At 42.0% G+C, this 69,903-nt stretch overlaps 5 protein-coding genes and 3 pseudogenes across 16 annotated transcripts; 7 read left to right on the top strand and 1 right to left on the bottom strand.

Moving 5' to 3' along the window:
- The first annotated feature begins 567 nt into the window (after positions 1-567).
- LOC115757333 lies at positions 568-3,403 on the top strand (annotated as a pseudogene).
- Positions 3,404-21,673: 18,270 nt separating this feature from the next.
- On the top strand, positions 21,674-22,970 carry LOC115757320 (annotated as a pseudogene).
- A 1,082-nt stretch (positions 22,971-24,052) lies between these two features.
- LOC115757336 (CRIB domain-containing protein RIC10-like) lies at positions 24,053-26,671 on the top strand. 5 transcript variants are annotated; one of them, XM_048276039.1, is made up of 5 exons: positions 24,054-24,484; positions 24,590-24,696; positions 24,813-24,972; positions 25,086-25,188; positions 26,037-26,671. In XM_048276039.1, the coding sequence occupies exons 2-5, from the start codon at positions 24,641-24,643 to the stop codon at positions 26,234-26,236; spliced, it is 519 nt and encodes a 172-aa protein (XP_048131996.1). In that variant the 5' UTR covers positions 24,054-24,484; positions 24,590-24,640; the 3' UTR covers positions 26,237-26,671. The 5 variants fall into 5 exon arrangements, with proteins under 5 accessions (XP_048131994.1, XP_048131996.1, XP_048131995.1 ...); XM_030697525.2 differs by having other exon boundaries at positions 24,057-24,484; positions 24,590-24,692; positions 24,875-24,972; XM_048276037.1 differs by having other exon boundaries at positions 24,053-24,692; positions 24,825-24,972.
- An 848-nt stretch (positions 26,672-27,519) lies between these two features.
- LOC115757321 (COBRA-like protein 10) lies at positions 27,520-29,908 on the top strand. The gene is made up of 2 exons (XM_030697505.2): positions 27,520-28,233; positions 28,409-29,908. Exons 1-2 carry the CDS (start codon positions 27,663-27,665, stop codon positions 29,818-29,820), a joined length of 1,983 nt encoding a protein of 660 aa, XP_030553365.2. The 5' UTR covers positions 27,520-27,662; the 3' UTR covers positions 29,821-29,908.
- An 11,046-nt stretch (positions 29,909-40,954) lies between these two features.
- LOC115732162 (homeobox-leucine zipper protein MERISTEM L1-like) lies at positions 40,955-46,303 on the top strand. Of its 2 annotated transcripts, none has more exons than XM_048276553.1 (12): positions 40,955-41,179; positions 42,489-42,786; positions 42,873-42,990; positions 43,289-43,477; positions 43,591-44,025; positions 44,103-44,204; positions 44,292-44,492; positions 44,620-44,791; positions 44,886-45,160; positions 45,564-45,659; positions 45,763-46,155; positions 46,262-46,303. In XM_048276553.1, exons 2-11 carry the CDS (start codon positions 42,527-42,529, stop codon positions 46,132-46,134), a joined length of 2,220 nt encoding a protein of 739 aa, XP_048132510.1. In that variant the 5' UTR covers positions 40,955-41,179; positions 42,489-42,526; the 3' UTR covers positions 46,135-46,155; positions 46,262-46,303. The 2 variants fall into 2 exon arrangements, with proteins under 2 accessions (XP_048132510.1, XP_048132511.1); XM_048276554.1 differs by lacking the exon at positions 40,955-41,179 and adding an exon at positions 41,711-41,914.
- Positions 46,304-49,927: 3,624 nt separating this feature from the next.
- LOC115733072 (putative F-box protein At3g58860) lies at positions 49,928-52,889 on the top strand. Of its 7 annotated transcripts, none has more exons than XM_048276786.1 (5): positions 49,928-50,021; positions 50,074-50,099; positions 51,750-52,123; positions 52,239-52,388; positions 52,482-52,889. In XM_048276786.1, exons 3-5 carry the CDS (start codon positions 51,854-51,856, stop codon positions 52,761-52,763), a joined length of 702 nt encoding a protein of 233 aa, XP_048132743.1. In that variant the 5' UTR covers positions 49,928-50,021; positions 50,074-50,099; positions 51,750-51,853; the 3' UTR covers positions 52,764-52,889. The 7 variants fall into 7 exon arrangements, with proteins under 7 accessions (XP_048132743.1, XP_048132740.1, XP_048132741.1 ...); XM_048276783.1 differs by adding an exon at positions 51,190-51,266 and having other exon boundaries at positions 49,945-50,099; XM_048276784.1 differs by having other exon boundaries at positions 49,945-50,099.
- Positions 52,890-55,245: 2,356 nt separating this feature from the next.
- On the bottom strand, positions 55,246-59,454 carry LOC115732633 (annotated as a pseudogene).
- A 1,767-nt stretch (positions 59,455-61,221) lies between these two features.
- Positions 61,222-62,111, top strand: LOC125314295. The gene is made up of 2 exons (XM_048276252.1): positions 61,222-61,407; positions 61,527-62,111. The coding sequence occupies exons 1-2, from the start codon at positions 61,222-61,224 to the stop codon at positions 62,109-62,111; spliced, it is 771 nt and encodes a 256-aa protein (XP_048132209.1).
- The last annotated feature ends 7,792 nt before the right edge of the window (positions 62,112-69,903 follow it).

Here is a 69,903-nt window from a genome sequence, read left to right as displayed (position 1 = left end):
AAATTTGGACTAGATGGTAGAATTGAGACAAACCTAAAGTAGCGCGTTTTTCATGGAATACAAAAAAAAGTTCATGATATAATTAGGACTAGATCTAAAGTTTGTGGTTTTTAGGGTATTATGCCCTACTTTGAACATCATTTTTTTCCATCTATACGAAGTAGATTGGGTTAAGTATAAAAGGTAAAAAAAAAAAAAGGGAAAAAATGTGATTAACTCTTTTCCATCCCATGAATGAATCGTTTTTTTTTTCTCTCTTTGATTCTACGTCATATTTTCTTAATCCAGAGAGTTCAAACGGGGCAGGAGCTGTTCTTATTTCATGTTATCCTCTTCCTCTCCCACTAATAGGAAAAATTTGTAACCCTTTGAAAATTGAATGGCCAAAATAAGCGACGGCGCCAATTAAATAATTTAAAGCTGAGTAATCTCAATTGCCACTTTAACTTTTTCTGCAGAAACAAACGTACTAAATATTAAAATATTAATTATCATCTGTCATATAGGGTGTTCATCTTCTCTATATAAAGACTCTACATGGATGTAATGCACAAGAAGTAAGTCACTCCTCAGGATGGCAATCTCCGCTCAGCCATTACTAAACACCCGGACCTCTCATAACAAAAGTGTCTATCTGATTTTCTCCTTAATTGCAATCATCTTTTCAGCTGCCATTATCACAGACCACTTGATCAAGACCAGCGATTTAGCTAAGGCCCCTCTTGTTCGTATCTGTGGCAAGGCCGAAGATCAGGCTCAATGCCGAGCCATGGTTTCGGAAATCGTCCCCTATGGTGCGGCCTCGTTCGTGAGCGACAACAAGTTCCTCTAAGTGTTTGTGAGAAAGATGGCGATCTGCACGGAATATGCTATAGACGCCATGAAGGATGTTCGCCGCCGGGTGAATCATCCTAGAGAAGAAGCGGCTTTGGCTGATTGCGTTGAGTTGATGGAAATGTCTGTGGATAGATTAGAAGACTATAAGGAGTCTTCAATAACAAAAGGTAATCAATTGGGTTATTCACCATTTATTTTAGGGAAAATTGTCAAAAAAAAGTCCTAAACTTATTGCGACTAGCAGTCACATAAGTGATTTATGGCTAATAAGACTCAACTAACAAAAAAGTGAGAAGGTTTAGGACTCAAATGGAAAACTTAAATGGTTTAGTATTGAATTGGCAAAAGTGCAAAAAGTTCACAATTTTTTTGACAATTTTCCCCTTACTTGGAAAACAACATCATAAGTGCTATAAATTTCCTACGTTGCTCACTTGAGTATCATATTTTTTTTTTATTTTACTGAAGTGTCATAACTTATGTACAACTCGTATTTGAGTACCATAACTTTTATTTTTGTCACTCGAGTGCGATATGACTTTTCAACTAATCATTTGAGTATCATAACTTTTTAAAGATATTCACCACAAGTGCTATAGCACATTGGATTTCCGGCACTTGGCTGAATATTTTTAAAAAAATTTGACACTTAAATGATCAATTCAGAATTATGGCACTAAAGTGATGGTCTTTCAAAATAATAATTATTTAGTAGTTGAAAATAAAGTTATGACATTCAAGTAAACGTTGTATGAAAGTTATGGCACATATAGTGTCCTTATCCCTTCCTTTTTGTTAGCATAAGAGTCATAAAATTCATAACCCACGGACTTACAGACTTCCAAATCAATACTTTCCTCGATTTGAATTAACTCAATCAAAAACGTTTTCTCTACTCAGTCACCTGCGGACGTCCATACATGGCTGAGCTGTTCAAACACAAATTACGTCACCTGCTTGGACGGGTTCAAAGGCTCGTCGTCGGCTAAAACATCGATTGAGCCCATTGTCAGTGACTTGATATCGAGGGCAAGAACTTCTCTAGCCATGTTTGTTTCTACTGCATATCCTGAAGGACGAAAACCAGATGCCCTTGAGTCCTTGATCAGCGATTTCCCATCATGGGTCACGGGAAAAGATCGTCGTCTTCTGCAATCTCCAGCGAACGCTATTAAGGCCGATGTGGTGGTGGCGAAGGACGGAAGTGGGAAGTACAAGACAGTGCAAGAGGCGATCGCAGCCGCTCCTACCAATGCCGAGGACTGGTACGTTATTTATGTGAAGCAAGGCACATACAAGAAGAATGTGGAGGTGGCCAATAACCAGACAAACATCATGCTAGTTGGCGATGGCATGAATTTGACTGTGATCACTGGCAGCCTTAATGTCGTTGACGGTGCAACGACATTCAAATCCACGGCTGTTGGTATTTGATGGTTAAATTATGAGAGCTACTAACCTAACAGTCTAATAGTACTATTAGCTATTTCTGACCACTCGATTTTTCGATCAATGAATGCTTTATGCAAAACATGCTCTGATGGTATATGGATCTACGGATGAGATTGTACTGTCCCCGACACTACTGTCGGGGAAGCATTTTTCTTAATTTATTATGGCACTTTGAAATAGCGAGTGATGAACCCGATCATATAGTATAGTTTTTTCTCTACATAATCTGTAAAATGTCCGACTGCAACCCGCGCAGGATTCGTGGCCCAGGACATACGGTTCAACAACACTGCGGGGCCGGAGAAAAAACAGGCGGTCGCCTTTAGTGTAAGCGCAGACAAGTCGGTCATCAACCGGTGCTGCATCAACGCCTACCAAGACACCCTCTACACTCACAGCTGCCGCCAGTTCTATCGTGACTGCTACTTCACGGTCATAGTGGACTTCATTTTCGGCGATTCGGCTGTCTTGTTCCAGAACTGCAAGCTTGTGTCACGGAAGCCCATGAGCGGCCAGTCCACCATGGTCACGGCCCAAGGCCATACCGACCAAAACTCAAACAGAGGGATCTGGATCCAGAACTGCCAAGTGATCCCGAGCTCCGATCTCGAGCCCGTCAAGGGCTCGGTCAAGTCATCTCTGGGCCGGCCTTGGAAGATGTACTCTAGGACTCTGGTGATGGAATCAAACATTAGTGATCACATTGATCCCGCAGGGCGGTCAGAGTGGGACAAGAACTTCGCCCTCGACACTTTGTACAACGGGGATTACGTGAACTACGGAAAGGGCGCGGGAACAAAATACAGGGTTCAATGGAAGGGTTATCAAAAAAACATCACCAAGGCGGAGGCGGAGATGTTCACTGTGGCCGGCCTGATTCAAGGCGGGACTTGGTTGAAGTCCACTGGAGTGGCTTACACTGAAGGGTTGTGAAAAATGAGTAATGGTCCTTTCCTTTAAGAGAGTTTTTGTGTGTTCTGTTGTGATTTCAATAAGTCGGAATGTTTGGAGATTTCAGTGAATTGTATGGTGCATGAAATGTGGTTTTCGCTATACTAAAATCCCGTCATATAATCGTTTCTGTTTACATGCCGTTATTCATGTAAACTACATGTAAAATTTGTTGTGGGCCAAATCTTAGATGGAACTTTGACGGAGAATATATTTATCACATTGATATAAGTTTAGTGTTTTTTATGGCACGATATTTCGGGGTATTGGTGCTTTTTTTTTTATGAGATTTTCCCTAAGAAATCTCTTTTGAATTTTCTATCCCATGAATGATTTTATTTTCTCTTTACGATAATGCATTTTACGTTCTTGACCTAGAGAGTTAAAAAGGGGTAGGAGCTTTGCTCATTCTTCCTAATGCTATGTGTTGGAGATATGGTTATCTGTGATTAATATGATGAAGATACCTTGATACTGATTGATACCGTATATTTGATACGATTGCGCTTAATTGATTCACTGGAATATTGTATATCAAGGAATTGATTTTTTTTCCTTTTTCTGTATATTTCTTACCTAGATTAATTAGACTCTTTGTACTATAAATAGGGTTGTATTCATATTTTTCAATATGTGAAAGCAATACAAATCTTCCTCCCTTTAGCTTTCCATCAATACTCATATTGTGACATGGTATCAGAGCAACCCTTCACTGTCTAGCTTCCGCTCCACCATTTCCATTTCTTGTTCCTTCAGAATTTTTTTTTCACGCCAAACCTTTGGAGGAGGATTTTTTTTTTCCACAATTCGCTTCATCATGCCAAAAGATCAAGCCACAAAATCTGGAGACTCCCAAGATCCAGAAGCTCTTTCCAACGTCCAAAGAGTGGATGATTTGTCTTCGGATCAACATCCAACCATGGTGGGAGAAAACCAGACACAGTCCAATGAAGGACGACATGATCCTATTCTGCCCGATACAGGGCAATTTTATCCAGGTCCATATGTTCAATGGCCTTTTTCAAATCAAAATTTTTCGAGTCCTTCTGGTTTTGGGGCGAATCCATACCCGACCTATGGACCCGGATATTTTCCTTTCACAGGCATCACCAGCGGGCGACCTGAGCTAGGAGATCCCCTTGTACACATCCACGGTTGATGGACCTGAGCTTCATTTCATCTCACAGCCGCTCTCAAGGCCGGAGAACTACTCTGTCTGGTCGCGAAAGCTTCGACGAGCCCTAATTACGAAAGACAAGGAGGGGTTCATCGACGGAACTGTCCTCGTACCATCCGATGAGCGATTAGCATGACAATGGAGGAAGTGTAATCAACTCGTTCGGACATGGATTGGTAACTGTCTTACCCCGGAGGTTGCTGCCAGACTACCTCCAACCGAAGACGCGAAGGCTATTTGGGAAAACATACGAGAAATGTATGGAAAGCTTGATAGGGCCAAGATTTTTGGCTTAACTCAAGCCCTATCGAAGCTGAAACAAGGAAATCTTTCGATTTCCATGGTTTTCAACAAACTTTCAGGGCTTTGGAATGAGCTAGAAATGGCTGAAGAGAAATTAGAGGGACCGGATGCGACTTTAGCACAATATCAAGCAATCAAGGAAAGGGAGAAGGTAACTCGTTTTTTGCTTATATTAAATGAGAGTTACTTACCATTTCGCAGCCAAATCCTCGCCATGGAGCCCGTCCCCTCACTCGGCCAAATATATCAGCTCGCGGTCCAGGAAGAATCACAACGCTTAGCCTCCTCGGAATATCTAAAAATCGGAGACCGCGTTGTCCTCGCAGCCAAGGCTATGCCTGAACAATGACTGCTCGCGGTGAGGTCCGGCAATGGTGGATTCAGCGCATCGCCCACGACTCCAGGGCTCTTAGGTGAAGAAGACAACCTAATGTCTTCTAAATGGAGTGGCCCTAACCTATTTGTTCAAACTGACGGCCCTAGACTCGTGAGATCTGACAGCACTAACAACACCTCACGATCAGACAATGGAGGACTCATCTTCGCCGCACCCAAGTCAGATGGTGCATATCACCCCACATCAACACCCATGGGGAAGGGATCTAGCAGTCAAAATTACATCTTAAATAAATCATATGCCCAAAATTCCAACAAAGGCAAAGGTAAATTTTGTGATTTTTGCAAGCGTCCTTATCACACTCGGGAGACTTGTTGGAAGTTGCATGGAAAGCCAATAGACAAAGAAAGAAAGGCACGAGATATCTCCATCACAGCACATGCCAAAGTTCATCAGCCTATCAATGAAGATCAATTCCAAAAAATTATGAGAGCTTTAAGACAATTGGGAATGCAGGATAAGATGAATAGTTATGTAGGTATTTCTCATTGCTTAAGCTCCATTTCAAATAAAGCATGGATTATTGATTCAGGTGCTAGTGACCACATAGTTTGCGATGAACGTTTCCTTTCTAATATTCATGAATCATCCCCTCATAGCTCAAGACGTCTCCCAAATGGAAACAATATTTTTGTCACAAAAATTGGTGATGTTTCACTCAGCCAATCCATCACGTTGAGAAATGTTCTACTTATTCTTGAATTCCAATTTAATCTCATTTCAATTTCCAAACTCTGTGAAGACAATTCCTGTCGAGTCATCTTCGATTATGACGTCCGCTTCTTTCAGGCCCTTTCGACCGGGAAACTGATGGGCTTGGGTAAAATTCACGAGGGACTCTATTTTTGGACCACACTTAGCAGAAATCTTGATGTTTCACTTTTTCCCTTGAATAAGGGCATCTTGTGTAATACCAATATCAATACAAATGTTATTCTGTCTCATCAGCGTTTAGGCCATAGCGCCTCTTTTCCTCATCCAAAATGTCCGATTTGTCCTCTAGCAAAACAATCAAGATTACCTTTTTCGAAGAGCACTTCACGTGCCTGTACATCTTTTTCTCTCTTACATATGGACATTTGGGGACCATATCACACACCACACCGTGATGGATCTCAATTTTTCCTCACAATTGTGGATGACTATACACGTGCGACTTGGATTTTCCTAATGCAATCCAAGGGTCAAGTCATTTCCCATGTTAAGAATTTTCTTTCCTTAATTAAAAATCAGTTCCATAAATCCGTGCAAAAGGTTCGAACTAATAATGCACGTGAATTCTTTAATCATGAGTGTTCCTCTCTATTTGTTTCAAATGGCATCCTCCATGAAAGTCCATGTGTCTACACACCCCAACAAAACGGGGTTGTCGAAAGAAAGCATCGTCATCTCTTAGAGGTTGCTCGTGCCATCAAATACCAAGCTTCCATTCTTGAAACGTTACGGGAGATCGTGTGGTTATAGCAGCATACTTAATCAATCGAATGCCAACTCGGATCCTAAATGGACGAACTCCTTTCGAGCTACTCTTTGGCAAAAAACCAGCTATACATCACCTCCGTGTCTTTGGATGCTTATGTTATGTATCTACTATGAGCCCTCGGGATAAATTGAGTCTGCGTGCCCTTAAGTGCATATTTATGGGATACCCTACTCTTCAGAAGGGATATTGGGTTCTTGATCCTTCGACCGGACGATTCTTTGTTAGTAGAGATGTTATTTTTCACGAAGATATTTTTCCTTTCCAAAATGAAAAATCTTTAGAGGAAAAACAGGAACAAACTATCAATCATCGTCGGTTCTTGAGTGAAGAAGATTTATCACCTTCACAGATGGTTATGGTTCCTCAAATGTCGTCTCCCATGGGATCTGCAGCACCTAATCTAGGTTCGTCGGTAGAAATGGACAACGAGACACCAATATCAGAGGATTCTATAACTCATTCATCACAATCTCTAGATCATAACCCTCCAAGGCCACTCGATGCTAATCCGTCTGATCATGTTCCTCTTCGACGTTCGGGCCACGCAACGCGACCACCGACATGGACGAAGGACTATGTTTGTTCTACCTTGAACTCAACTGGTACATACTATCCAATCTCTTCTTATGTTAGCTATGCTCGTCTATCACTAGAACATATGTGCTGTATTAGTAAAATATCCGAGGAACAGGAACCATCCACGTACAACGAGGCTGCCAAAGATCTCCGTTGGCAACAAGCGATGAAAGATGAGCTACAAGCTCTAATGGAGAATAAAACATGGGATGTCGTCCCTTTACCATCTCATCGCCGGCCCATTGGATGTAAGTGGGTGTATAAAATCAAATATAAAGCAGATGGTTCCATTGAGCGGTATAAGGCCGGACTAGTAGCCAAGGGGTTTACACAATGAGAAGGTTTTGATTATCAAGAGACATTTTCCCCAGTAGCAAAAGAAGTCACTGTTCGCTCTTTTCTCTCAATTGCTGCCCTCCGTGATTGGCCTTTACATCAGATGGATGTTCACAATGCATTTCTTCATGGAGATTTAGATGAGGAAATTTATATGGATCTTCCACCGGGTTTACGCAGACAGGGGGAGAATCGAGTATGTCGTCTCCGCAAATCCTTATATGGACTCAAACAAGCTTCTCGTCAATGGTATGCTAAATTTACAAATGCACTTACAGCTGCAAAATTCAAGCAATCAAAACACAATTATGCCTTATTCACATGGAGTCGTGGTACATCATCCATTTACTTGCTAATATATGTTGATGATATACTCATTATGGGGAATGATGAATCTGCCATCAAGGAATTCAAGAAATACCTACATTCCACTTTCCATATTAAAGATTTGGGACCCCCCAAATATTTTCTCGGGATTGAAATTGCACGATCGGATAAAGGAATTTGTCTTAGTCGGCGCAAATTTGTCCTAGAAATCATATCCGAAGGAGGACTATTAGGCTCCAAATCACCTGTCATTCCTATTGAGCAGAATGCTAAATTAACGATGGCTGAATATGATAAGGGATTGTCACCAATGAATGAAGATCCTTTACTCAAGGATCCTTCTACATTTCAGAGACTTGTTGGGAAGCTTATCTACCTCACTATGACCAGGCCTGATATATGCTGTGCGGTACAAATTCACGATCAATTCATGCATGACCCAAAACAGTCCCACATGAATGCTGCATTGAAAGTAGTGAAGTACTTAAAAGGATGTCCGGGATTAGGTATACTACTGTCTCGAGATAACAACATGGAGATGACGGCATATTGTAACACAGATTATGCTACTTGACCTTTAAGTAGAAAATTAGTTACCGGATTTCGCATCAAATTAGGAAGCTCACTATTCTCATGGAAAACAAAGAAACAATCGACCGTTTCATTATCATCCGCTGAGGCAGAATATCGAGTAATGGCAAAAACTAGCTGTGAGATTATCTGGATAAGAGGATTGCTTGGAGATCTTGGTGTATGGGTAAGGGAACCAACAATTCTATTTTGTGACAACGATGCCGCTCTTAAACTCACAAGAAATCCAGTTTTTCATTAAAGAACAAAGCATATAGAAGTAGATTGTCATTTCATCAAAGATAAAATCCAAGATGGGGTGATCAAGACAAAAGGAATCGGGACAACAGAGCAACTCATGGACATCTTCACCAAACCTCTTTATCGGAGACAACATGCATATCTACTAAGCAAGCTAGGCGTTCTCGATGTGTATAGACCACCAGCTTGAGAGGGAGTGTTGGAGATATGGTTATCTGTGATTGATATGATGAAGATACCTTAATACCGATTGATACCGTATATTTGATACGATTGCGCTTAATTGATTCACTGGAATATTGTATATCAAGGAATTGATTTTTTTCCTTTTTATGTATATTTCTTACCTATATTAATTAGACTCTTTGCACTATAAATAGGGTTGTATTCATATTTTTCAATATGTGAAAGCAATACAAATCTTCCTCCCTTTAGCTTTCCATCGATACTCATATTGTGACACTATGTTATCCTCTTCCTTTTCTACTTATGAAAAATTGTGCGACTCTTTAAAAGATTGAATGGCCAAATGAGGCCAAGTTAAATAATCTGTAATTCTCTAAGCCCCGAACCAATTATGTGATGTAAAGCTCAATCATCTCAATTTCCAATTTTAACTTTTTACAAGAAGAAGAAGAAGAAGAAGAAGAAGAAGAAGAAGAAAGATTTGCAAAAAATAAGGAATTATCAATCATATGGATATCATCCTCCCTATATAAAGACTATACATTTATGTTGTACCCAGATGAGTAAAGAGAGCTCAATCCAATAAGCCTCAAGTCGACTCACTCCCAATACATGGTTTCGCAAATCGTTTCCTATGGCATGGCCTCGTTCATGAGTGACAAGAAGTTGCTTCAAGTGTGCTTGCACCAAAAAATGACCAAATTTTTTGTTACTACCGATGTGTGATAGATTTGGTTGATGAGAGCTGTTGACGCCTAAATTTTGACTAATCTATTTTTTGCATAAAAATTAGAACTAATTTTAGTTCTAAATAAAAATCATCTCACATATTTATTTTTAGCGTACATTGCATTGGCATATAATCGGGCAAGCAGAACACTTAATTTAGCATGCGTCTAGACTAGGCACGGGATGGAAAAATACACCAGAAGATTTGAAACTTCAAGGACCGTATTGCAAATACTTAAAATTTCAGGACGTATTGCAAATACTTGAACTCAGGGACCGTATGCAAATACCAAAAGAAGATGAAGAAGGGAAGATAATGAAAAGAAGATGAAAAGGGAAGATGATGAAGGGAAGATAATGAAGGGAAGATGAAAATGGAAGGTGAAGAAATGAAGATGAAGAAGGAAGATGAAAATGGAAGGTGAAGAAATGAAGATGAAGAAGAAAGATGAAGATGGAAGGTGAAGAAAGAAGGTGAAGAATGAAGGATGAAGAACTTTGCCTATAAAGATAGAGCTCTTGAGAAGAGTTTTAGAAGGGAAGAGTGGAAGAGAATTGAGAGAGTTTTGAGAGAGTTTTTGAGAGGAATTTTTAGAGAGGAAAAGAGAGTTCTTGAGAAAAATCGGAAGAGAAAATTCGAGAGTGAAAAAGAGCTTTAGTCGAGCATCATCTTCGACGAGTCCCGACACATATTTCGCCTCTCGCCACCCAACAACGCCACCGCTGCCATTTTCGACGACACCGCGTTCTCCCAACTCCGAGATCTTGAAGGGAACTATAACGTGTATGTGAGTAAGATTTTGTGTAATAGAAGGTAATCATTTCCATCTCGATCTACAAAAATGTAATCGTTTGGAGTGAACATTTGTTTGTTTATTTTAGACATGCCACGTGTCCCAAAATTTAGAATTATTACATGTTAATTTATTTTTATAAATACTCGTGGCATTTTCTTCTTTCTAAATCATCCATGGTGTATATCACATAAAGTTCAATGTTTTGCATTCTCATAAAAAGAAGAAAAAACCAAAAAATTGCATCTTTGAATTTCAAGTAAAATCCATCAAAATTGCCAAATCAAATATTTTCATGAAAATGGTACCGAAAGGGCGTTAGAGTAATCTAGCGTAACCAAATCCCCGAATTCAAAATCTCTTCGTAGAAATAAGATAGTTTTCTCCCGCTATTTTATTTAGGTTTCTAATCGATCTACCGAAAATGATTAGTGGCGACTCCAAATTCAAAACACGTTGCATGTTAATTATTTGAACCTTAAGTTGCGATTTGGTATGGACTTGGGAGAGTCCGAGTTAGGTTAGTTAATTAATTAACCCGATAATCCATTAACCCGAAATTTAACTCGTTTATTTTTTTAGGTCGCGACACCTTGGCGACTCCTGGGACCCGAAGAGGACTTAGGCCGATAATTTCATGAAAAGAAATCACTTGATTTGGTAAACTTTGGTTGAATTCTCATTCTTAGGTGTTAAATGTTTTGCAGATTGGGAGTTATAAGGGGAGGAGGATCGGCTAACCCTTTGTTTTGCGAGCTTGGTGAATTGGAATTGTGATTTAACTTTTGAATCATTGAAGCGGTGTTTGCCTTTAATTGTTGTGCATGATTTATTGTATTTGCACCACACCACATAACCCGTGACCGGACTTGGGTCACACTAATAGTTTTAAGATGGTATTTAGATGGTTCTTTAACCTTGGCGGTAAGGCTTCGCTAAAGGTTATCCCATCCGGATCCCGAAATTTTTTCAAAAATGGCTCAAGGGTCGTTCTTATGCACGTGAGGCTACGATGCATGAGAATTGCCCTTGTCGACCGAACCAAGCCGAGTGATTGAACCCGACTAGTCATGACTATTGTACGCGAGGCTGCACTAGTCATGATGATTGCGCGCAGGCCGCGACATGTCGCTCGTTCATCATTTCACTTTGCAAAAGCCTTTGGATAGATAGAATAAGATTTAAACTCACAATTCATGCGCATGTCTTTGTGATTGACATTTTCTTCCTATGAACGGTAATTTCTTGTCTCTTTTACCCTATTATCTCATTTTTATTTTGAGCTGGTCCATGGTTTAGGAGTATCGTTGTCTTATTTCCAATTTCGCACTTTGCTTCCGTAGCTTTTACAATTTCATCGTTGTCCTCATTTCGATTTGGCTTGTTCTTGTTGTGCGACTTTTACTAAATTTTACGATCGAGCTTTGAGTAAGTGCCAAACACAAAAGTTGTAGACCTATGTTTCAACTAATATCCTACAAAATTTCAGAATTAAATTCATAATTTAAGATGGCCTTTCGTTTTTCAACTACCTGCGGTTATAACAGTTTTCGAATGTGATTTTTGGAAAAACACATTAAACTGATTTGACCCGTGCATTTCTAGTCCGATTGGCCAACATAAAAGTTGTTCATCATCTTCTCAACTACAAGCTCGTAAAATTTGGACATGTTTTGATCAACATGCGAATTAATATGAATTTTTTCGTAAAAGCGGATAAACTGAAAATTACATGTTTCAATCCTTTGGTCATAATCACTTTGTTCGTTTGAGTCTAGAGGGATGTCATGGGCCGGCTCGCTATTCTTGCTCCCCGTACTCATTTTGGGTTTGTTACCGCGACAGGTAATTTATCACGGATCCTCCACATATTACTCGATCGACGCGAAGAGGATGGCCGACATCAACGCTACCGCGGTGCTGCCCTAGACGAGAAACTTAGCTCCTTGACCGAGCGCTTTGAAGGGATGATGTCCCGAAAGATGGAAGAAATGTTGGCTGCCTTCATCGCCAAACTTCAATCATCCACCTCCAGCCCGCCGCTAATCATTCCCGCTCAAATTCCTCCCGCGGATAACTCCGGTAAAGCCCCGGAAGCTGCTCCCTATCGATAATGCCGCTAGAAAATGTGATCATCACAGCATGAGCTCGAGCACGCCGCCCGTAGTCCCAATCCCTCAGCCGATCCGTGGCCCCGATTGAATGGTGATGCGGCCAAGCTGTTGGCCCAAATGGAACGAGATCCGAGAAGTCGAGGGACTCACAACATATCCCAGTTGACTTCCGTCTTTTCAAAGATCACGGGAGAAGTTCAAGATGCCCGACTTTGAGAAGTATGATGGAACTTCCAACCCGGTTCAAGCACGTTCGGATGTATCGAGGCTCAAAAATGGGTAACTCCGTATCGTCCCAATTGGCTCTCGATCATTTCAAACTCGATTTAAGCTTATTTCATTCTCGACGGGATTGCCAACCTGTTTTGAGAACAATATAGCAAAAGCAACCAACGTGGGCCAACAGCACCACGCCCTAGTGGTTGGGGAATGACAAGTGGTCCGAGGCATCCCAGGTTCGATCCCGGATTTGGCATCAATGTACAAAGATTAATAAAAACCGTTTTGCTTCGCGATTCAATGCCGATTGAAGCTCAAAGATGGTTACAAAACCGAGAGATAACATCCCGGACATACAATCCGATCCGGATGAATCGATCTTTTCAAATTCAAAGTTTGCAAGGAATACGTACAAGGGTAAAGCGGTATCGTTTCAACTCGTTTAGGACATGAGAACGTACATTGATGCTTTCCCTTTTGATTTTTACAGAAGTCACGCCTTTCCGGATAGGGAAGTATCCATTCTCCCCGAAAAATTAATGAAATAAGAAATTCCCGGAGCCTTTGACAATCTCATGTCTCGAACCGATAATGAAGTTTTGCAACTCATTTGCATGAGCAGGGCAACTCCCAATCCACGCCCCTAAGGAGTTTCTTATGTGCTTGCGAATCGTCCACCAAGATAAAAGTTGCTGCATTTTAGATGCTCAAAAACACTCATACATTGCATAGTTTCGCATGACGTTCCTCATGTTTAATTTACCAACTCGAATAAGGAACACGAACTACATAAGATACATCGAATGTATGGAATGGGGCAGACAGGATGATGAAAGGCAATCCTTTCCCAAACACGTCCCATTTTTCGGGAGAGTTGAACGATGGCTAAGTTCCGCATTTCACAAGGTAAAAGGTTTTCTCGCAAAAGGTACGATAGCCGAAATGACGAGGCATTCAGTTCTCTATCCCAAACACTACAGGTGATCCATTGATTACCCCTTTTGAGCGGTGGTTTCATTTTTTACCCCTGTCAAGAACCACCCCACATCGGAGTCCGACGAGTTAATTCAACAAAACACGAGGTAAATGGTTAGAAATTTTCTTGCTCGGACTAACATTAATCTTCGGGTGTTTCTTTGCATTTATACTCGAATTTTAATTCAAGTGCCTTAGGATGATGAAGAGCATTCACTTCCTATCCTATACACTTCATTCTTTGCATAGCCCACTTGAGCCTCAAATTCATTTCTTAAACCCCGTTGGTGATCATTTGCTCATTCCAAAGACAAAGATAGCATTGTCCCAATGATTAGAATTGGAGATGGTCGGGTCAACAGAAATTCCCGAATGGACTCATTTCTTGTATGCTAGATTTTTTATGTTTACATAATTTTTCTTTGTAAATGTTTATGTTTGTTGTAATTCCAGGTTCAAAATCATGGGATTGTAAAAAAAGGAGAGCAAACTCACTAAAGGAGAAGGGCTCGCTCTCAAAAAAAAAACAAAAAAAAAAATAAAGAGATGTCAAGAGCTCTCAAAGAAAAGGAAAGAAATCTCTTCTCAAAAAAAGAAGAAAAAAAGAAAAATGAGAGTCGGGAGTAAGAAAAGCAAAGGCGATCTCATATGAAAATTTCAAGCATAGGAAAAGCAAAGTGCCTACCAAAAGTAAGGCCAATGCACATTCATTTGTAAAGTACTTCGAATTTTGAATGTACATTTTTGCATGTTAAGTTGTAAATTCCATGTACATGTTTGCATTGTGTCTCTTGCAAATCCTTGACGGACACTTGTTGTGAAGAAGACTCCCCAAGAAATCGGTTTGCAAAGTGCAATTTTCGAGAAATCTACCATCCCTCATTCAATGATGGTATTCTTTAAAGACATTTCCGAACCAAGATCGGTGACTAGTCAACGATGATCACCAACGTCAAGCCCCTTCTCATTTAATTTCCGAGCCAAAACGAGCATTTTCGTTCCTCGACCCCAATCCTAGCCTACGTTATAACCCTCCAAAGTCTCTTCCGATTAGGACACTTGAGTTAACGTAGAGTTAAATGATTTTAAGCATCACTCGAAGAAGTTCGAGCAAGATTATTTCTCTCTCATTTTTGCAGGATTCTTGAGTTGTAAATCCGGAGCGAGATGATGAAGAAATTCATTTCACCCTTGACTCAATTAGAGTCCCCTTTGTAAACCTTTGACCTAGCCCTCATTACGGTCCTAATCAAGACCTCCGGATCGGCTCGGTCGTATCAATTCGAGATTACTTGGATCCTTATCGAATGCGATGATGGAAAGATTGAGTGATTTCTCTTGAATCCCGCAGACGGGATAAATAGCTTTTCTCGAGAGTGAGAGAAAGCCCTTTCGGATAAGTCCCCCATTCGACTCACATTCGAGGTATTCGTAATGTGAGAACCTCCCTGGACAAAATTGGTAATGCAAACTTGACGAATGGTTATGCATGAACCATAGTATGAGTGATTGCATTATACTCATTGTTGAATATGTTTGTGTGTGTTACCTCGACATTCTATGATAGGTAATACATTCCCGATGTTCGAGTTCCCTCCCAAGGTCTCGAAATTCATCCAAGGATTATTGAATGAACAAGTTTTGCTGGCAAATGCCTACCAGTACGATACAAACAACTGTTTCGTTCCTTGATTAATCGTTTGGAGAACCCGGTAAGTTTTCCGAACCCCTTTTCAAATTAACAACTCTTCGATGATAGTTGTTATGATTCAATTCAATATGCCCCTTTTGTACTTATTGATTCCATTCGATGGTGCTCCTATCAAATATTGTTCAATTCGGGCAATATGCCTCTTGTAAAGACATATGAAACTGGCGATCTTGACGTCTTATCAAATCATAACGACGTAGCTCTTATGATTTCGATCTCGAATCACGAAGACGTATGCCTGTGATCTTGACCTTTAGTCGGCTCATAATGACATAGCTCTTATGATTTTCGGCTCCTTTATCAAATCATGAAGACATAAGCACCCATGGTTTTGATCCAAACCAAATCATAATGACGTAGCTCTTATGATTTTGATTCCCCTTTGTCGAATCGTGAAGACATATGCACCGCGATTTCAACATTTAATCAACTCACAACGACGTAGCTCTTGTGAACTTGGTTCCACTTCTTTCAACTCACAACGACGTAGCTCTTGTGATCTCAAACGACACACATATCTTGCGCTGTCTTGCATTAGGGAGAAGTCTCCGATAACGGATAAGGCACCGATACCTTAAAATCCTTGCATCCGCAAAAGAAACTTGGAAATTAAGAGAACCATTAGCTTACGAGAAATTTGGTAAAACGTATTCTTGTATGCGATCCATGTCGGGTTTCTCTAACATGAAAAAGGGAAATTATGACACATGTTATTTACAGTCTTGCATATCATGCATCACTTCATTATATAAAAAATGGGATTAAAACTCCCCCAAAAGTTCATCCATAATTTGCCTTGTCAAAATTTAGGATTCAATTTTGTCTTTGAGCGGAACCTCTACGAGCCTCCACTCAAAGAGGGCAGCCGTGACGCCTAAATTTTGACTAATCTATTTTTTGCATAAAAATTAGAACTAATTTTAGTTCTAAATAAAAATCATCTCACATATTTATTTTTAGCGTACATTGCATTGGCATATAATCGGGCAAGCGGAACACTTAATTTAGCATGCGTCTAGACTAGGCACGGGATGGAAAAATACACCGAGAAGATTTGAAACTTCAAGGACCGTATTGCAAATACTTAAAATTTCGGGGACTGTATTGCAAATACTTGGAACTTCAGGGACTGTATTGCAAATACCAAAAGAAGATGAAGAAGGGAAGATAATGAAAAGAAGATGAAAAAGGGAAGATGATGAAGGGAAGATAATGAAGGGAAGATGAAAATGGAAGGTGAAGAAATGAAGATGAAGAAGGGAAGATGAAAATGGAAGGTGAAGAAATGAAGATGAAGAAGAGAAGATGAAGATGGAAGGTGAAGAAATGAAGGTGAAGAATGAAGGATGAAGAACTTTGCCTATAAAAGATAGAGCTCTTGAGAAGAGTTTTAGAAGGGGGAAGAGTGGAAGAGAATTGAGAGAGTTTTGAGAGAGTTTTTGAGAGGAATTTTTAGAGAGGAAAAAGAGAGTTCTTGAGAAAAATCGGAAGAGAAAATTCGAGAGTGAAAAAAAGAGCTTTAGTCGAGCATCATCTTCGACGAGTCCCGACACATATTTCGCCTCTCGCCACCCAACAACGCCACCGCTGCCATTTTCGACGACAGCCGCGTTCTTCCAACTCCGAGATCTTGAAGGGAACTATAACGTGTATGTGAGTAAGATTTTGTGTAATAGAAGGTAATCATTTCCATCTCGATCTACAAAAATGTAATCGTTTGGAGTGAACATTTGTTTGTTTATTTTAGACATGCCACGTGTCCCAAAATTTAGAATTATTACATGTTAATTTATTTTTATAAATACTCGTGTCTGGCTGCATTTTCTTTCTTTCTAAATCATCCATGGTGTATATCACATAAAGTTCAATGTTTTGCATTCTCATAAAAAAGAAGAAAAAACCAAAAAAATTGCATCTTTGAATTTCAAGTAAAATCCATCAAAATTGCCAAATCAAATATTTTTCATGAAAATGGTACCGAAAGGGCGTTAGAGTAATCTAGCGTAACCAAATCCCCGAATTCAAAATCTCCGGTTCGTAGAAATAAGATAGTTTTCTCCCGCTATTTTATTTAGGTTTCTAATCGATCTACCGAAAATGATTAGTGGCGACTCCAAATTCAAAACACGTTGCATGTTAATTATTTGAACCTTAAGTTGCGATTTGGTATGGACTTGGGAGAGTCCGAGTTAGGTTAGTTAATTAATTAACCCGATAATCCATTAACCCGAAATTTAACTCGTTTATTTTTTTTAGGTCGCGACAAGAGCAGAGTTTGGCCATATATGAGTAGAATCACCGATAACTTGAAGACCTCAACCATTTGATGAATCAACAGCTTGAAGGAATCGACAAAAAGTAGAGTGAACAATATCAAATGCAAGTGTCAAAAAAGTAACCATCAATGTAGTGAAATAAGGAAACCGTCAACCTAGTGGAGTTGAAGAACCGTCAAGGTAGTGGAATCAATGTAGCTATCGATGTTATCATTTGGTAGTCATTTGTAACCTTTATTTGTAATTTCCCTATGTAACTTTTGTTTGTAACCTCCTTTTGTAACTTCCGTTGATAACCGCCAATAGTAAGCTTTAAATAAAGACATTGTACTCTTCGGAGCCCCCCACACAAATCAAATAAATCTACAATCTTTCGGTTATCTTTACTTTCCTACACTGTAGTTTTATTTTCCATACTCGCATCATCGATTAAATTCCAACATGTTTCTTAGCTGTTATTTTCGGATCTGTATTGTCCATTAAATTTCAGCATGTATCTTTCTCCAAGGTGTTGCGTCGTCGATTGAATTCCGGCAGAATACTTTAGCGCTCTCAAGCTTTGTTGTCAATTAAATTTCAGTATAATTTGTTTATGTTCTTTTTCATTATAGAGTCTGTATTTCTCAAGACTTGTCATCAATTAATTCTCACTTTGTTGGTGTTTGTATAGTTTTGTTTGAATTGAAGTTGTCATAGAACCTATCTCCTTTAACTAAAAATCGAATGACAACTTTCTGTGAATGATACTTCATCAAGGGAGAAATTATAGTGAACATCTTTTTGGTACGCTTGATGGGACATGTGTGGTTGATTTGAGGAAGTACAATGGCCATAACATTGAATCAACTCCATGCTGACGGTTTTTACAATAACAATTGGCCGGCGCAATCCGGTAATGATAGAATAGGAGATCCCGAGTCATCAATTGCTTAGCCTATGTGGCAGAACAAGAGCAATGTGGAGATGTTAGCAACCCAAGATAACTCACCAATGAGCAAAGGAGGCATTTGGAGCCAACTCCTGTATTGTTAGTTGCCACGAAGAGGTTGTTCGAGGAACAGCGAAATAAGACAGCAAGATACATTTCTGATGTGACAAAGTCAATGGTCATTGATGCAATCAATGATGTCATCTGCGGGCTCGGGACCTTCAAGCAATCCGTACCCAATCCAATTAAACGCGGTGGCTTCAAGATATGTTCCTCCAACTCTTAATCAATTGAACTTAAGAAATAATTTAGGCCACATGATCCCACCATCATTGAGGATATAAAAAGGCCTGAAAATCCTATTTATCCTAAGCTTAGAGGGCAGGATGGTAAAGCCTATTGACCTATCTACCCCGAAACTAAGTGGTAGGAAAAGTATTAAGTTGCAAAACTTGATTAAATCGACTCGTATTACAATAGTTAGGTACCGACGGAGGAATGATGAGGCTAGTATACAGAAAGCCACATCCCGATAGGGCTTATAGTATTCCATAGCCAAGAAAATTCAAAACCCCGACTTCGATGCTTTCACTAAAGAAGATGTCCAGTTGATCGTCATCCATATTGGTCTATTTATTGCCCAATGTGGAAAGGCACGAAAAAATGAATTCATCAGGCTTATGTTGTTCCCTTTGTCTATATCAAAAACTGCATTTACCTGGTATGCGAGTTTACCTCCTAATTCAATTCATACTTGGGCTGAAATGAAATGACAATTCCATTCTCAATTTTATAGAATGATACTTGAAGTATCAATCGCTGATTCAGCTATAACTTATCAATACAATAATGAGTCATCAATTAGTTTATTGCTCAATTTAAGAGGGATAAGAGAAAGAACTAACAAATTTGGCTTTCAATAGATTGAAATACAATTTCGGAGAAAAAATTGAAGGCCAGAATTTTGGCAATTATTCGAATTGGTAACAAGAGAGTCTAAGTATGATCAATTACATAAGGACAAAAATAAAGGGCCACATGAAGACTTCACACAAAACATGCCTTTCTTGGAAAAGTATCAGCCATATGATGAATCTGATCAAGACAAAATTTGGCAAGAAACAATCAAATTTGCCTATGACAATGGACCACATGAGGACTCTTGACTATCTGATTTAAAAGAATCAAATGGTCAATGAATCGTTCAAGTCTTTTAAAGGGGGCATTTGCTTCCACAAACAAATGAAAAAGTAAGTAGACCACAAAAAAATGACCATTTCTTTTTTGTGGTTATCAATGTGTGATAGACTTAGTTGATGAGAGCCGAGTTTGGTCATTTATGAATAGAATTATGGATAGCTTGATGAATTGACATCTATTAGGAACCGACAATTGGTGGAGTCGATAATCTTTGATGCAACTACGAAAGAACAAACCGTCAAAGTAGGGAAGTTGAAGAAACTGGCAAGGTAATGAAGTTGAAGCAAGAATCGATGTTCTTGTTCAGTAACAATTTGTAACGTTTGTTTGTAACTTCCCTTTGTAATCTTTATTTGTAACCACCTTTTGTACATCCGTTGATAACTATTGATTGTAGGCCTTGAATAACTACATCATACTCTCCGGAGGACCCTGCGTAAACCAAACAAATTTTCATATCCGTGTCGTCGGTTAAATTCCAAAATAATACTTTAGCGTTCTCAAGTTTTGTAGCCGATTAAATTTTGGCATGGTTTGTTTACGCTTTGTTTAATTGTAGAGTCTATATTTCTCAAGCCTTATTTCGATTAAATTCCGGCTTGGTTTGTATTTGTACAATCTTGTTTGAATTGAAGTTGTTGATTCCCTCATTACCTGTGATATTTCCTATCCGGAGTCACTATCGAACCTACATCCTTTAATTAAAAATCGAAGAACGACTTTCAGAAAAAAAAAAAATTCCATGGGAGAAATTTTTGTGAAACAAAGCCTTCATGAAAAATAGTGCAGTTCGCATGGAAAACGTTATGGACGCCACGATCGCCTAAACAATCCCAGAGAAGAAGCGATTTTGGCAGCGGAAGGACATCAGAAGTGCCAAAATTTGTGTACAACACACACTTTGGTATCAATTTTTGTTTACATCACTTAATTGCCAATTTTTTTAAACGATTATTTGAGTGTCAATTCTGGTGAGCTTTGCAAAAAATCTTATGTTGCATTTCTTTCATTAATAACTAAAGCCCACATGGCTCACCGGAGAATATAGTCAGCAATAAAAACCCTAAAAATTTTTTAAAAATTAAAACTTAAAAAAAGATAAAAAAAAAATTAGAAAAAAAAAAGAGAAAGTGGGGTTTGGAGCGGCAAGGGCTTGCACAGTCCTTGAAGTCGCCACCCCACCATCGCCGGCGATGGGTGGGCGATGGTCGATAGCGTAAGCCCTCACCGCTACAAACCCCTTTTCTTTTCTTTTCTTTTCTTTTCTTTTTTCCAATTTTTTTCAGTTTTAATTTATTTTTAAATTTAATTAGTAAATTAGATTATTTTTAGTTTTAATTGTCCACGTGAACTAAATTTAAAAAAAAAAATTGCCACTTGGACTGGATTTTTTAATAATAAATTCCATGTTACTAAAATGTTTTAATTATAAATGTCATGTTACTAAAATTTTCTAATTATAAATGGCACGTATATTTTTTGGCAAGAATATCTTGCCATTAGCACTTAAGTGATCTCTTTTTCTCCAATTTGTTACTTAAGTGAGCTAACAAAAAATTTTAACACTAAAATGAGCGTCGTACACAAACTTTGATACTTATGATATTTTTTATACCCGTCTTTTGCTGATTGCGAGGAATTGATGGAATGTCTGTGTATAGATTGGAGACTCCATAAGGAGTCTTCAAGAACAGAAGTTAATGATTTGGGTTATTGACCATTCGAAGCTTTGACACTTGCTTTTAGTTAGTATGAGTTATAAAACTCATAACCCACAAACTTAAGAGATATCTAAATGAGCACTTTCTTAGATTTGAATCAACTCAATCCAGAACATTTTCTCTCCGCAGTCATCTGCAGAATGTCCATACATGGCTGAGCAGTTCACTCACAGAAATTACATCACCTGCTTGGACGGCTTCAAAGGCTTGTCGTCAGCTAAATCTTTGATCAAGCCTATTCCGGTGACTTGATATCCAGGACAACAACTTCGCTAGTCATGTTTGTTTCTACTTCATCTCCTGAAGGACGAAGATCAGACGTCCTGGAGTCCTTGATCGGGGATTTCCCATCATGGGTCACGGGATAAGATCGTCATCTTCTCTAATCTCCGGCTAGCATCATTAAGGCTGACGTGGTGGTGGCGACGGATAGAAGTACAAGACAGTGCAAGACATGACTGCGGATGCTCCTAACAAAGCAAAGGCCAGGTACGTTATTTATGGGAAGAACGAACATCATGCAATCAACAAACACGAACATCATGCTCGTCGGCGTTGGCATGGATTCGACAGTGATCACTGGCAGCGTCAATTTCATTCATGGTACAAGGACATTCAATTCCGCAAATGTTGGTAAGGACCAATCTCATCTCATGTCTTTGCTGGTTAATAACGATGGAAATTTGAAATGAGGAGCGATGAGCATGTCCAAGAGTACAGTTTCTACTCTACGTTATGTAAAATATCCGAATGCAGCTGTGAATGGCGATGGATTCATCACCTAAGCCATACGTTTTCAGAACACTGCCGGACTGCAGGAACACCAGGCGGTCTTGCTCCGCCTCAGCGAGGACAAGACGGTCATAAACCGGTGCCGAATCGAGGCCTACCAAGACCCCCCTCTACACGGACGCCAATTGCCAGTTCTATCAAGACTGCTACGTCACGGGCACGGCGGACTTCACCTTCGGCCACTCGGGGTCGCGTTGAGGAATTGCAAGCTCGTGGCCCGAAAGCCCTTGAGCGTTCAGTCCAATATGGTCAGTGGTCCCGGCCCAGGGTGTGACCGACCCGTAGACAGCACTGGGATCTCAATCCAGAGCTGTGATGTGATCGCTAGCTCCGATCTCAAGCCTGTCAAGGGCTCAATCAAGTCGTATCTGGGCCGGCCTTGGAAGGGGTACTCTTGTACTGTGGTAATGCAAATCAAACATTGGTGATCACATTGATCCCGCAAGGTGGTCACTGGTCAGTGTGGAGGGGCGATTTTGCCGTCAAGACGTTGTCCCACGGGGACCAAGAGAACAGGGGACCATGCGCGGGAACGAGCGAGAGAGCGAAGTGTTCGGGTTATCATTTAAGATTCGGTGTACAAATCACAATCAAATTAACGCGTAAAAACGAGAAAAAGACATCGACACAAAGTTTTATCCTTATTTACCTTTAAATTGGAAACCTTTCGTCACATCACTCAATTACAAGTGAAAAAGACTATATATATAGCAATAGTTATTTATAGGCCCAAACTTAAACTACCAATGAACAAATATAGGCTTAAATTATAAAAATCCTATGATGCCCAAGGAGCGTTGCCCCTTGAGACCTTTGCCGGGATTGCTCCCCAAGCGCCCGCCCGCTCACAGAGCAACAGGATCCCCTTGCTTTCCTATCGATGGGAAATATAAACTACACCCTTATAGCTTCCACTGAATGGTTGAGAAAAATGACTTTCGGTCCTTTCCCTTTGGAGAGTTGTTGTGAGTTTGTTGTGATTTCAATAAGTTGGAACGTTTGGATATTTCAATACACTATATGGTTCATGAAGTTGAAACGTGAATGTGAGTTTATGGTTCCAGCAAATTCAGGTTCACATTCATGGAAATTATGAAAAGATTTCAAAGACGACTAAAAGATGTCTCGTCATGATGTCTGACTTGGTTAAGTCGTGCTTGAAAACACTTGATAAGCATCACAGTAATTGTTCGAAAATGTTGTTTTCTCTGCCATAAGTGAATTGGAAAGCAGATTGCTGGGTAGATAGAATGATTTGCCTACCCAAAAATAGTAAAACTCACATTGAATATTCAATGTAATTTTCCTTACAACATTTGGTTTTACTTTGCTGGGTTTATAATTATTTGTTATAGCACTCGGTAAATTTTTCAGTATTTTATTATCAACATCACGAGCCAGCTTAAGTCCCCAGGCCCACGGCAATTTTCAGTTGCGCCTAATTTAACTCAAAAAAAATACGAGCTTTTGATTTATAAAATCATTGGATGTAGTAATTGTTATTGATCGTATTTACAGCGAGATTTATTTTTTCAAATGCCGTCACACTTATTAATCCGTCTTAACTTATTGACTTCAACTACATCATACAATTCTCTACATTGATATCGATCGTACTAAAATTTATTAATAAAATGACGGTGTCGTATTGAATACCATCCATAACAAAAGGGTCCATAAATGAAATCTGGCATTACTAAATTAAAGGAAATATGATGAAGCAGTCTAAATTGAAGTTTGATACAACGTTTGTTTCACTCTCTGTCCAACAACCCGTGATTTGGAGGTTATTCATGGTTGTCTTGTCTTGTTTCTCTCATATCCATCTCCTTCATCTCCTCCTCTCTTGTCCCTTTATTCCTCCTCTGTTTTTACCAACTCCTCAAAATTTCCTTTTCTCTTGCTTGGGAATTAGAAAAGAGCCCGAATCACCCTTCATCGTCACCGTCATCGCCTTCCTCGCCGCGACACCAATGCGCGGAGATTCCTGCATTTGCACGCTGTGGCGCTTGATTTGAGCAGAGGGGTGCGCACAGTTTCGCCATTGGCGAAGACCCTTTGCGACCGAATGGAGGATGGAGCCTTCGCAGGCAGACTAATGGAAGGAGAGAGAAACATGAAGATGTCCCATTAGTAGACCGATTCGCGATTTCGTTTCCTTTTTAAACGGTAAGAGAACGCGTGATTCGTTCTTGCATTCCCCCTTCGATTTTACATTGTGCCGTTTTTAGCGGATGAAAGAAGGAAAAATCATCCCTTTCGACTTGTCGAGAGATTTTAGGGGCTGCTTGTTCTGGAGGGGGTTGAGTTACATCTGTCACGACAATGACGATCAAAGGAATCTACAAAAGCTTCAAGTACATCTCCCAAATCTTTGGTGAGTAATGCCGCCCTTTTCTTTCTCTTGTGAAGCAAGCATAATTGTGTCTGAGTTCAGGAAAAAATGGATGCTTTTGCGCTTTGTGTTTTTTTGGGGTTGTGATGTCTCATGTAGGTGATCAAATGGTAGTTCATGCTTCGTGATTGATTATTTGAAAATGGGGGGTATTCGTTCTGTAGTCCTGAAGGAACGCGAAATGGAAATCGGGTACCCGACTGATGTTAAGCATGTTTCTCATATTGGATGGGATGGTCCATCCGGTAATGGACCCAGCTGGGTATGTGATCAAACACACAAATTTCCTCTCTTGTAGCTTTAAATTTCTGTGGCTTTAGATTTTTCATGAAATTCTGTTTTATGGTTGTGATTACTTCGTTTGGGAGAATGCAGATGAATGAGTTCAGGGCCGCACCCGAGTTTTCGGGCTCGCTCCGTTCAATCGGTGAGCCTGGAGATTCTAATATGGTGGGTCATCATCTAAGGTCCTCTCCGGGTATGTTGTCTTTGTAGATTTCCCTTCTGTTGATTTGCAGTTCTCTGCATTTGCTCGTTAGAAAGAAACATGGTTTGTGCTATCTCTGTGCGTCGAATGTCACATGGACAGTTTACTCTTTGCAAATGATAAACTTTTACCTCCATAAGACTGCTGAGAAGCAACAAGCTGCAAAATTTCATTTCTTAGTTCTTTTCCTTCCCATATGTTAGAGAAAACTATGAGTTGAAAGTAGTAATGGGGAGTACATTAACTTTCATCCGACTGGCTATAAAAGCTTGAAGGTTCTTAATTGCAACCTTAGCTGCATCCTTGATGTCACATGCATCCTACTCCATGTAGACATTGGTTTTTGCCCTATTCTATGTCAGTGCATCATTTTCCTCTCGTTTCAAGTAGCGAAAGATTGTTCTCTGAAAACTTGTCACTGTGAAATAAGAGATTTGTGACGTGACAGTTTTTAATGGTTGCTTGTAACCTGTTCACTCACTTGGTGACTCCTCGCGATCTGAAAGGCTTAGAGAAAAATGCTTGCACATCATCTTTCTTGTGCATACTTTGTCCTGCACTTATTGTTTTAAAGGCTTCCTTTGTCCTCTCTATTTCAGCGGAGATGTTACATCATCTTTCAGTATTATTCCCCTGAAATAAGTATATGTATATTCTCCAGATCATATCACTACAAGGTTTTGCAGCAATTAATTCTCTAATATGTTCCTTATCCTATATGAGCTGGTTAGATCTTTACATTTTCTCTCTGGTTCGTGTGAACTTGGTCCTATTTCAGTGAGCCCTAAATATTGTTTTCCTCTTCTAATTTGTCACTTGTCACTTCGGATGATTTCTAGTGGATAATGAACAATCTGGGTCGGGCCAACCTGCATTTGATATGGTTGAAGATTCTCCGCCGACAGAACTCTTTAAAGGATCGAAGAAACAAAAACGGAAAAAGGCTAGGTCGACGTCATCTCCGAAGTTGTCAAGGCCCTCTAGAGCACCGAAATCAAAGGCCAAGCCCTTCGATGTGGAGGACACTCCTAATTGTTAAGTGTAATTTCCATGTTGGAGGCCTTCTGAATAAGTAAAAAAACGAAGCTGTTAATGTCCACGACCACAAGGAAATTGCAAACCACTTCCTTGGAGGTCAACAGAGCACAAGAAGTGGCATCCAGAGAACTACACCAGGTGTTGTAAATCCAAAGCTGTCTAGATGTTTATCAGTCAATGTCTGTAATGAAGATTTGGATTGCCTCTTTTGGAGGTTACCAGTTCATAAGAAGGAACAGTTGTAAAGCTATTGAACATAGTGCTAGTATAACTAGGGATTTTTTGTGTATGGAAAGTGATGATCAATCTTTAATTGCTTTAGTAATTGAGTTAGGATTCTTCCTAGAGCCAAAGTATATAAAGTTACATGATGACTGTAAAGCCGATATTGTGTTGTTCTGGTTTTTGGACACTCACTTGTTTTTGTCTTCTCTGACTCCCATCTCTAACTTGTTCAATTTGAGAGGTAAATGTTATGGAATTGCCTAGAGTCTCTAACAAATCGAGCTTCTGGCACATCGCGCAAAATTTGTCGCTGCTCTTTTTAAAAAATCCTCATGAATAGTTGCAGTCAGCTGCTCGGCACACAGATGCGTAGCAAGTGTTGGTGAGATCAAGTCTGTAATTTTAACTTAATCCTACACATAAATTACTACAGTATCATAATAGCTCCCAGTTTTTTAATGTTAGGAGCTCAGAATCAATTAAACTTGTTCACATGTTGTCAACTGGAGCTGTTATGATCTCAGAAGCAAGACAAGACTACAGTAAAAAACCATGACATTCCAATGACCGTATCTACACAAAACAGATGAGAATAAAGGAATCAATATAGGTTACCATGAATTAATTCCGTGAGGAACCTAAACCGGCTTGATTTTCCAAGTTTTTCTTTTCAGGGGCATGGTTTTCCCAGTTGATGGTCCAAATTTCCTGTTTATATTTCTGTGCTGCAGATGTCTAGCTATTATTTCATCTTGAATTTTTCATAATATAGAACCCAAAGTGCTCAGTTGCAGGAATAAATTTGTGAAGATTGTCAACCTCTCTCAGTATCCCCTACACCATTTGCAACTTTTAAGTGAAAAGAATCAAGAAACCGTTGCCTGTTAACTGTCCAGAGTCATCGGTGACTTTGAGAGGATGAGAATGGAGAGCTGACTTTGTCCCTTCCTAATTTTGCCGCACTTCTGCTTCTCCCCTCCATTGCTACTTTTCCCCTTCACCCACTTTTCACTCTCTCTCTCTCTCTCTCTCTCTCTCTCTCTCTCCTTAACCAAAAGATCAAGATTCAGTCACCTTGAACAAAAGAACAAGGGAAAGAGAGGAGGAAAAAGAGCACCCATCAATGAGATCTTCAGGTGCATTTCAGATGAGATTTTCCTGGAGAGATCTCTCTTGAAAGTCCCCTGCAATCCTAGGACATCATGGGTGGAGCCAGAAGGGCATTGAGCTTGTTCATCGTTCTCTCCGTTTCTTTCGCAGTTTCTTTTGCAGCTCGGGACGACGTCCATGCTCTGGACTCCGGTTACGATCCGCCTGCGGCTCCTCCTCCCGCGGAAGAGAACTGCAACGGCATCTTCGTCTCCTACGATTTCATCACGAGGATCAAGGAATTCCCGCATGTGAAGAATGCTTCGGCGCAGTCCTGGGCCTTCAACTCAACCGCGACGGTCTTGAACACTGGCACACACGAGCTTCAGGCCTGGAAGATATTCATTGGATTCCAGCACCAGGAGATTCTAGTCTCGGCGGGCGGGGCAGTCCTGGTCGATAGCGAGGATTTCCCGGCCTCGGTCAGGAACGGGACGCACCTCTCGGGGTATCCTCGGACAGATCTGAAGACGTCGATCGAGACCGCAGGGGATTTGACCCAAATCCAGGCAATAGTTCAGATCTCAGGCACGCAGTTTGGCGTGAAACCGCCGGGCATCCCGATGCCAAAGACGATACGGCTTGAGAATGACGGATACAAATGTCCTGCGCCCGTACATAAGAGTAAGTGGCACATGCCATATCGGTATTTTCTTTAGCATTGGTCGCATTGATTCTGCACCCTACAATAGTTTCACCGACCAGCTTAAACTCCGAGATTGATCAATTATGAATTGCACAAGATTACTTGATCTTCCCTTCTGCATTGCTCTAATTTTTGAGGAACGGGAATTGGCAGAGACTTCGATGTACGCCTGCTGCGTTCGGGATCCGAAGTACAAGGTCAAGAAACAGAAAACGAAGCTATTGCCCCGTCAGAAGGGCGATATCTCGTTTAGCTACGATGTGATCCAAGCCTACGAAAACAACTATCTAGCTCAGGTGACGATCGAGAACGACAGCCCTTTGGGCCGGCTCGACCATTGGAACCTGACTTGGGAGTGGATGAGAGGGGAGTTCATATACACAATGAGAGGAGCATACACTCACCAGATAGACTATTCAGATTGCCTCTACGGGGTCGCGGCGCAGTACTACACGAGCCTTGATTTCTCCCAGGTGATGAACTGCCAGAAGAAACCGGTCATCGCGGATTTGCCCCGCGAGAGGGCGAACGATACAAAGATCGGGAAACTGCCCTACTGCTGTAGGAACGGGAGCATCTTGCCTTCAATCATGGACCCAAGCCAAGCAAAGTCCATATTCCAAGTGCAAGTGTACAAGCTCCCACCCGACACAAACATAACCGCTCTCCATCCTCCTGAGAAATGGAAAATCGTGGGCACCCTCAACCCTGACTACCGATGCGGTCCGCCGATCCGAGTGGACCCCACGGAGTTCCCAGACCCCAGCGGCCTCCAGGCCACGACTTTGGCCATCGCAAGTTGGCAAGTGGTCTGCAACATCTCGAGGCCGATGAAAACGACCTCTCGTTGCTGCGTTTCCTTCTCGGCATACTACAACAAGTCGGTCATCCCTTGCAACACCTGTGCTTGCGGCTGCAATAGCTCAGATTCGTGCAACCATAAGGCCCAAGCAATGCTCCTTCCCCCGGAAGCCCTCCTGGTCCCTTTCCAGAACAGGACGGCCAAAGCCGTGGCATGGGCAAAGATAAAGCACTTCCACATCCCCAACCCCTTGCCCTGCGGCGACAATTGCGGGGTGACCATAAACTGGCACGTCAACACCGACTACAAGAGTGGCTGGACCGTCCGGGTCACCCTGTTCAACTGGGAAGAGATCAATTTCGAGAACTGGTTCACTGCCATCCAACTGAAGAAAGCGGCCCACGGCTTCCAGAAGTCTTACTCATTCAACAGCACGTTCTTTCCTGAGCTGAACCATACCATCTTCCTTCAGGGGCTGCCAGGATCGACCTTCTTGATAGGAGAGACAAACGCGACGGCCACAAAGGCCGATCCTAGGGTCCCCGGGAAGCAACAATCAGTGATCTCGTTCACGAAGAAGCTCACGCCAGGCATCAAAGTGGCAAAAGGCGATGGCTTTCCATCGCGGGTCTTCTTCAATGGAGAGGAATGTTCGCTCCCTACATATTTCCCCACAGGAAATGGGAATCTATGTCAAGATAGTTTAGTGCAGCTAGTTTTGATTGTAGTTCTGATACATGTGCTTATGAACCCTCACCATTGACAATAGAATTTTTATTTTTTGACATGTTTAGGTGGCAATTTTTCACCTGAATCATGAAGGACACAGTTAATTCTTAGAACAGATTTTTAACTGAAACCTCATGTCGTGCCACGGTTGGTTACATTCATATAACATGTAAGGCGTTTGTCGGTATAAGTGGACTCTAGATTGATGTTATTTTAATATAATGATGAAAATAAGTCTACCATAGAGTAAGTTATATGCCTAATAACAAATATGACTTGTTAAACTCATATATTACGATTGACCGTTAAAGTGATAACTATCATATCACTTTTAATTCGTCACGAGAATTTCGATACTAGCCAATTATTGGGACTGATCGATTCTTGATCTAGTCGGGTCCCATGCAACAATCGGAATTTAGATCGGAAGGATCGGTTCTCAGTTTTTAGGATCGGGAATCGAACTAGATGGTCCGGGGATCGGACAGATCGATTCAGTCAGTTTGTAGGCGGTCTAATGGAACTGGTATATCATTAGTATGGGTGGCAATTTCCGACACGATCGACAATCCAGGGGTGGCAATTTCCTACACGACCAACAATCCCATGCGATACGACAAGGTAGGGTTTTCCCACCCTCGGATTGTCAGTCGTGTCGGAAATGGGCAATATGTCTCTGAGGGCCGAGGCTGAACATATCATAGCCGAAGGAAATGGGCCCCGTTTCTAGTAATCGAATGAACAGAACACTCTTTTTGTTTGGGCCTCTAGACTGCAGTTCCTGGAAAAAACAACAGATGGCCTAGCGTTCATATCTGCTTGTCATATGGCATCAGAACCTCCTGATGGACAAGAGCAAAGGTCAAGCCTAAAACTATGAGATTTCTCCAATGAATTCATCCTGGTTTGCAGTGAAACGAACAAAAACAATCCAACAAAAGACAATTCGCACTGTCTTCTCAGATTCAATCTCACCTTGAAATAATCCCCATCTTTCACCCTTTTCTGCACTGGAAAAAATCTACAAACTCAGAACTAATCCAAGGCCGGAAATTTCTGCTGCTGTCACATTCTTCTCTCTAATCCCAAACACCCATCAGGGGAAAAAAAGACATGGGTAGCCCAAAATGCCTCAAGATCGGCTGCGCGATTTCGGTCATTCTATTGCTCATAATTGTGGGAGTCATGCTGGTCCTGTACTTCACAATCCTAAAGCCTAAACAGCCTATATTGACCCCTCAGTCTGTCACCTTACAAAACTTCAACTTGGTTGCATTGAGTCTCAGTTTCACGCTGGGGATCACGATCACGGTCGACAACCGCAACTACGGTAGCTTCAAGTACCAAAACGGGACGTCGTACGTCACCTACCGCGGCACCGAGGTAGCCAACGCATTGGTGGCGGCAGACACGATCCCGGCTCGAGCGAAGCACAACATCAGCACCTCCATGGAGGTCTCAGCGAACAAATTGGCATCGAACGGTGGTTTTCTGGGCGATTTCTTTGGAGGGGTCATGAATTTCACGTCGTCAATGGCATTGAACGGGGAAGCCAAGGTCCTGTTCATTAGCAAGAAGGCAACCTCTTATACTACCTGTGACATTTCTATTGATATCAAAACCAGGACGATAGATTTTGCTTGCAAGTATAAACTCAAGTTATAATTCGTGGGAACTCTTCTTGCAATATTAATCGATTATATCAATAAATTTCTTAGTTCATGTATTATAGTTTTGGGCTACTGCAATAAAGAGGAAGTGGTTGAATGGCTTTTACTTCATATTGTGTAGGTGACGAAGGAATGATATAAAAATGCAAAAAAAATTCAATGGCACATTGCTTAACCTTTCAACCGCCAAACTGGCCCATCTGGATTCTCCTCATTTATTATCTTAATTGAAGATGTCCGTAGAGAAAAAAACTTTCTATGTGGCATAAATGGAATGATGAGACCATTTATGAAAGTGCATTTCCAGGAAAAAGTGTTCTGAAGATGGATGAAAGGGATTGAATCATGTAATGACTTTGCTGCCCAACTCGTCAGGGAAGCAGGAAAATCTAGGATTTATTATGATCTTGTACGTTGGCCATGTATTCGGACTGTCCAGTGATTCAGAAATTCACCTAAACTCTGTTTGCAAATGTTAATGAGGCTCCTGAGGATCCAATGTTCATTGGACATCTCTTTCGCTCTTGTGCTGGAATATGTCACATCATTCAATGAAGCATCCAGGGGGCCTGTTGCTCTCGGCGGGGCCATTTGTTAGAGGTGATCATGGGTCTGTTGGCATGCTGGCTCGGCTTAAGCTCGATCGGGCGAGGATTTCCCTTCTTGAGCTTGACCTGTTCACCCGGAACCTGACTAGGCTCGTCAAGGCGTAATCAATTTTCTATAGAATGCTTGACAATTTGTCCATCATGGGCGGGCTTGGGCAATGATTGTTAGGCCTGTATTTATTGATAAATACTATGATCTATGAAGCTTCGTATGCGATATCTGCATTTCCCTCACCCGCATGAGCTATGAGTTGCAAATGTTTTTGCGATCTCGTCACCCTTGAGCTAGATATTATGCATGTCGTAATATATAACGTGCGGAAACTAACCCAAATCTTGCAAATAAGTCAATCAAAGCCCAAAATAACGATGAACAATAAAGGACACAAGAGATTATGTGGTTCGGTCCGAATATCGGTACCTACATCCACGGGAGAGCCAGCAAGAACAATCCACTATTATCGGAGAATCGGAATTACAATCGCTCAATACGCTCGTGTTTCCCGCACCTAGATTATACTCAAACCCAAAGTGTTCACAAATAAATAACTTACTTGGATATAACAAACTCACGCACAAATCTACTACACTCAAAGGCTCCTCGCGCTTGTGCGGCTTCTTTGTCCAGAGAAGAAAAGTAATCCCCTTCTCTTACGTCTTCTGTGCAACTTCTTCTTTGTGCGATGAGAAGCCCTTTTGTGTAGCACACACTAAGCTCTCTTCTTTTGGGTGCTCATTATTATATACAAGAAACCCTTCTTTCCTTCTCTTCATTGCTTTCCTCTCTCACGAAGGCTTTCTTTGGAATGTGATCCACAATAAAATATTTTATTTAAGCCCCTCTCTTTTGTCAAACTCTTGATCTACCATTACTCAAGAAAGAAGTCGTGCACTTCTTTCTTTCCTATCAGACCAAAATCTCGAGTAATGATCAAACGTGGTCCCCATATTTTGTCTTGTGGTGCCAATAACAATTTTAAACTCGAGACATATTTAACAATGTCTACCACTAGCATTATCTCCTGAGAAATTTGTCGGGTCACTTGTTAGGAATTCAAGCATATCGTATTAGGCACGACAAGGCAACAAGTGCAAAGCAAAGACTAAGAAAAATAAAGGAACGCCGAGTTGTCAAAGTGTTAAGGGTCAGAGCGACACACAAACCGAACCTCAAGGGGCGAAGTGACAAAAGGGATAGACTCTAGGACAACAATCTAGTTTTTCCCACGAGAATCATGTAACGTGTCGATGCAGTATTGCCAACATGAGCGCAAATCGTAAGATGCGCATTTGATCCATTGAAAATGCCTCGAGGAAAAGGGAGAGAAAGATAAAGATGACGTGTCAAGCCATTGTTGGAGCTTACTTTTCCATGTTTTTTCCTTCTGTTTTTCTTGGCAATCAGGGAAAGAAGAATCATCACAAACCATGAAGCACAGATGAGAAGAAGATGATAGCGTCATTTGATGAGGCAATAGGAGTGGTGGGTGGTATTAATGGCAGACATTGGATGTTCGCTCTAAAACGGTCGGAGGTCTGATGGCCAAACCTAGCCAAACCAAATGGAATTAAAGCAACAAAAGAAAAGGGACCTGAGAAAAGATAGAATCCTCACACACACACACACACACACACACACACCATAGTAGAAATCCTCGATCAATTCTATTTCCCTGAAAAAGACCTAGTAAAAAGGGATTGTGCTCTTTTATTGACGAATCAAGTTAAGAATGTTCTAACAAGAGGCCGGTCTTTTGAAGTTGGCGTGTCATTGCTGTTGGATATTTCAACAGTTTTAAAATATCTAGAGCACTTACTTTTGTAATGGCTTTGTAACATCTGATTTGATTTTTTTCTTTGTTAAACCCTTCCTTCATTCGTATATAAAGAGAATCTCCAAATCACAATGGAAAAACATACAAAAAAAATGATAAATTTCTCTTTTTTCTTTTTATTTATTTGACAGGTTTTCGTTGTTGTTCCCATTTCTTTGATTTATTTTCTCTGAAGTAAAGAGAAATATCTGTCGTACTTTGGGAGGATAGCCGCTAGAGCATGTCAGGCCAAGTTTCGTACTTTGAGGGATGAAATTATCTTTAAGAATAGTGTTTGCACACCCTAGACGTTTGTTCTAATTTTAATCTTTTCCAACAGTTTTTCCAACAATCTTAAGGATAATTCGGGTTCTTAATAATCAGGCCGTTTCTATTCTAATTGAATTTAGAATCAACTTTATGTTCAGATCTTCTTAGCGAGACCAAGGTGCTTTGGTTGTCATTCGCGCTGTGTCACAAACAAGAAAGAGAAAGTCACCAGCGAGAAAGCAATGGAGCACAATTACGACGTAAGCATCAACGACGAGGTAATCAACAGGGAGGAGTAGGATGATTCGTCGAATAGCAATATTACTAATTCATGTAACTAAAATTCTCTCCCTCCGCTTGTGGTGATTGGTAAAGTTCGCCATAAACGAATGAGGTCAAGCTTTTCCTGTCATTGTTATGACACCTGAAGTTGATGAACGCACTCGTAGCTCGTGATCCTCTCGTTCCAATTCCGAAGTTCAACCTCTGGTAAGCGAGATTCCGGTGAATTCTTGTCATGTGGGTTCTCTTCGGATTTAACTGATTGAATCGAGCATATTTCACGAATTTGTGGTTCTACACTCTTTATGGAGGATGCTTATAAATTTTCCAATACCTATTTACAGAAATCTTAAACCGGCTTTCTGATTCTGTGTGGCTGCTTAGTAAGAGAAAGAAAAGGAAATCTGGAAAAGAAACGGAAAGAAATCGGGCTAATCTTTATTTATTTATGGGAAACAAAATGCTGAGGGGATCACATGTTTTGTCCTATTGAGTTGCTGCTGTGTTTAACCAGCATACAAGTGTTTGTATATTGACAAAATACTTGTTGTTCATATTCAATGATTACATTCGAGTTTGTTTTCATGATTGACAATGGGAATGGCGGTCATAGATTGCATATAGTTGATCATCCAAGCTTTGGACCACTCTCTTTATGATGAAATAGTGATGTATATGCTTGGTTCTCTCCTTGGCACTGCCTATCGTTTCCGTACGTGGTTTAAATATACTAGATTCCTACCTGTTGTTGTTACACATGTGCAAAATATACCGGATCCATGGCTATAAATGTTATCCGTGCTTAGAACTTGTTGAATTCCTTATCACAATTGCTGTTCATGCCTTGAATTGGTTGGGTTCATGGTTGTATGAGTTGTCCACAGTTTGAAGTTATTTGATAGGTGTTCATGCTTGCTGTCTGTATTGACTTTTGTTCAAATAATGAGGGTTTGGTCTCTTTCGGATATTATTTTGTACTATAAGCAAATATATTCATGTAGGAGGAAATTGGGTGGAATTTATATTGCTCCTTTGCTAAATATTTGTGTTTTCACAGCTAGAACACTTTGATTTTGATTTAGAAATAGACTGGGTAAGAGGTTTTTGGATTTGATTTTCATGTTATTGATGGAACCATAGAAATGATATCCTACATAGCAGATTTCCTTATGTATTAAAAAAAACAAAACTTACTAAAACGTCATAAACCTTCTTGTACCATTCGCTCTTAAATCTTTCAATTTAATCAATTTAGTCGTAAAATTTTTGAAAATTTTCCAATGTTTGGCCAGGAATTTATAATGCAAACGCCATCTATCTTAAGTAGTACAATCAATGTTAACGTGGAAAATTTCAATCGTTTTTAATTTTTTTCTTTTTCTTCTCTTTTTTTTTTTTTTTTATTCTTAAGGGCCGGCGGGGGACAACAATGGGCCGAGGCCCAGCGGCTCCCTCCGGCTACAAGCCCTTGCTCAAAGCCCTCACCCAATAGCCGGCCTCGTCGGGCCACTGCCGATGGCTGGCGACTCCCCGCCGACCCTTAACAATAAAAAAAAAAAAAAAAATAATGACAAATTAAAACATTATAATTTTCAAAAAATTTCCCTATTAGCATCAGCGGTGCCACGTAGGATAGCCGACATTCATATCATCAATTTTCGGTCAAAATTGGTCAAATTTTGGTAAATTCTCAAAAGATTTAGAATTAAATTGACCAAATTAAAAGATTTAGGACTGAACTGGCATAAGTGTAATACGTTTATGAGTTTTGAATAATTTTCCCATTAAAAATGTATAGTGATGCTAACAAGTTCTCAAAGTTTAGATGAGACAAAACTCATATGTGTGGACGTGTTGGACTTGGAAATTAGAAAATGACAATGCTGCTAAGCCAAAAGTCAACTTGGTTGAAGTGGATGACTTTGATGACGTAATTGATATGGTCACTTCCTAAGCCAATATTGTGGCCAATTTGAAAGAATGGGTGGTGGACTCATATTTGGTAATGAGGTTGAGTGATTAAGAAATTTTTTTGGAATATATTCCTTTGGAAATGAAATTGTTACCTTTGATGCTTGTGCATTACGATTGCCAAGCAGCAATAACCATTATAAAGAATAAAACTTTCAATGATAAAAATAGACACTCCCGATTGAAATGTGGTGTGGTATACCAATTGCTTAAAAATTGAATTATGTCCATCGATTATATAAAGTCAGAAGTGAATTTCACCGATCTTCCGACTAAACTTTTAGAAAGAAAGTTAATTTATAATTCACTAAGGGGAATGAGACTCAAGCCAATTAAGAAAAATAAACAATGATAGTAACTCAATCAATGTGAGTAGCGATTCTATAAAGTTGGTTCATATGAATAATAACAAGTCATTTGTTGATCTAATGACGCACTACTAAAAATATTGTCCCTCGTGAGGTAAGAATAGTGCAAGACCGCAATGAAAAAGGTGTTGAGTTAATTTCTTAATGATTTCCATAATCATTATTGGTGGTGTAGTAAATCACCTATATAGAGTCGCTCCTATGAGAATTTTGGAAAAATCACTAAAACACTTATAAATAAATCAAGCACGTGCATGGTATATCAACGCAAAATCGCATTGAACAACAAAGTTTGTGGATGCCTAGTGTGATTGTTGAGAATTATAATTCCCAAAAGAAATTCTTAGCTCATAGAGGATTAAATTCCACCAATGGTTGCAAGAATTATATTTTATTCTTTCTAGGTCTGATTCATAGCTCAAATTGCACTAGTTCCGATGCATTACATTCAGTTGATTTTTTTTTTTTTTTAAGAAAAAATTCAACTGAGTCTAACCAAGCTTTTAGTTTTACTTTCTTTTTAAGACCGTGTGAAATACACGAGGATCTATTGGATATTTTAATGATTATAAAATATTCAAAGCTACTATTTTTTTAACGGGGTTGTAACGTATAATCTAATTTGTTTCTTCATTAACCATCTCCTTTGATTTTACAAAAATAGAATCTCCAAATCATAATGAAACATAAACATGAAATTCTCTATTTTCTTCCCATTTAATGCTGGTTTTCATATAGGTTGTTGTTCATGTTCCCTCTATTTGTAATGTGTGGAGTAAAGAGGAATATGTGCTGTATCTTGAGAGGATATAAGCTAGAGGCATAGTCATATTGAGTTTCATACTTTGAAAGACGCAATTATCCTCATACATTTGTTCTTCTTTTCTTCTTTTCCAACAATTGCTCCTTCCCTTTTGAGCATTAGGTGTTGTCCCGGCTAGTAAGGCGCACAACAGGAGCAGAGGTTCAAATAGCAATCAAATGATAAACCAAGCAACATATGTTATACATAGCGGTTTACGTTCAGATGAAAGGTGTCATCGGAATCATCTCTAAACAACCTTCTCTTGCGAACGCTATCAATATGTCTTGAATCTACATATTGTTTCCCTGCATACTAGCACCAAAGCCATTTCTCACACAAAGATCACACAGAAAACTGACAGAGACGGAAACCCCCGGAAAATCAGGCCAGATATGCACATTCTATCCGATTTGTTGCCTCATAGCCTTCATTAAGTGTTCAGCCCGATCGGACTCTAGTACCTAAATCAGCCATGAATCGTTGCATAACATCCATAAGGGAATTTAATGTCGCTTGAGATAGTTAAAGTTGATCTAGTTATCTTGTCAAAACCATTTCTCACTCAAGAACGTTTTGCTTGAATCGACGGTTCTCTACTACCTATTTCTACTTGATCACGGTTTCCACATTCTCAAAGTATATCAAATCGCCAAATTTTGCATGAGCCGATGTCGTTCCTGAGTATGCAAACGGGCACTTCAATTGTCATTACTCGAGATCTCATATGAAAGATTTGAAAATTCACATTCATTTCGTCAAATAGTTAAAGTTGATCTAATTATCTTGTCAAACCAATTCGAAAGAGCCTTTCCATACTACTTATACATCTCTTCCACATTATGTGCTCACTTGGGTTGGGCGGTTCCAGCTTTCATATAGATTTCACCTTAAATCTGAAACATATTCTTCGGAACAAGTTCCTCATTTTTTGAAACCTAACCTACCCAATATACCCCGAAACCCGAAACCTACCCGTTCATAGATTTTAAGGTCTACCTTGGTTCTACATGTATTCTTAATTGAACAATTGAATCATCACATTTAATGACCATAATTTGATGCTGCTACAAATTACTGACCACAACTCATATTTAGACACATAAATAAATATGAAACATTAACAAAATAAAAGTTTCAATGATAAATATTATTGGAAATGAAAGCTTAGATTAGTGGTTCTAAATTACATATCTCATCATCGGACGCCATATATTAATGCAAGATCATGCAAAGACATATATTAAAAAAAAAACACAAAAACTTATTTTGAGTTCCAAGTTCCACTTACTTGGAACCTAGAACCTACCTATTGAAATAGGTTCCCTGATTTTTAGAACTTGGAATATGCCATATCTTGGAACCTAGAACTAGACTGGTTCCCCACAAGTTCAACTCTAGATTCCTAGTTCTACGCTCAAACCATGCTCACCCTTAGTGCAAACCATTGTCTACGATGGAATTAATTAAACCTAACTTTTCTATTCTTAGTCTATTAAGCATTTGTCAGTTGATGGGAGAAAGGATAACCAAATTGCTTATAGGGTGACGATGTTGGCCTACATCTCTGGAATATATACAGGTAAACAATTTTAAGTGACATATGGATGAATAATGAAGTCACTATAACATAACATAACAACGAAATCCTTACTTGAAATCTAGTCTAGGAAACTGCCAATTATCATGATTAATTAATGTTAAAGATTATTGTAATATTTCTTCTAATTCTCCGTATCTCATAAATTATGCATATATCTAATTTGATTGTACAAATAACATTTATCTTGCTACCTTAAATAGTCATTTAATAAAATATATAAATAGACTTATGTACTCTTCATCAAAACATACAGGAATACGCAGAATTCATAGAATTATCTCTTTCGCATCTTTCTTATCTTGAAGAAGATTTGAGTGCATCGGGGTTTATGTACCCCAACACATGCTAGTTTGCACAATTGGAGCACCTCATACTTTTCAATTATTACTAAAACCCCTCTCTCAATGTCGATATTTAACATTACTCGTCACGTCGTTTTGCAGTTGTGTAGCCTGCATAGCAGCATAGCAATCTCCTGTTGCATAGTATTACAACCTATTGCCACGCAACTTGCACAATAGCCACGACAACCTCCTACCGCGTAGCGCACACAACAACCATGACAACCTCTGGTGCATTGCCTGCCTAGTAGCCACGACAACACACAACAGCCACTTAAGCAGCCACATATGCATGTTGCCGTGCAGTCCTCGACCCATTCATCTTTTCGAAACTTTTCTCCAAATTTCAAATGACTTTTTTTAAGTCAACTTGAGTAAGAGAGAATGTTAAAAATAATAAGGATATTTCCCATAACTAACCCCCCCCCCCCCTCCTCTCTCTATATATATATATATGTGTGTGTATGTATCTCCCTTATTGTGCATTAAGATATGATCCAGATCGTGTTTAATTTCTTACCTTAGGTGGTCATTTAATAAAGATATAAATAGGCTCAATTTTTCATCAAAACACACATAAATACACGGATACTACATACGATCATATCTTCCGCAGAGCGGGTTTCTTCCTCCTCCATGGGTCGAGGATTTTGCTAGGCCGAGCCAAGGCTGAATTCATTTATTTGCGTGATATTCGGCTAAGCCTTTGTACAATTGTGGATCGTGACTTTGACCCCAAACATTATCAAACCCCAAACATTATCAAAGGGATCTCTAATCCCTCCTTTATTACAAATGATTCCCAACCAGACCTTACATGAAACGAAGTAGCCCGGACGAGGGGAGACTCTCCCTTTGCTTGTAATTGCCATATCCACTTGCATTGAACTAGAAACATTTGCTCTTGCCACACAAGTCGAAACTTGATATGCCTCGGACCTTCGGAGCGAGCAGTAGAAATCAAAATGTATTCCGACTACGAAACCCACATCTCTTGCGATCCGAACATTGATAGGTAACCGGCTAGTTATATGCGGGTTCGTAAGTTTCTTTTCATCATATCGTCCATTTCATTCGAGACATTAGATAATCAAACTCAAAAAAGCATCATTAGTTTCTCAGTGTCCGAGAATTATGCGAAATTGTTCGAAAGACTTCCGCCGCCGTGATATACTAAAATTTCTAGCAAGACTTGTATAGTTTTCTTAAACCGATGAGTGTTCGCGAAAATGTCTTAACCGTTTAGCATTTCTCAACGTATATTCTCTTACATTTACCGTAATTTCAGGTCGAGTAAACCCTTAACCCTAGTGGATGAAAAAACCATGAAAAACGAGTCTCTCTCTCTCTCTCTCTCTCTCTCTCTCTGAGAGAACAATAACTCTCCTCCTTCCCCAGCCATAAATGCCATTGCATCCTCTCAATACGCTCTGCAATAACTCCTCTCTCTACCCTCTTCATCTTCATCCCCAAAACACTCCTCTCTCTCTCTCTCTCTCTCTCTCTCTCTCTCTCTGTGATCTTCCTCACTGTACAGTCTCTGCAAAAAGAAAACCCTTTTTTCCTCTTCCCATTTCTCACTCGAGCAGAAGAAGCTCTCAAACAGCCCCACGAAATGCCAAAGCGATCCGTCTGAGCTTCAACCCTCAAAGCTTCTCTCTTCAGTAAGTCTCTCTCTCTCTCTCTCTCTCTCTCTCTCTCTCTCTCTAGGGGTTATGATATACACCCACCATCACCGTTTCAAGCAGTTCGCCCAGATCACTCGCTGTCAAACCCTTCGCTTTGATTTTCCTCGAACGAAGTTTCACGTTGTTTCCTTGTTTTCTCCCCCGCAGAGAGAGAGTCTGAGAGATATTGGTGGGCGTTACGGCTTAATTTTGACTTAGGGCGTGAAAAAAGTTGCTTGCGTTTTCTCGTTTTTTGGAAAGTGTTTGACAGCTTTTTTCTCGCTCGAGTGTGTCAACTCCTCCTACGTACACCGCATTTTTTTCTCCTGTTCTGGCCTCTTGGCACGTAACAGCTCAAACACTCGAGACTTTCTTTCATTTTCCTTTTTTTTTTTTTTTAAATTTTGAGAACCCCACCCCCACCGAAAAACAAAACATGATGACGTCATAAATGTCCTTTTTGGACTACCCTGTAAACAAAACCCTCACTACCTATATTGCTCAGAGAAATCAACCCACCAAAAGCAGACAAGAAAACAATTGTTAACCCTACAAGCATCTTCTTCACATGTAGGAAGATTTCGGACTTCCTAGGCAGAGAGGGAGAGACAGAGAGGGTGCGAGATATGGTTGGTTTCTAGGGTTTTCTTATGTGGTTGCCGGAGTTATACACTTCGGCTGAGTTAAATGTGAAGACGGCGTTTCTTTCTTAGGGGATAAACGCGGCTCGAGGTCAATGAGTTAATTTTCTGTGAATTTTTTTCCCCTTCCATTTCATCTTCCAAAACCTAAGTTGTGTTTGTTTCCACCTACTGTTCAGATCTTCTGAGCTTACCTTATTTTTCCTTTGTTCAATAGCACATCACATTTTGCTAAGCTCTGTCTGTGCGTGTGTAGATGAGATATAACCCTAAATCTGAAATGGGTTGACGAGGAATTGGTTCATCAGTTAATGGACGTGCTTAATTGCTTTGATACAGAAAGATTTAAGGCATGACCCTTCCCAAGGAAGAGAGAGAATTTCTCTTTTCTTTTAACTTTTGATTTGGCCCTTTAAAGTTCAGTAGATAACTCCATGTATTTCTGTACCGACATATATGTGTGCTTGCCAGTTCTCTGTAGGAGAAGATCTTTTGACTTTTGTGAGCTCCATACTCCATGCTTATCACTTACGCCGCCCGCCCCCACCACCCCCCCCCCCCCCCCCAAACTAACTTGAGGGTCACTTAAAATTCTTCTGTGTGTGTTTATTTTGGACAAGAGAGAAACTCTTAGTGGGTTGATCTCACAGTCTCACTCTTTGCAGAGAGTAGAGAGCCTTGAGGGAACGAAAATCAGTCAAATATGTTTCAACCCAACATGTTCGAGAGCCACCATCACTTGCTGGACATGAGCGGCGCGAGGAGTTCCGAGAGCGAAGTGTTGAAGATGAGAGACTTTGAAGATTTCGAGACAAAATCTGGCACTGAAACCATGGAGCCCGACCCTTCCGGCGACGACGCTCAAGATCCCAACAACGACGACAGCAGCAACAATAATGGTCAACGCCAGAAAAGGAAGCGTTACCATCGCCACACTCAGCATCAAATCCAAGAGCTTGAAGCGTGAGCAAATGACATAATTAACGCTATTCTTTATTTCCTATGTGAAATATTTCTCTCTCTCTCACACATTTATTTGTATTTTTAAGTTTCTTCAAGGACTGCCCTCACCCAGATGACAAACAAAGAAAGGAACTGAGCAGGGAGCTAGGGTTGGAGCCTTTACAAGTCAAGTTTTGGTTTCAAAATAAGCGAACCCAAATGAAGGTAGCTTATCTTTTAAAACTTTACATTTGAATGTGCTGAATCTATTGTGGCAAAAACAAATGCTAAATCCATGTTTATGAGATTACATAATCAAGATGGTAATGAACACATAGCACAAGCTACAAAATGCACATGGAAAAAATGATGTACTCGTTTATGATCAGTATTTGGCGGTCTAACTCATAGATGTAATAGAGATATCCATATTTTTGCGGTCGCTGATAGTTGTTTTAAGGTGAAAGTATGATTTATAGCCAATGCCTATACAAGTGCTGAAGGATAGATATCTAATTTACAGGCTCAACATGAACGCCACGATAATGCGATTCTGAAGGCTGAAAATGAAAAGCTCCGAGCTGAGAACACAAGGTATAGGGAAGCTCTCAGCACCGCCACCTGCCCTAACTGCGGCGGCCCCGCTGCCCTTGGTGAAATGTCTTTTGATGAGCAGCATCTGAGGATTGAAAATGCTCGCTTGAAAGATGAGGTAGCATAGGAATATATGTACACTTGGTTGTTGCACTTTCTCAACTCTTGACTCACAAGATTAGCGCATGTAGTGCCATGAAAAAATGTTAAACCCTCTTTCTTGTATTGCAGATAGACAGGATATCCGCCATTGCTTCGAAGTATGTTGGGAAGCCGTTGGCTTCTAACTACCCTCATCTTCCTCCTCACTTGTCATCCCGCTCCCCAGATCAATTCACGCCACAATCAGGTTTCGTTGGAGAAATGTATGGGGGAATCGATCTTATAAGGTCAGTATCGATGCCTTCCGAGGCAGATAAGCCATTGATTGTTGAGCTTGCGGTTGCGGCAATGGAGGAACTGATTAGGATGGCACAAGGAGGAGAGCCGTTGTGGATTCCCGCGGACAGTGGCCAACCATCGGAGATATTGAATGAAGATGAATATTTTAGGATCTTCCCAAGAGGAATCGGGCCAAAACCATTAGGGTTCAAATCGGAAGCTTCGAGAGAATCTGCAGTGGTTATTATGAATCACATTAACCTTGTCGAAATACTCATGGATGTGGTAACTTACTACTCTGCTTAAAAGTGATATGAGCATTTGACTGGTTCCATTTTTTCCTAACATCATTTGTCTTTCAGAATCAATGGTCAGGTGTTTTTTGTGGCATTGTCTCAAGAGCAATGACCATTGAAGTCCTATCGACTGGTGTTGCCGGGAATTACAATGGTGCATTGCAAGTGGTAAAACTCACACTTTGCATAATAATCTAACTGATACTATTTTTCATTGATCCTGTTCTAAGAAGGCCCCTTTCATTAAATTTTCAGATGACAGCTGAGTTCCAGGTCCCATCACCACTTGTTCCTTCTCGAGAAAGTTATTTCGTGAGGTATTGTAAGCAACATGGAGATGGAACTTGGGCTGTGGTCGATGTTTCCTTGGACAATATACGAGGGAATTCCATACTGCGGAGTCGGAGAAGGCCATCTGGTTGTTTGATACAAGAATTGCCTAATGGTTACTCAAAGGTAGATATGGTTTCCTTGACTCTCTTCCTCTCTAGAAATGAGACATCCCCATTTAGTCACCCCTCTTTTTTCACATAAAACATAATTTCTGATGTATAAATTCTTCCATATCATTTTCCGTTTTCAGGTCACATGGGTCGAGCATGTAGAGGTCGATGATAGAGCTGTTCATAGCATATATAGGCCCCTAGTGAATTGTGGCCTTGCCTTTGGAGCAAAACGTTGGGTGGCGACACTGGACCGGCAGTGTGAACGTCTCGCGAGCTCAATGGCCAATAACATACCATCAGGAGATCTATGTATTGTTACTATTTCACAGTTTTTCCTTCAGCAAACCTCATCAGTTTTATTGCCAGCTTTAGTGATAACTCAGTTAATACTATATCTGCACAGTGATAACAAGCCCAGAAGGAAGGAGGAGCATGTTGAAGTTGGCTGAGAGGATGGTGCTTAGCTTCTGTAGCGGTGTCGGTGCTTCAACTGCACATGCTTGGACGACATTATCAGCAGCTGGTTCTGATAATAATGTGAGGGTCATGACAAGAAAGAGCATGGACGATCCTGGCAGACCTCCTGGCATTGTGCTAAGTGCCGCAACTTCCTTCTGGCTCCCAGTTCCCCCCAAACGGGTTTTTGATTTCCTCCGTGATGAGAATTCTCGCAATGAGGTAAGGGAATTTATGCTTCTTTATTGAAAGAAAATCGGGCTTCATTTCTTGGACACATGTCTTGTTTTTTGAAATTCTTAGATTCCTATTGAAGTTATGTCCCTGGACATGTAAATTCTTCCTTCTAATTGGCTTTATAAATAAGTAAATCAGAGTTCTTTAAACAGCAGGCACATATAGACAGGAATTCAACATTTTCTGGTCGACATCTGTTTGAGTTGAACTAATGATTTGTGATTTGTTGCCTAATGCGACGTCCATACTATGTTAGCTTCCGGGGAATTGGTGTTGGGGCAAATGTAGATGAGTCTTGCCTAGTTGAATTGTGCATTAATGCCGATCAACGGATTGATTTCATGTTGCTTGTCACCGATTCATTTGTGTTAAATTGTGATCAATGTAGTGGGATATACTTTCAAATGGGGGACAAGTTCAAGAAATGGCACATATAGCAAATGGTCGCGACCCTGGCAACAGCGTCTCATTACTTCGGGTAAACGTAAGTAGCCATCAAAAGGACACTATTCTCACATTAGAGATCACAATATTGCGCTGTTTGCATCGCTTTGGACTGATGTTTCCACATGTAAATTGAGATGCAGAATGCAAATTCAAGCCAGAGCAACATGCTTATACTGCAAGAAAGCTGCACGGATTCTGTGGGCGCCTATGTGATCTACGCTCCGGTCGACATCATCGCTATGAACGTCGTACTAAACGGCGGCGACCCTGACTATGTTGCGCTGTTGCCCTCAGGTTTTGCCATACTTCCTGACGGTCCAGAATTCGGTGAAGGAGGAGGAGGCATTCTCGAGATCGGCTCCGGTGGCTCTCTACTTACCGTCGCATTTCAAATCCTTGTCGACACCGTACCATCTGCTAAACTCTCTCTCGGGTCAGTGGCTACTGTGAACAACCTGATCAAGTGCACCGTCGAAAGAATCAAGGCATCAGTGTCGTGCGATAACCCATGACCAAAAAACCCTACTTGTATGGTTAGTGATGATCTCCTTGGATAACTAGATGCATATACATATGTGAGTTTGAATCTATTTCTTGCACTAAAGTACAGTGAAAACTTTGAATAATTTACAAATGCAGCGGCAAGATCTGGAGAGATAGCGAAAGCCAAGTTATATTCTCCGCAAAATTTTCAGGAAGTCAAGAACGCACCTGTGCATAGTCTTTTTGGATGTTGCAAGAGAGAAGCTGCGAACGCCGGAAGTCAAGTGCGTGGGTTCGGGCATTGACTTTGCCTAACAAAAGAAGAGATCAAGCCAAAAACCCTTTTGTTTGTTAGCCTTAACTTAATCTAATCATCCTATGCTGTCCTGGTTTAGTTTTAGTTAGCTTAGAACGAAGTTGTTTCCTGGCAAATGTGATGTCTTTGTGCCTTGTAGCTCAGACTTGATGACTAACTCCATGTTTGTTTAAATTCAAACTCTTGCCAGTTTGACCGGCGAAATCGCAGACGTTGCTATTATTCTATGGCATGATTCTAACTTCACATGCAAGACCATCTCATCTCATATATATTCGTCGATTCCACTAGATTGATTTAGAACCGACATGCATCGCCTTAGTAGATAAACTAAAATCCGCTTCATTCTGTTAACAATTTACACTTCAAGAAAAGTCGGCACTGCTCTCACACTTTCCACGTTCATTTGTTGCTCCCTTCTAACCTCTGCAGATTTTGTCATCTGGAGAGTAATTGCTGGTCTTTGGCTGCTCATTATGATGAAAAGATTCATATCATCTTCCTCAATCTATGCGGACCCACAATGCCATATTGTGGGGACTGTGTATTGTAATCCCTGGGTGCGGTGTTAGATAGTTGCAATGCAGACTTATTGAGCAGTGAGTCAGTGGTCGTTGGCTACAATGAATGAACATCGAAAAGCCATCTAACCTGTGGGCCCAAACAGCAGGTTTCAGAAGAGAGTAAATTCCCTTGAAATGAAAAAGAGTGGGGGCCTAAACAGCAGGTTTCGGCTAAGGAAGTGAATTGAAAGCTTGAGTATTCTAGGGTCAATATTTTTTTGAAATTCCAAGTCGATACCCCATAAAACATTTGTCCCAAACTAATTATCATCTCACAAATAATCCCAAAGTCGTATCCCATTTATCCTGAATTAATTGTCGTCTCATGGAAAATCTCAAACCGGCACCCTTGACCCAAATCCACCACCCATTAGCAATTTATGATCTGATTTGCATCCTTCCTAATTCATTTCATTTCATAATAGGCGACTACTAATAATCTAACAAACAGTGTAGCTGTCATTTGACCAATTGGCTTGGACACTAGACAGCTCGTGCTCGCCCTTTTGGTCTTGCCCTACATAAATGGACTGGCTCTCTTAGTTACACTACATCGTGAACCCAAAGTCCCCACGTTGGATCTTCTTGGATAGCAAGCCAAGAAGAAGGCTTTGCCAACACAACATTAGGGCGGTCCCCTTCTTTCTATGCTGACCCCAGCTCGTGCCGGGTCTTTGGGATGCCCATTCCCACCGCACTCGCGATATGGCCGGCTTGCTAATTTCTGGTCAAAGACTTGGTTGGATGCGGGATCTGTTCCATGAAGAGAGTTACCGATGTAGATGATACCATCATAACCTCTATTTTCAAATCGCTCGAATGCTTCATGCCGGATTTGGGTTAGGGCCACCAATTTGAGATTTTTATGAGACGGAAATTGATTTGGGATAAATATGTCACAAAGGTACCAATTTGAGTTTTCTTGTGGATTGAACTATAAGTTTGGGTAAATGTGTCGTGGGGGTACTATTATCATATTTTTAGCGGTATCCATATCCACCCAACTAAAGTACACAATAAGTGCCAAAACTTGTATTGAATGCTTATTTTAGTGCCAAAACTTTTAAAACGATCACTTAAGTGCCAAATCTTTTGAAAAACACTCACTTCGGTGTCCACTCCGATTTGAGTCGACGTGGCTCGTCGGAAATCCGACATGACCTATTTTTTATTAACATGTAAGTTGACGTGGCAAGACAGAATTGATAGTGAAGTGAGTGTTTTTTTAAAAAGTTAGCACTTAAATGATCGTTTTGAAAGTTTTGGCACCGAAATGATCGTTTTTCAAAACAATTGACAGTTAAGTGAACGTTTTAAAGGTTTTTGTACTAAAATGAGTGTAGATATCATTTGTTTTATGTTAACTATATTGGAGAATATTAATTTAGGGACAAGTACCAAAATTTTACTTTTCCATGAATTGAACTAATATTCTCCAAATTTTCTACTTTTCTTCTTTGTCTAAGGGAAACATCCTTAGTTTTCACGAAATAAGCAAAAGAGAAAATAAACAAGTAAACAACAAAATTGTAGGGAAAATTCCAAACAAGGGCCCGAAGTGCTTTCATTTTCTCAAATAAGTGTTCAAAGCGAACCTTATTTCAAATAAGGGCATGAAGTGGGATAATGTGTTTCAAATAAGGGCCTAAAGTGACCATAGAATTTCAAAAAGGCTTGGCCTAAAGGACATTTTTGTTATTTTCCATTTTGATTTTTCTTTTAAAAAATTTTGTTTTATTTTTCCCTTTTCTTTTTCTTTTTAAAAAAAAAAAAAAACATACAGGCAACCTCCTGCCTATGGCCACTAGCCCACCGCTAGTGGGGGGTCGACAAAGGCCGGCGGGGTTGCGTTTGCCTCGGCGAGGGCCTACTAGCCCTTGCCAAAATCGGGAGACCTCCTCGGTCGACACCCTTCCCTCGCCCGCCCCCCCTCCGATGGTGGGGTAGTGGCTAGTCCTCCTACTTGTGTGTGTGTTTTTTTTTTTTTTAATTTTTTAAGAAAATAGAAAAGAAAAAGATTAATGAAAAATCAAATAAAGGAAAATGACGAAAAGACCCTTAAAATCAAGCCCTTTTTTGAGACTTTATGGCTTGAAAAATGACATGCCTTCCAACTAAGGAAAATGACATGCACGTACTCAATTTGAAAACTATACCTAAATGGTTTGATTGTGGTAGGACAAACAAATTGATAAAGCAACAAGCGAGATGAATTTACTACCTAATGTGACAATTCAAGTAATTGTTACCAAGTCCATGGATTCAAGGAGACAAGGGGGAGCAAAAAGCTGGTAATTTTGCTCAAGGGAAAAGGAATTTTTGATGAGGAAGATATATTCAGCTGCAAGAGTTTTCATACGAGAAAGCTTCAAGGTGGATCTAGGGTGCATCGCCGTTTTCCATAATTGTGGTGGATAGTACATCCCTATTTGCATGTTATATCCGAATATTCACCAAACACATGATGGGATTTTTCACAATTCAAAGAACAATCCGAAAGATTTTTAATCCTGCATTATCCTATCCTATCTCAATTCATATCTGGACAACCAAAGGCACCTAACAATATGCAGTACTATTGTATATCTTCTGGGCGACAATGGTGTACTCCAACCCAAGCCTAGATTGATAAACTGGGTAGGGATACGTTCCCAAACCCGAAATTCTGGGTCTGTGACCCGCTTCTTCTCCCAGTGCGCCACGTTGAGCCCATGTCTAATTTGGCAAGGCGGACCACTGGCCTACTGATGGTCACTGGACCGGGCCAGGAATTTGAACGGTGGTGAAGTAGATCAAACAGGGTATTGGGTGGAAGACCGCTCATCTTGAGGTAGATTGATTTGATCCGAGGTTTGATTTCGAGGTGAGTTGGACATTTCTTCCAACATAGGGTCACGCATTGAAATCCCTTCGGATCTTCAATCATATCTCCAACATTCTCTTCTCCTCCTCCTCCGTGCTTGCGGCATTTATGACCGCCAAAACCTCACAAGCGAAGCAGAGCAAAACCACGTAGTCGTCGTCGTCGTCTCGCAGAGTTGTGAAAGGTACCATATTTTTGGCTCAATCATTCACTGATCGTTTTGCAGACCCTGTTGTTGTGGAGTTGTGAAAGGTACTGCCTTTTCTCCTAAAAAATTGACTGCACCGCATGATCATGCTCTTTTTTTTTCTCTTTTCGGCATCCATTTTTTTTCTGGATGAACACACAGAGTAAGTGGGTAACCCAGTTTTGAGCGAAATATAGCAACTTTATTGCATGATCCCGGAGTGTTCCACTAATTTCATATGTTCACAGGACTACGTGGGAACTGTGTTAGGTAGATTTCTTCAATCCCCAAATGCTAAATTACCCATTAGATCGCGCGAATTTCGTGTTGGTATTTTGAGTGGGGAATCGTGGATGAAGGGGATGAACCTTGCACTAGTTTTGAACCATACTTTCAGGTCCTGATTTGAAGGAATACAATTGTTCTCAGGTTGATTTTGTGGCTCACAGTGGCTTTTTTAAGAAAAGAGTGGGCTTAGAATTCCTGATTCAGAAACATTTTGCAATGAGAGCATCATCCTGCTTTTCATCTTGGCTTCTCTTTTTCGCCTGAAAATATTTGACGACTAAAATAGAGTAGCCGATTGCAATAGCAAACCCTGTGGGTGGGTATATCTTTCTTGAGATACTTGCATAAGTAGACGACTTGTGCGATCATGAGATAACAGGGTTCATAATGTAAGAATTTGGCATGTTGTCCTAGCCTGGGTTTTTTATGACTTGCCCTCCTTGATTTACAAGTACCGTTTCGACTTACATGTGTTCTGCTGAGGAGGACCATTAAAGTAATGTCAAAACGAGCATATCTTTGTCTCATGTCAGAAACTTGTTGATATTGGATGTCGCCGCTTAATGCTGAACCATGTTGCAATGGCTTCATCAATCATTGTGAATTGAATGCATGCGCAGCTGCATATTACATGGCTTTAGTGCTATGCACTAGTCACGTCCTGAGCTCTAGTAAGGATCTCATGGTTGGTCGTTTCCAGTCTTAAACTAGAGAGATGTAGTACTTCTCCACTTTTCCTGTTCTCTCATTAACCTGAGTTGTGGTCATCGTTGCAGATATTGAAAACTTCAATATACAAGTTTCAATTGTTGCTCTAGCAATTCCATGAATCGTTCTTTAATGATGATGGACTATATGCGCTAGTAGGTCGTCAGGAGTTATGGATGAAAGTACTGTCAATGGCAAACCCAAGTGTCAGAGGCTGCGTAAAGGGAAAGATGCTGGTATTGACAAGATAAACAGGCTACCCGAGGCAATACTAGAACACATCCTGTCTTTTCTTCCTACGGTGGATGCCGTCAAAACAAGTGTATTGTGCAAAAAGTGGCAGTATCTGTGGACATCTATTCCTAATGTAGAATTTGAGGAAGATTCTGGCTCTAAGAGAGAGCTCTTCATGAATTCTGTGGAAAGAGTACTTCTCCTTCGTGGGTGCTCTCACATAAGACGGTTCTACATTGCTTGCAATGTGTTTGATGATGCAAACCGTGTCAATTTATGGGTATCCGCGGCTGTTCAGCGAAATGTTGAGGAGTGCTCTCTTTGCCTTTCAGGCATCAAAGGACCATTTGCCTTGCCATACTGCTTATTCACTTCCACATCATTGACCAACCTGGAATTATATGTGGCGGGGGCCTTAAAGCTACCTTCTAAAATAGACCTTCCTAATCTCAAATACTTGATTCTTACGAAGATCAAATTTTTAGACGAGTGCTCGACCGAGCAGCTATTGTCTTGCCCAGCTCTTCAGGAGTTATTTGTAGAGGACTGTGATTGGTCTCATCTCCGGGCAGTGACTATTTTCACTCCCATGCTAAAGAGCTTGACAATACGGGATAAGGATCGTCACCGGGTTGGATGCCAAGTTATGATATGTGCAAATAATCTAGAAAGTATCTATTGCAAAAGTGCTTTTGTGAATGACTACTGCTTGAGACAATCATGCTCACTGATGGAGGCGGGCATTGATGTTGTGGAGTTTCCTTTGAGTAGATCAAGAGAAGCTGCTTACCGCATAAGCAAGCTTCTTCAAGGGATGCAGTCCGTGAAAAGTTTGGAATTGTCATCCAAGACTATTGAGGTCCCTCTACTTATCCTGTGAAATTCCTGTGTTCATTTTTCTTGTCTCACCCAATTTTCTGATATAACTCTAAATGGCGTTAGTCTTAGTATGAGTTATATTGCCTTGTTCCTAGGTGCTAACTAGCGCAGACGAGATCTATATCCATCTGCTTGTCTTTGGTAATTTGAGAAGGTTGAACTTGGGGCGTCTAGACTTGAAATGCGGAGCGGTTTGGGGCCTACTGCATCATTCGCCACACCTTGAAATGCTTGAATGCCATGAGGTAACTGGATGGATATCATTTCTTGTTTCGATGTTTTTGGCGGCTTTGGAACCATGTGATGGCTGAATTGTAGAAAGTCGCTGCGATTACCAGATGATCGGACTAACTTCAGACGACATCAAGAACAGCAGCTTGTTGAATCCCACACCCGGATGTTTCGCATCTCACCTTAGGCAGATCAAGATTGATGATTTCATCGCCAGTTTCGAAATGATTCGTGTGGTGAAAATATTGCTCGAGCATGCTGTGGTTCTGGAAACACTCACCATCTGCTCTACCGGGAATCCTGCGGAGCCGGAGATGGAGAAGGTGTTCTGCGAAGAACTACTAAAGCTTCCCCGTGGATCGAAGGGCTGCCAGATTATCCTCTCTTGAACCTTTGTGAGCTTTACTTTTCCAGCGAGCGTTAGATTCTCTTATGTTGATTGTTTTGAAATGAACATGGTTATTTGTGTTGTTCCTGGGAAACTGGATTCTGTTCTCAGGTTGACTGGTTAGATGGAACTATTACGCAGCTGTTGAACCTTAAGTAGATTAAAAAAAAAAAAAAACTTTAGTAGATTTTTAATTAAAAAAAATAAGTGTAAAGTCATCTACATATATCAATTATTTTGTTAAAGAGACATGTGAAGAGGTTTGGAGTATCTAATATCCAATCTACGTAAACGAATCTTAGTATCTTTAGCCTTGGTCAAATAACAGGGGAGTGTTCTACCACTTAGCTAATAGCCCGTCGTGCGGGCGTAAGGTTAATCAGGTTAAACTCGACTTGACTCAGCATGGGAAGATCTTTATAGTTCCTCGGCTACACTACTATTGCAACATCACCCTTCCCCCTAAGGCTGACATCACCCTCGCCTCATCACCCTTTCCCCCAAGTTTTTCCCCCAACCCACGTGACTTCCTTCTCTCTCTCTCTCTGTTCAGCGACCAGACCCCACCCCCTCCTCTGTTCATCATCTTCTTCTTCTTCCTTTTGGGTTTTTGGCCGAAGCTCCCTCACCCGACCCCCCTGCACCACCGAGTCCAGCTCGCCTGCATCGAGCTCATATAGTTGTGATAGATTCGATATTACAATTGATTAGTTTCTGCCTTGGCAAGTCAACATTCAATTGCTCTTATGTTAAGGGAATGCCGAGAATTGGACTCCCACTTCAAGGATGTAAGGGGCAAAAAATGACGTAGATCATCTTGGCAAAATATATTTAGGGGGATGAAAGGTCAGGCTCCTATCTCGACGGGTATGCCCCGGACTCGGTTAAACTAAAGAACGGACGGAAGTTTGATAGATCAAGTTAGTTTCGGGGTGGTTTTGGCGAGAACTGATTTGATTGTCCCTTCGGAAAAAAATAGCCAATCTTAGACAGATTGAGTTCTCAGTTTTAGTCCTAGATAGGATGTTATGTACTAATTGATGATAGATCGAAATTAACTACAATAGCTTTGCTTATGTTCAGTGAAAAAGTGTTAAAAAAATCCACATTACTTGACTCTCAAAATTACTAATCTACTAGTTCGATTTCAAGTTCCGACCTCGGGACCAATCTAGACTAAACCAATCACCCCTAGGCATTCTATACCAAAGAGGGAAAACAAAATGAGGAAGCAATTGAAAATTGAAGAAGACTATACTAAGGCTGGTTTTCGTGAAGTAGTCTAAAGATACTTTGCACCCCTCCAACCTTAGGTTTTATAAGCAATTTCCAACATAAAAAATAGTTCAACAATTCCATTTTACTATAAATGAAAATAGTTACTTCTTGACTATATATACTATTTGCTGCAGTTACCACTACTAATTACTCTAAAATTGCTTCTTAAACACAGATCGAACTCGAAGTAACCAACCGAAAAAACAAAACACATATTGAAGTCATGCAAAGGCAATACAACAGAAACAAAACAAACATATCGACGCTGTAGTCTTTCGGTATTGTTAGCTGAGATATGTGTAAGATTTTAAAAACATTACAAGATCTTTATAGTTCCTCGAAAGTGTCTTTCAAGTTGGATGGTGTCATCCAAAAAGATTTTTATTGCGTTTTTCTTCTTTGTTTTAAAACATATATAATTTGGTAAAATATTTGCTTTTGGTGGTATCCTTATAAAGTATCCTTATAAACGATTAATACATTTTTATTAATTTTTTAGTAAAAAAATTCTAGAAATGTACCAATTCAGTTCGTAGCAACAAAGAGAAGCATACCTATTCTATATTCATTAATTGCAATGGGGGTGATCCCATTTTCTATGGATGAATGCATGTGAATTTGTTAATCATTCAAAAGATATATTTAAAATTAATTTTTTCAATATATGGACAAATTTGATAAAAAAAATAGTATTATTAAGAAAATCATTGTTACGCTTCCACATCAAAGTGAAGATAGTACTTAATCCTTTTCTCGAAAAATGATACGAATGATCCCCGAATTTTGACCCAGTGAGTAATTTGATCCTTGAACATTAGCTCAATGTTCAATGTTGTCCCCGTTCAAAGTGACGAAAAAATGTTTGCGTCGCTAAATTAGCGACAAAAAAGGTATTTTCGTGGCTAATTCGGCTAATTTCGCGACGAATGATTTTGTCTAGCGACGAATATTTTATTTCATTGCAAAATAATGCCAATTCAAAAAAAATTTCCTGGGATAAATTTAGCGTATGATGAAATAATTTCTTTTATTTTTGTATTTTAAATCTAATTACAAGAAATTTAATTTCTAAAACAAATATTTAATATTGATTAAGCATATAACAAGATCAAAATATTATAATAATATGAAAACACAATACATTCATCTACTAGTCTCTCTTTTTTCCCCCCATAGATTTAGCAAAAGATAGAAGAATTATATGACTAAGTACTATACAAACACTTGCTCCTGTCCCTGTCCATGTCCACCATCATCTGAGGGAGCAGCTCCGGCCCTCCGGGTCTTCCATGACTTTGTAGAGGAAGGCCATTATCTAGTTGGGGCGTCACTCGGTGGCCTCCAAGTGCTTGATCATGCCTTGAACCTCCTCGTCCAGTGCTCTCTGCTCTTGCCTCAGCCTCGCCAACGAGCTCCTCTTCGTCCATGTCGGCATCGTCGCCCTTCCACTACGAGTAGGCGCCCTTGTGGTGCTTCCTCCGCATGATGTTCCTCAGCAGATGGTTCTAGCCGCGGAGGAACCACTGGTTCGCGAACTCCCATTGGTCCGAATCGACCTTCCTGAGACCCTATCAAGATGAAAATCACAAAAAGAAATCAGCCCCACCACTATATGATTCAGAGTTTGTGATCTTCAAACACACGTTATTTCATCCGACAAATCGTTGACGATATGGTGAGGCTTACATAGGTGTTGAGTTGGCGGACGAAGATGGAGAAGTTGTGCTTGAAGTAGGCGGGCAAGAGGCGCTGGGAGAAGTCGAGGGGGTCGAGGACGATGAAGCTGTTGTTGGCCTTGCCCAGGGGATGAGGCTCTCCGTCGTCGGGTCGCTGACCATCTGCTGGTCTTCATGACGAACGGCGCGACGGCGACGCCGCGGTCTGCCCCTCGCCCCACGCCGTAGCCGTCGCGGCCCTCTTCTTGGCCCTGCTCCGCCATTAGTCCGATGATTTCCTCTTTGCCAACGGGGAGAGAGGAGAGAGGGAGTGGCGAGTGGCATGACAGAAGGAGGGGCGGGGTTGCTCATCTTCTCCCGACCCGTAGCAGAAGCCAACAATCGCGACCCGAAAAACGGACATGAGCCTCCGACGCGCTAATCCCAGCGACAACGAGGAGAGGACATAAGACCTAATCGCGGGATTGGACGGCTAAACCCTAGATTGAGAATAGTCCCAATTTGAACAGAGGATTCGATCGGGGATTGCGAGAGAATGAGAGAGAGAGAGAGAGAGCGAAGGTCTGATTGTGAGAGAATCAGAGAGAATCGGGGTTTCTCGAGAGTGATAACTTAGAATCAATGGAGGATTTTGGGGGCCTTGATTGAGAGATGGAGGAGAAGAATAAGGGGAAAGAGCGAAGCAAGGGAGAAATGGAAAAATAGGAAAGGGCGGAGAAGAGTTGGAAGGGAAAATTTTACAGAGCGGGAAGCAAAACTAATTAGCGACGAAGAAGAGATTTTCGTCGCAAATTAGCTACGAAAAAGTCCTCGTCGCTAATTCTTGTTTGTGGTGAATTTGTTCTATGCTAATTAGCGACGAAACTTCTTTTTCGTCACTAATTAGCGACGACAACCAGGTGTTCGTCGCTAATTAGCAAAGAACAAATTAGCGACGAACATTTTTTTTCGTCGCTAATTAACGATGAGTACTATGTTTGTCGCTAAATAAATAAAAAAAGAAATAATTAGCGACGAAAAATGAAATGCATCGCTAAATTAGCGACGAAATTAAAATTCGTCGCAAATTTAATTTAAATAAAAAAGAAATAATTAGCGACGAAAATCAAAAGTAGTCGCAAATTTCGCGAGGAATTTTTTTTTTGTCGCTAATTTAGCGACGAAAACCCATTTTCGTGGAAAAATTTGCAACGAACATGGTTTACGTCGCTAATTTAGCGATGAAAACATATTTTCGTCGCTAAACCAATAACTGTAATTTAGCAACAAATTTTTTTTGGTCGCAAATTTAGCGATGAATCACATTTTCATCCCTAAATTAGTGACAAAATTCCATTTGTCACACAAAAGTGGCGACGAACATGGTTTTTGTCGACAATTTAGTGACGAAAATGTGATTCATCGCTATACCAACATCCGTAATTTTGCAACGAATTACTTTTTTGTCGCTAATTTTGCGACGAATATCTTTTTTGTCGCTAATTTAGAGACGAAATATACGTTTCGTCGCTAATTTAGTGATGAATAGTTTTTTGTCGCTAATTTCTTCACAAATTAGCGACGAATTTTTTTTCGTCGTTATTTTCGTCTCCAATTAGCGATGAAAAACTTTTCGTCGCTATTTTGGTCGCTAATTAGCGACAAATTTTTTAGTCTCTATTTTCATCACAAATAACGACGAATGTTTTTTTCGTTGCTAGTTTCATCGCAAATTAGCGACGAATTATTTTCGTCGCTAATTTTTTGTGGCTAATTCCTTGTTTTTTTGTAGTGTGTAAGAACCAGAATGAAGAATGTAGTAGCAATAAATACAGGAATATTTACTTCCATAATCTCATTGTTTTTATGCTATTTTGGCAATAACTCTGGATTCAATCTTATAGAGATGATAAATCTTTTGCTTGTAATTTCAATGGAATGAATTACACGTTGGCGATATCGAATCGAATTAATATCACAAAGAACAATATATAAGCTATCAAATCAATTTATCATTGAGAATTGAATAGTATATCATAGGAAGATCTTTTATCCACACCGAATCCAAAATTCGATTCCTCATTCAACCCCCTTACTGTTATTTTTTGTTGAAATTTCTCCTTCTTCTTCATTCTTCATCGTTCTTGTGACGCCCGGAAATTAGGCCATCGGTACGAGAGACCGAGTTCAATAAAAAGGATTATTATTGAACTTTAGTTGGTATAAAATTTCGGATCGAAAGGACGTACGTGACGAAATTTGTACAATTCCCGAAATATCGTTCGATTTCGATTGGGTCTCGAAATCTTGGTCATCGTGACTTAGGATTTTCATTCGTCGCGCCTAAAGTTTTCCCGGACCGAACCTAGCCCGTAGAAATCCAAATTTTATTCCCAATCGGTTGAGCCAAAAATCCGATCGGTCCCGAATTGTCAAATTACGGAACCGCCCTTGGATATTATACGTATATGACGAAAACATTTATTTTTGAGGTGACCGTGGGCCCCACTTTCAGTCCAATCTTCCGCCCACCTCGGTCAAAGCGTGGTCAAAGTTTTCTCTCTCCTCCCTCTTTTCTCTCTCCCGTCTGCTCCCTTTCTTCCTCTGTTTTTGTGCGACAACCCCCTCCCCCCTAGTGAACCGAACTTCATCTCCTCCTCCCTTCTTCATTTTCGCGAGCCACCACGTCCATCCACCACCTTACTCCTCGGTCCACTTGCTCCTCGCCGCCACCACCGCCATCTCGGCCGCCGTTCGCCGTGCAGGCAGCCACGGCTCCCCTGCGCCCCTCGCTCTGTTTTGGAGTTAGAGGGCATCCAAGCTTTAGCCGCCTTTGTCACCGCCTCGGACCGCCACCAACCACTTGGGTCTTTGTCCTCCGCCCTCCCACAACCCTCTCAACTCTGTTTCGCCGCCCGTACCTCGTCGGACCGCCGCGATTCAGCCCGGAAACGACATCTCGGCGCAGACTTCCCACTTTTGCGCCGAGCCACCTGTTCAGCCGTTCTCCGCTGCGATTGAGCTGCACCCATTGGCCGCCGACCACCCCAAACCATCGTCCTCCACCTCTAGTTGTCCCACGAAGTCGCCGGAAGCCGATCGCCGCCCGTAGAGCTCGATTTGAGCCCCGATCGGACCTCCCCTGTTTCGCGCCCGTTTCCCCTGTTTTCTGCGCGATTCTGTACAGCCGCTGTTCGGCCGCTTCCGGTCGCCATCCGCCGCCCCAGCTGGTCCCGAAGGTCGTCCTCGACACTGTAGGTGAGTCCCCCGCCTTCCCCCGGCCTCGCCTCAGCCCGTGAGATCGTTTTCCCCCAAATTCAGCCCGGTTTCCCCTGTTTTACCTCTGTTAATTCTGTTTTCCAGCTTTCGTCGCTCGCCGGACCTCCAATCGTTGAGCCGCCACCGTTTGCGGTAATTTCACCGCCGAACTCGTCACTGTTTTCGGCCGTGAACAGTGTCGCCGGAACAGTGTCGCGGTGAACAGTGTTTCCGGCGTGAACAGTATTTTCCGGCGTGAATAGTGATTTTCGGCCCCGACCTCGAAATTCGTGCCCGACCCGACCTCGACCTCCATTGTTGGTGAGTTGACCCTAATCCTTGGTTAGGGCGCTAATTGCGCCTAGAATTAGTTAGCTAGTCGGTAGGGCAATTAGGTAGATTTGATTATGGTCGGATTAGTTAGAAACCCGGTTTAGGGTAAATGACCATAATCGATTAAATTAGAATTGTCTGTGGCTAATTGTTGTTAGATGAATTTGATTGTATATTGTGATTTGATCGCGAGCGAGCGATAGGTTAAGGACGAGCGATCGATTGGCGATTTTAAATCAAAATGGGCTAATTAATGACTACGGCACGAAATTGAGTCCGTATGTGGCCTAATCGAATTGGTTTATTCGTGTTGAATTGATGACTTTGTTTGGGCGGATCGCCATGTTGAAATGTTGATTTGAGTATCCTGGATGCTCGTTGAGTGAATTGGCGTCTGCATATGCATATGACCGTGTGCAAATCAAAGACATATTTTAGCATGAAAATGGCCTTGGGCCGAGTCTTTGAGCACGTTGTGTGAGCATCCGGCCTAAATCAAAGAGAATAAATTGATTGATGTGTCGGGTGTCTTTGTATGGTCATATGAAGGAACGATGATGGGTTTTCCTGGCAAGTTAAATCTTGTACACATAGTACACACCGTACCATTTTTATGGAACCACACGACTTGCTAGAAGCACGATAATTCATGCCCCGTATGGTACGTACGGTTTTAAGGGATTATCGGATGCCGGTCATGACTTGTGATGGACCGAAGCCCCGTATAGGGATGCCTACTTGCCGTGCCGTGCGGGGTGCACTTGGATACACCGCTTGTAGTAGCCGTTGCCGAGAGGGAAAAGGAACGTAGCCCGGTCTACTTCCGGGAAGAATGCGGGATCGCATTAATTGTGAGAGTCGATCGCGCCCGGTCGCGTGGATCCTCATCATCGTGGCGCCGAGGGCGCGATCATCGTTAATAAATGGACTTGTGTGGTGTCCAAGTGCATACTTGTGAGTGTGATGCGTGTTCGGATGGTTGTCGATGTGGTGCATTGAGTGGAGTCAAGCATTGCATTATGTGTGGTGAAGATTGGTAAGTATGCATGTGGGTGATTATTGTCATGTGATATGATTGTTGGATATATGGTTATATCGTGGTGTTATAATCCTCGTGGTTAGGATGTTTTAGGTGAATCGAGTGTCCTAACCGAGCTTAGGCTTGATTCACTCGAGATTTATATCTCACCCCGTTGTGGGAACCACTTTCGGGTCCCAAGTGATGGAGCTTTGCGGATTCCAAGGCCAGGTTGAGGATAGTCTTTTTGGAGTAGATGAAAAGTTAACCTTATCGACCTAGTACCCTTTGGAGGTCTTAGCGAGCCGCCCCGAAGTATGGGGTTGTATATCTTTACGTAGCTCGGTAGGGTTAAGGCTCATCTGCTGTTTGGTGACTGTATATGTTACCTTTTGTTTATCTGCCTTGGTATGTATTTCCTGCTATGCTATCCCCGTTTGTTTTTATGTTGTCCGGGAGTAAACCGTTTCCGCATGCGTATATAATTGAAAGGTCGATAACGCGCCTGGGACGTTATCCTTCGTGACCTCGTGGCGAATTGGTAGGGATGTCGCGGGCTCGAGAGTCGGGGCGTGACATCCCCGCCCAAGGTGGTATCAGAGCAAGGTCGGCTCGATCCATCCGGTCATTGGCCCGGAGTAATAAGGAGCGATGGGATATGGGATAGTTAGTAGGACTTTTATCGCTATGCATGTGATTGTTATTGAGTGTTAAGTTTTTGGGGTCGCCTTCTGACCGCGTTTTGCTTTGGGGTAAGCGGGACTCCGCATCATTTCTGCATAATGAGCGGACGCGGTAGAAGAGCACCTCGAGCACCTCGAAGGAGGCCCGTAAGGCCGGTAGATGAGATTGCCGATGTTGGAGCGGCACCTCCTGTCGCACCTCCCGTAGCTGGTCCCGCTCGGGAAGAGCCGACTATGGCAGAGGTTATGCAAGCTTTAGGTGCTATGGGGGAGTTGATAGGGCAGCGGATAAGGAATCAAAACGCTGCTGCCGCCGCTACTGTTGAAGCCCCACCCGTAGTTCCACCTGCAGTTCCGCCGATGGATGTGCCACCACTGGCGGTAGTTGAGGATCGTAAGGCTCAAAAGATGGTGGAACAGGTTTCTCAAGTTGAAGCCACCGCAGATTCACCGGAAGCGGAGACCACGAAGCGGCCACCCACCGGATTGAAGGATTGGAGAAAGTGTTCAACTTGCTTAGATGCTCGAATGAGGATAAGGTGGTCCCGGCCGTTTATCAACTAGAGGGTAACGCCGGTACTTGGTGGAGAGTCGTCAAGGATAGAGTTTTCCCGGAAGGTACGGTCCCAGTGTGGGATACCTTTGTGGAGGCCTTTAATAACAAGTATTTCTCAAGGACAGCTAGAGAGCAGAAGATGGCTGAGTTTTTCCGCCTCCGCCAGAATCAGATGACCGTCGATCAATATGAAGCTAAGTTCTCGGAATTATCTAAGTATGCCCCGAGATTGATTGAGGACCCCGAGGATAGGGCTAGAAGATTCGGGGACGGGCTGAAGCCCGAGATTAAGAGTGTACTAGCGCCGTTCAATCTTCAAGACTATGATGACCTTTATGAGAGGGCGCCGATAGTGGAGCGGGACTTGGGTGAGAGGACTGCCGCATCCGGGTCGCGGTTTACGTCATCAAACCGATTTGAGAAGAGGCAAGGAAAGAAGCCTATGTATGGAGGCGGACATCACATCCCACCTAATCGCAGAGGAGCGATCAATAAGCCTGTTTTCCGCCAAAGTGATGTGTGTAATCCGTGTCACCGAGAGACATGGACCCGGTCCGTGCCCGTATAGGAGTGGAGCACGCTTTGGATGTGGCCGATTGGGCCATCGGGTGAAGGGATCGCCCGCGAGAGGCGAAGCAGAGAATGCAGGCGCCACAATTGAGAGGACCACTAAGGGGAGCCATGCCACAAAACTTCCAGAATCGTCCCCAGGCTCAAGGAAGGGTGTTTGCTGTCACCCGTGAGGAGGCGAAGGATTCGCCGACCGTTACAAGTACGGTCCTCTTGCATAATCAAGTCGCCTATGCTTTGTTTGATCCGGGTGCTACGCATTCCTTTGTTCTTGATAGATTTGTTAAACTGGCTGATTTGAGTGTAGTACCATTGGATGTTGTTTTTAAGATTTCTACACCTTTAAAGGATAGCGTAGTGGCTGCAAATGGATGTCCTAACTGTAGGCTGATTATAGATGGACATGAGGGTAGAATAGACTTGATTGTCTTTGGAAATGTATGACTTTGATGTGATTGTGGGGATGGATTGGTTGATGAAACAAAAGGCTGTAGTGGATTGTTATCGTAAGGCCATCCGGTTTAACCCGTTGGATGGAATGGATTTTGAATTTGTTGGGAGTCGAGGTGGAACCTCAACCTTGTTGATTTCGTCGTTGGAAGCGACGCGTCTGTTGGAAAGTGGATGCCAAGGGTATTTGGCGACTGTATTGGATGTATCGGTTGAGGAACCGAAGATTGAGAACATCGCGATGGTTCGCGAGTTTCCGGATGTCTTTCCTCGGGAACCGCCTGGTTTACCGCCGGAAAGGGCAATAGAATTTGTAATAGAGTTAGCTCCAGGGACGGAGCCAATCTCTAAAGCGCCGTATGGGATGGCGTTGTCAGAATTGAAGGAACTGAAGAAGCAAATGCAAGAACTGTTGGATAAAGGATTTATCCGCCCTAGTGCGTCGCCATAGGGAGCACCAGTATTGTTTGTTAAGAAAAAGGATGGATCTATGAGGTTGTGTATAGATTACGGGCGGTTGAATCAAGTAACGATCAAGAATAAGTACCCACTGCCTAGGATTGATGATCTGTTCGATCGATTGCGGGGAGCATCGGTGTTTTCTAAGATTGATCTACGGACGGGCTACCATCAGTTGAGGATAAGGAAAGAAGATATACCGAAGACGGCATTCGGGACGCGCTATGGACACTATGAGTTCACAGTAATGCCATTTGGTCTTACGAATGCTCCTGCTGCTTTTATGGATCTGATGAACAGGGTGTTCAAAGAGTTCTTAGATCTCTTTGTGATCGTATTTATAGACGACATTCTGGTGTACTCGAAGAGCCTAGAGGAGCACGAGCAACATCCGAGAGTTGTTTTGGAAACACCGAGGGTACATCGGCTTTATGCGAAGTTTAGCAAGTGCGAGTTTTGGTTAACTCGTGTGGCGTTCCTAGGCCACGTGGTTTCTGGAGAAGGAATTGAAGTAGATCCATCGAAGATCGAGGCGATTATGGATTGGCCAAGACCGACGACAGTGGCCGAGATTAGAAGCTTCTTGGGATTGGCAGGCTACTATAGACGATTTGTGGAGAAGTTTTCCACTATAGCCTCGCCTATGACTAAGTTGTTGAAGAAGGATGTGAAGTATGAATGGACGGACCCGTGCGAGCGTAGCTTTCAAGAGCTTAAACATAAGGCGACTACGGCTCCTGTGTTGACTATTCCGTCTGGTCCTGGAGGATTCGAGATCTATAGTGACACGTCTCTCGGAGGTCCGGGTTGCGTGCTGATGCAACATGGAAGAGTGGTAGCGTATGCATCTCGCCGATTGAGACCCCACGAGTTGAATTATCCAACGCACGACTTAGAATTGGCTGCGGTCGTATTCGCCTTGAAGATTTGGAGGCATTATCTGATCGGAGAAAGTTTTCAAGTGTATACCGATCATCAGAGCTTGAAGTACCTGTTCTCTCAGAAAGAGTTGAACATGAGGCGGCGTCGATGGATGGAGCTGCTCAAGGATTATGATTGCGAGATCTTGTATCATCCGGGTAAGGCGAATAAGGTTGCAGATGCCCTAAGTAGAAAATCGGTGATTGCTCAATTATGTGTACATGAATGGCGTTTGCTTGAGCAAGTGAGAGACTCGGACTTTAAGTTGGAGATTAGTCGTCTGTCGAGCCTAGTGGCTACATTGAGAATTGAGCCAGAAGTGCGGACTAGAATTAAGACCATGCAGTCAACGGACCCTACTATACGTAAGATCCCGCAAGAAGATGCAGCTAAGCGAAGGGTAGATTTTCAAGTGGCCGAGGATGGGATACTGAAGTTTAGAGGACGTCTAGTTGTGCCGGTCGATGAAAGTTTAAGGGAGGATATCTTATCGGAGGCACATCGTAGCGGTTATAGTATCCATCCGGATAGTACGAAGATGTATCAGAATCTGAAGCAACACTACTGGTGGAATGGCATGAAAGCGGATATAGCCAAGCATGTGGCTAAGTGTTTGACTTGTCGGCAGGTTAAGGCGCAGCACTGTAAACCTGGAGGTTTTCTGCAGCCTTTGGAGATTCCGGAGTGGAAATGGGAGCATATCACGATGGACTTCGTGATGGGATTGCCAAGAAGTCAAAGAGGACATGATTCAATCTGGGTTGTGGTAGGCAGTTGACGAAGTCGGCGCACTTCATTCCAGTAAGAAAAGACTTCGCTTTGGATAGATATGCAGAGCTTTATGTGAGGCATATTGTGAGATTGCATGGAGTGCCAAAGACGATCACCTCGGATCGTGACCCTAAGTTTATCGCCACGTTTTGGAAGAGTCTCGAGACTACTTTAGGAACGAAGCTGCAATTTAGTACGGCCTATCACCCGCGAGACGGATGGTCGGTCCCGAAAGGACGATACGAGACTTTGGAGGATATGTTAAGAGCCCTGTGTTTTAGTTTTCAAAGGCGATTGGGAAGAGCGATTTGCATTTGGTTGAGTTCGCCTACAACAATAGTTTTCAGCAGAGTATTAAGATGGCACCGTTTGAAGCGTTGTATGGTAGAGCGTGCCGAACGCCGATTTGTTGGGACGAAGTAGGTGAAAGGAAAATCACTGGTCCCGAGTTGGTGGAACAGTCTATGGAAGCGGTCAAAGTTATCAGAAACAGGTCGAGAACCGCTCGGAGCCGTCGAAAGAGCTATGCGGATAGGAGGCGCAGACCTTTGGAATTCCAAGTGGGCGATCATGTTTTTCCGAAGGTGTCGCCTATGAGAGGGACATCTCGTTTTGGCAAGAAAGGAAAGTTGAGCCCTAGATATGTCGGGCCTTTTGAGATTTTGGAGCGGATCGGAAATTTGGCATATCGTCTTGCATTGCCGCCAAGACTAGCTCAAGTACATAATGTGTTCCACGTGTCGATGTTAAGAAAGTACGAACCGGACCCCGTTCATGTCCCGAGTTATGAAGAAATTGAGCTAGATGAGCGAGCTGCGTACGTGGAACGTCCGGTCAGAATCGTGGATAGGAAGGAGCAAGTGCTCCGGAGCAAGACGATTAAGTTAGTCAAGGTGGTTTGGCAACACCATGGGCCCGAAGGAGCTACCTGGGAGAATGAGGAAGTTATGAAGAGTAGCTACCCGTATCTTTTTGAAGAATCGTGATCGTACTGTAATTTCGGGGACGAAATTTCCTAAGGTGGGGAGAGTTGTGACGCCCTGGAAATTAGGCCATCGGTACAGAGACCGAGTTCAATAAAAAGGATTATTATTGATCTTTAGTTGGTATAAAATTTCGGATCGAAAGGACGTACGTGACGAAATTTGTACAATTCCCGAAATATCGTTCGATTTCGATTGGGTCTCGAAATCTTGGTCATCGTGACTTAGGATTTTCATTCGTCGCGCCTAAAGTTTTCCCGGACCGAACCTAGCCCGTAGAAATCCAAATTTTATTCCCAATCGGTTGAGCCAAAAATCCGATCGGTCCCGAATTGTCAAATTACGGAACCGCCCTTGGATATTATACGTATATGACGAAAACATTTATTTTTGAGGTGACCGTGGGCCCCACTTTCAGTCCAATCTTCTGCCCACCTCGGTCAAAGCGTGGTCAAAGTTTTCTCTCTCCTCCCTCTTTTCTCTCTCCCGTCCGCTCCCTTTCTTCCTCTGTTTTGTGCGACAACCCCTCCCCCCTAGCTGAACCGAACTTCATCTCCTCCTCCCTTCTTCATTTTCGCGAGCCACCACGTCCATCCACCACCTTACTCCTCGGTCCACTGCTCCTCGCCGCCACCACCGCCATCTCGGCCGCCGTTCGCCGCTGCGAGCAGCCCACGTAAGCCCTGGCGCCCCCTGTGCTCTGTTTTGGAGTTAGAGGGCTGTCCAAGCTTTAGCCGCCTTTGTCACCGCCTCGGACCGCCACCAACCACTGGGTCTTTGTCCTCCGCCCTCCCACAACCCTCTCAACTCTGTTTCGCCGCCCGTACCTCGTCGGACCGCCGCGATTCAGCCCAAAACAGCATCTCGGCGCAGCTTCCCCTGTTTTGCGCCGAGCCACTGTTCAGCCGTTCTCAGCTGCGATTGAGCTGCACCCATTGGCCGCCGACCACCCCAAACCATCGTCCTCCACCTCTAGTTGTCCCACGAAGTCGCCGGAAGCCGATCGCCGCCCGTAGAGCTCGATTTGAGCCCCGATCGGACCTCCCCTGTTTCGCGCCCGTTTCCCCTGTTTTCTGCGCGATTCTGTACAGCCGCTGTTCGGCCGCTTCCGGTCGCCATCCGCCGCCCCCAGCTGGTCCGGAAGGTCGTCCTCGACCTGTAAGTGAGTCCCCAGCCTTCCCCACCTCGCCTCAGCCCGTGAGATCGTTTTCCCCCAAATTCAGCCCGGTTTCCCTGTTTTACCTCCGTTAATTCTGTTTTCCAGCTTTCGTCGCTCGCCGGACCTCCAATCGCTGAGCCGCCACCGTTTGCATTAATTTCACCGCCGAACTCGTCACTGTTTTCGGCCGTGAACAGTGTCGCCGGAACAGTGTCGCGGTGAACAGTGTTTCCGGCGTGAACAGTATTTTCCGGCGTGAATAGTGATTTTCGGCCCCGACCTCGAAATTCGTGCCCGACCCGACCTCGACCTCCATTGTTGGTGAGTTGACCCTAATCCTTGGTTAGGGCGCTAATTGCGCCTAGAATTAGTTAGCTAGTCGGTAGGGCAATTAGGTAGATTTGATTATGGTCGGATTAGTTAGAAACCCGGTTTAGGGTAAATGACCATAATCGATTAAATTAGAATTGTCTCGTGGCTAATTGTTGTTAGATGAATTTGACCGTATATTGTGATTTGATCGCGAGCGAGCGATAGGTTAGGACGAGCGATCGATTGGCGATTTTAAATCAAAATGGGCTAATTAATGACTGCGGCACGAAATTGAGTCCGTATGTGGCCTAATCGAATTGGTTTATTCGTGTTGAATTGATGACTTTGTTTGGGCGGATCGCCATGTTGAAATGTTGATTTGAGTATCCTGGATGCTCGTTGAGTGAATTAGGCGTGCGCATATGCATATGACCGTGTGCAAATCAAAGACATATTTTAGCATGAAAATGGCCTTGGGCCGAGTCTTTGAGCACGTTGTGTGAGCATCCGGCCTAAATCAAAGAGAATAAATTGATTGATGTGTCGGGTGTCTTTGTATGGTCATATGAAGGAACGATGATGGGTTTTCCTGGCAAGTTCGATGCATCGTACACATAGTACACACCGTACCATTTTTATGGAACCACACGACTTGCTAGAAGCACGATAATTCATGCCCCGTATGGTACGTACGGTTTTAAGGGATTATCGGATGCCGGTCGCAGCTTGTGATGGACCGAAGCCCCGTATAGGGATGCCTACTTGCCGTGCCGTGCGAGGTGCCTTGGATACACCGCTTGTAGTAGCCGTTGCCGAGAGGGAAAAGGAACGTAGCCCGGTCTGCCTAGGAAGAATGCGGGATCGCATTAATTGTGAGAGTCGATCGCGCCGGTCGCGTGGATCCTCATCACTTTGTGGCGCCGAGGCGCGATCATCGTTAATAAATGGACTTGTGTGGTGTCCAAGTGCATACTTGTGAGTGTGATGCGTGTTCGGATGGTTGTCCGATGTGGTGTTGAGTGGAGTCAAGCATTGCATTATGTGTGGCTGAAGATTGGTAAGTATGCATGTGGGTGATTATTGTCATGTGATATGATTGTTGGATATATGGTTATATCGTGGTGTTATAATCCTCGTGGTTAGGATGTTTTAGGTGAATCGGTGTCCTAACCGAGCTTAGGCTTGATTCACTGAGATTTATATCTCACCCCGTTGTGGGAACCACTTTCAGGTCCCAAGTGATGGAGCTTTGCGGATTCCAAGGCCAGGTTGAGGATAGTCTTTTGGAGTAGATGAAAAGTTAACCTTATCCGACCTAGTACCCTTTGGAGGTCTTAGCGAGCCGCCCCGAAGTATGGGGTTGTATATCTTTACGTAGCTCAGTAGGGTTAAGGCTCATCTGCATTTTTGGTATTTGTATATGTTACCTTTTGTTTATACGCCTTGGTATGTATTTCTGCTATGCTATCCCCGTTTGTTTTTATGTTGTCCGGGAGTAAACCGTTTCCGCATGCGTATATAATTGAAAGGTCGATAACGCGCCTGGGACGTTATCCTTCGTGACCTCGTGGCGAATTGGTAGGGATGTCGCGGGCTCGAGAGTCGGGGCGTGACATCCCCGCCCAAGGTGGTATCAGAGCAAGGTCGGCCTGATCCATCCGGTCATTGGCCTGGAGTAATAAGGAGCGATGGGATATGGGATAGTTAGTAGGACTTTTATCGCTATGCATGTGATTGTTATTGAGTGTTAAGTTTTTGGGGTCGCCTTCTGACCGCGTTTTGCTTTGGGGTAAGCGGGACTCCGCATCATTTACGCATAATGAGCGGACGCGGTAGAAGAGCACCTCGAGCACCTCGAAGGAGGCCCGTAAGGCCGGTAGATGAGATTGCCGATGTTGGAGCGGCACCTCCGTCGCACCTCCCGTAGCTGGTCCCGCTCGGGAAGAGCCGACTATGGCGAGAGGTTATGCAAGCTTTAGGTGCTATGGGGGAGTTGATAGGGCAGCAGATAAGGAATCAAAACGCTGCTGCCGCCGCTACTGTTGAAGCCCCACCTGTAGTTCCACCTGCAGTTCCGCCGGTGGATGTGCCACCCGTGGCGGTAGTTGAGGATCGTAAGGCTCAAAAGATGGTGGAACAGTTTCTCAAGTTGAAGCCACCGCAGTTCACTGGAAGCGGAGACCCTGAAGCGGCCACCCACTGGATTGAAGGATTGGAGAAAGTGTTCAACTTGCTTAGATGCTCGAATGAGGATAAGGTGGTCCCGGCCGTTTATCAACTAGAGGGTAACGCCGGTACTTGGTGGAGAGTCATCAAGGATAGAGTTTTCCCGGAAGGTACGGTCCCAGTGTGGGATACCTTTGTGGAGGCCTTTAATAACAAGTATTTCTCAAGGACGGCTAGAGAGCAGAAGATGGCTGAGTTTTTCCGCCTCCGCGGGAATCAGATGACCGTCGATCAATATGAAGCTAAGTTCTCGGAATTATCTAAGTATGCCCCGAGATTGATTGAGGACCCTGAGGATAGGGCTAGAAGATTCGGGGACGGGCTGAAGCCCGAGATTAAGAGTGTACTAGCGCCGTTCAATCTTCAAGACTATGATGACCTTTATGAGAGGGCGCTGATAGTGGAGCAGGACTTGGCCGAGAGGATCGCCGCATCCGGGTCGCGGTTTACGTCATCAAACCGATTTGAGAAGAGGCAAGGAAAGAAGCCTATGTATGGAGCGAGACATC

Source organism: Rhodamnia argentea, chromosome 3 (assembly GCF_020921035.1).
Source record: "Rhodamnia argentea isolate NSW1041297 chromosome 3, ASM2092103v1, whole genome shotgun sequence".
Lineage (NCBI taxonomy): Eukaryota > Viridiplantae > Streptophyta > Magnoliopsida > Myrtales > Myrtaceae > Rhodamnia > Rhodamnia argentea.
Note: the sequence above shows the minus strand (reverse complement) of the source record. Positions and strands in the feature narration are given on the sequence as shown.

What these genes read in the sequence shown, in the direction of transcription:
- LOC115757321 (XM_030697505.2), top strand. Translation starts at nt 27,663, where the DNA reads ATGGGTGGAGCCAGAAGGGCATTGAGCTTGTTCATCGTTCTCTCCGTT. An exon ending in TCCTGCGCCCGTACATAAGA is followed by an intron (nt 28,234 to 28,408) that starts GTAAGTGGCACA and finishes GGGAATTGGCAG; the next exon opens with AGACTTCGATGTACGCCTGC.
- LOC125314295 (XM_048276252.1), top strand. Translation starts at nt 61,222, where the DNA reads ATGGCAGAGGTTATGCAAGCTTTAGGTGCTATGGGGGAGTTGATAGGG. An exon ending in CTCAAAAGATGGTGGAACAG is followed by an intron (nt 61,408 to 61,526) that starts GTTTCTCAAGTT and finishes AATGAGGATAAG; the next exon opens with GTGGTCCCGGCCGTTTATCA.
- LOC115757336 (XM_048276037.1), top strand. Translation starts at nt 24,550, where the DNA reads ATGAAAGAAGGAAAAATCATCCCTTTCGACTTGTCGAGAGATTTTAGG. An exon ending in CCGGTAATGGACCCAGCTGG is followed by an intron (nt 24,973 to 25,085) that starts GTATGTGATCAA and finishes GGGAGAATGCAG; the next exon opens with ATGAATGAGTTCAGGGCCGC. An exon ending in TCATCTAAGGTCCTCTCCGG is followed by an intron (nt 25,189 to 26,036) that starts GTATGTTGTCTT and finishes GATGATTTCTAG; the next exon opens with TGGATAATGAACAATCTGGG.
- LOC115732162 (XM_048276553.1), top strand. Translation starts at nt 42,527, where the DNA reads ATGTTTCAACCCAACATGTTCGAGAGCCACCATCACTTGCTGGACATG. An exon ending in CAAATCCAAGAGCTTGAAGC is followed by an intron (nt 42,787 to 42,872) that starts GTGAGCAAATGA and finishes TGTATTTTTAAG; the next exon opens with TTTCTTCAAGGACTGCCCTC. An exon ending in ATGAGAATTCTCGCAATGAG is followed by an intron (nt 45,161 to 45,563) that starts GTAAGGGAATTT and finishes TGATCAATGTAG; the next exon opens with TGGGATATACTTTCAAATGG.
- LOC115733072 (XM_048276779.1), top strand. Translation starts at nt 51,203, where the DNA reads ATGGATGAAAGTACTGTCAATGGCAAACCCAAGTGTCAGAGGCTGCGT. An exon ending in TGTCATCCAAGACTATTGAG is followed by an intron (nt 52,124 to 52,238) that starts GTCCCTCTACTT and finishes CCTTGTTCCTAG; the next exon opens with GTGCTAACTAGCGCAGACGA. An exon ending in AAATGCTTGAATGCCATGAG is followed by an intron (nt 52,389 to 52,481) that starts GTAACTGGATGG and finishes TGCGATTACCAG; the next exon opens with ATGATCGGACTAACTTCAGA.